The following is a 72,089-nucleotide window of genomic DNA, read 5'->3' as shown; positions in this document are numbered from 1 at the left end:
CAGAGAAAACTAGCCAGAAGCATTCTCAGAAACTTCTGTGTGATGAGTACATTCCACTCACAGAGTTGAACGTTCCCTTTCACCGAGCAGTTCTGAAACACTCTTTTTGTAGAATCTGCAAGTGGCTACTTAGAGCGCTTTGAGACCTATGCTGGAAAGTGAAATATCTTCACATAAAAACTAGACAGAAGCATTCCCAGAAACTTCTCTGTGAAGTGTGCATTCAATTCACAGAGCTGAATCTTTCTTTTGATAGAGAAGTTTTGAGACACTCTTTCTGTAGAATCTGCAAGTGAATATCTGGAGCGCTTTGAGTCCTAGGCTGGAAAAGAAAGTATCTTCACATAGAAACTAGACAGAAGCATTCTCAAAGACTTCTCTGTGATGTGTGCATTCAAGTCACAGAGTTGAAACATCCTTTTGATTTGGCAGTTTTAAAACAATCATTTTGTAGAATCTGCTAGTGGATATTTGCAGTATTTTGAGGCATATGCAGGAAAAGGTAATATCTTCACTTGAAAACTAGACAGAGGCATTCTCAGAAACTTCTTTCTGATGTGTGCCTTGAACTTCCGGAGTTGAACCTTCCTCTTCATAGAGCAGTTATATAATAGTCTTTAAGTATAATCTGCAAGTGGATATGTGGAGAACTTTGAGGACTGTGCTGGAAAAGGAAATGTCTTCCCATAGAAAGGAGACGGAAGCATTCTCAGAAGCTTCTCTGTGATGTCGGCATTCAACTCACAGAGTTGAACCTTCCTTTTGATAGAGCAGTTTTCAAACACACTTTGTGGATTCCGCAATTGGTTATTTGGAGAGTTTTGAGGCCTGTACTGGAAAAGGAAATATCTTCAGGTAAAAACTAGACAGAAGCATTCTCAGAAACTTCGTTGTGATGTTTGCATTCAACTCACGGAGTTGAACCCTCTTTTTGATTGCGCAGTTTTAAATCACTGTCTTTGTTGAATCTCCAAGTGGATATTTGGAGCGATTTGGGGCATATTCTGGAAAAGGAAATATCCTCACTTGAAAACTAGATAGAAGAAGTCCCAGAAACTCCTTTGTGACGTCTGCTTTCGACTCACAGAGTTGAACCTTCCTTTTCACAGAGCAGTTTGGAAACACTCTTTTTGTAGAATCTGCGAGTGGTTATTCGGAGAGCTTCGAGGCCCATGCAGGAAATGGAAATACCTTCACATAAAAACTAGACAGAAGCGTTCTCAGAAATTTCTCTGTGATGTGTGCATTGAACTCACAGAGTTGATCCTTCCTATTGATAGAGTATTTTTGTAACACTGTTTTAGTAGAATCTGCAAGTGGATTCTTGGGGAGATTTGAGGCCTATGCTGGAAAACGAAATATCTTCACAAAGAAACTAGACGGAAGCATTATCAGAAACTTCTCTGTGATGTGTGCATTAAACTCACAGAGTTGAACATTGCTTTTGATGGAGCAGTTTTGAAACACTCTTTTCGTAGAATCTGCAAGTGGTTATTTAGAGCGCTTTGAGGCCTACGCTGCAAATGGAAATATCTTCACATAAAAACTAGACAGAAGCATTCTCAGAAATTCCTTTGTGATGTGTGCATTCAACTCACAGAGATGAAGCTTCCTTTTCACAGGGCACTTTTGAAACACTGTGTTTGTGGGAACTACAAGTGGATATTTGGAGTGATTGCGGCCTCTGGTGGAAAAGCAAATATCATCAAATGAAAACTACACATAGGCATTCTCAGAAACTTCTTTGTGTGTGTGCATTCAACTCACAGAGTTGAAGAGTCCTTTTGGTAGAGCAGTTTTGAAGCACTCTTTTTGTAGAATCTGCGAGTGGTTATTCGGAGAGCTTTGAGGCCCATGCTGGAAAAGGAAATAACTTCACATAAAAACTGGACAGAAGCATTCTCAGAAAAGTCTCTGTGATGTGTGCATTCAACTCACAGAGTTGAGCCTGCCTTTTCATACAGCATTTTTGTAACACTCTTTCAGTATAATCTGCAAGTGGATATTTGGGGCGCTTTGAGGCCTATGCTGGAAAACGAAATATCTTCACATAAAAATTAGACGGAAGCATTATCAGAAACTTCTCTGTGATGTGCGCATTCAACTCACAGGGTTGAACGTGCCTTTCGATACAGCCGTTTTCAAACGCTCGTTTTGTGGCATCTGCATTTCGGAATTTGGAGTGCTTTGAGGCCTATACTGGAAAAGGAAATATCCTCACATAGAAACTAGACAGAAGCATTCTCAGAAACTTCTTTGTGATGTGTGCATTCAACTCACAGGGTTCGACCTTCCTTTTGCTACAACAGTTTTGAAACACTCTTTTTGTAGAATCTGCAAGTGGTTATTTGGAGCGCTTCGAGGCCTATGAGTAAAAGGAAATATCTTCAGAGAAAACTAGCCAGAAGCATTCTCAGAAACTTCTGTGTGATGAGTACATTCCACTCACAGAGTTGAACGTTCCCTTTCACCGAGCAGTTCTGAAACACTCTTTTTGTAGAATCTGCAAGTGGCTACTTAGAGCGCTTTGAGACCTATGCTGGAAAGTGAAATATCTTCACATAAAAACTAGACAGAAGCATTCCCAGAAACTTCTCTGTGAAGTGTGCATTCAATTCACAGAGCTGAATCTTTCTTTTGATAGAGAAGTTTTGAGACACTCTTTCTGTAGAATCTGCAAGTGAATATCTGGAGCGCTTTGAGTCCTAGGCTGGAAAAGAAAGTATCTTCACATAGAAACTAGACAGAAGCATTCTCAAAGACTTCTCTGTGATGTGTGCATTCAAGTCACAGAGTTGAAACATCCTTTTGATTTGGCAGTTTTAAAACAATCATTTTGTAGAATCTGCTAGTGGATATTTGCAGTATTTTGAGGCATATGCAGGAAAAGGTAATATCTTCACTTGAAAACTAGACAGAGGCATTCTCAGAAACTTCTTTCTGATGTGTGCCTTGAACTTCCGGAGTTGAACCTTCCTCTTCATAGAGCAGTTATATAATAGTCTTTAAGTATAATCTGCAAGTGGATATGTGGAGAACTTTGAGGACTGTGCTGGAAAAGGAAATGTCTTCCCATAGAAAGGAGACGGAAGCATTCTCAGAAGCTTCTCTGTGATGTCGGCATTCAACTCACAGAGTTGAACCTTCCTTTTGATAGAGCAGTTTTCAAACACACTTTGTGGATTCCGCAATTGGTTATTTGGAGAGTTTTGAGGCCTGTACTGGAAAAGGAAATATCTTCAGGTAAAAACTAGACAGAAGCATTCTCAGAAACTTCGTTGTGATGTTTGCATTCAACTCACGGAGTTGAACCCTCTTTTTGATTGCGCAGTTTTAAATCACTGTCTTTGTTGAATCTCCAAGTGGATATTTGGAGCGATTTGGGGCATATTCTGGAAAAGGAAATATCCTCACTTGAAAACTAGATAGAAGAAGTCCCAGAAACTCCTTTGTGACGTCTGCTTTCGACTCACAGAGTTGAACCTTCCTTTTCACAGAGCAGTTTGGAAACACTCTTTTTGTAGAATCTGCGAGTGGTTATTCGGAGAGCTTCGAGGCCCATGCAGGAAATGGAAATACCTTCACATAAAAACTAGACAGAAGCGTTCTCAGAAATTTCTCTGTGATGTGTGCATTGAACTCACAGAGTTGATCCTTCCTATTGATAGAGCATTTTTGTAACACTGTTTTAGTAGAATCTGCAAGTGGATTCTTGGGGAGATTTGAGGCCTATGCTGGAAAACGAAATATCTTCACATAGAAACTAGACGGAAGCATTATCAGCAACTTCTCTGTGATGTGTGCATTAAACTCACAGAGTTGAACATTGCTTTTGATGGAGCAGTTTTGAAACACTCTTTTCGTAGAATCTGCAAGTGGTTATTTAGAGCGCTTTGAGGCCTACGCTGCAAATGGAAATATCTTCACATAAAAACTAGACAGAAGCATTCTCAGAAATTCCTTTGTGATGTGTGCATTCAACTCACAGAGATGAAGCTTCCTTTTCACAGGGCACTTTTGAAACACTGTGTTTGTGGGAACTACAAGTGGATATTTGGAGAGATTGCGGCCTCTGGTGGAAAAGCAAATATCATCAAATGAAAACTACACATAGGCATTCTCAGAAACTTCTTTGTGTGTGTGCATTCAACTCACAGAGTTGAAGAGTCCTTTTGGTAGAGCAGTTTTGAAGCACTCTTTTTGTAGAATCTGCGAGTGGTTATTCGGAGAGCTTTGAGGCCCATGCTGGAAAAGGAAATAACTTCACATAAAAACTGGACAGAAGCATTCTCAGAAAAGTCTCTGTGATGTGTGCATTCAACTCACAGAGTTGAGCCTGCCTTTTCATACAGCATTTTTGTAACACTCTTTCAGTATAATCTGCAAGTGGATATTTGGGGCGCTTTGAGGCCTATGCTGGAAAACGAAATATCTTCACATAAAAATTAGACGGAAGCATTATCAGAAACTTCTCTGTGATGTGCGCATTCAACTCACAGGGTTGAACGTGCCTTTCGATACAGCCGTTTTCAAACGCTCGTTTTGTGGCATCTGCATTTCGGAATTTGGAGTGCTTTGAGGCCTATACTGGAAAAGGAAATATCCTCACATAGAAACTAGACAGAAGCATTCTCAGAAACTTCTTTGTGATGTGTGCATTCAACTCACAGGGTTCGACCTTCCTTTTGCTACAACAGTTTTGAAACACTCTTTTTGTAGAATCTGCAAGTGGTTATTTGGAGCGCTTCGAGGCCTATGAGTAAAAGGAAATATCTTCAGAGAAAACTAGCCAGAAGCATTCTCAGAAACTTCTGTGTGATGAGTACATTCCACTCACAGAGTTGAACGTTCCCTTTCACCGAGCAGTTCTGAAACACTCTTTTTGTAGAATCTGCAAGTGGCTACTTAGAGCGCTTTGAGACCTATGCTGGAAAGTGAAATATCTTCACATAAAAACTAGACAGAAGCATTCCCAGAAACTTCTCTGTGAAGTGTGCATTCAATTCACAGAGCTGAATCTTTCTTTTGATAGAGAAGTTTTGAGACACTCTTTCTGTAGAATCTGCAAGTGAATATCTGGAGCGCTTTGAGTCCTAGGCTGGAAAAGAAAGTATCTTCACATAGAAACTAGACAGAAGCATTCTCAAAGACTTCTCTGTGATGTGTGCATTCAAGTCACAGAGTTGAAACATCCTTTTGATTTGGCAGTTTTAAAACAATCATTTTGTAGAATCTGCTAGTGGATATTTGCAGTATTTTGAGGCATATGCAGGAAAAGGTAATATCTTCACTTGAAAACTAGACAGAGGCATTCTCAGAAACTTCTTTCTGATGTGTGCCTTGAACTTCCGGAGTTGAACCTTCCTCTTCATAGAGCAGTTATATAATAGTCTTTAAGTATAATCTGCAAGTGGATATGTGGAGAACTTTGAGGACTGTGCTGGAAAAGGAAATGTCTTCCCATAGAAAGGAGACAGAAGCATTCTCAGAAGCTTCTCTGTGATGTCGGCATTCAACTCACAGAGTTGAACCTTCCTTTTGATAGAGCAGTTTTCAAACACACTTTGTGGATTCCGCAATTGGTTATTTGGAGAGTTTTGAGGCCTGTACTGGAAAAGGAAATATCTTCAGGTAAAAACTAGACAGAAGCATTCTCAGAAACTTCGTTGTGATGTTTGCATTCAACTCACGGAGTTGAACCCTCTTTTTGATTGCGCAGTTTTAAATCACTGTCTTTGTTGAATCTCCAAGTGGATATTTGGAGCGATTTGGGGCATATTCTGGAAAAGGAAATATCCTCACTTGAAAACTAGATAGAAGAAGTCCCAGAAACTCCTTTGTGACGTCTGCTTTCGACTCACAGAGTTGAACCTTCCTTTTCACAGAGCAGTTTGGAAACACTCTTTTTGTAGAATCTGCGAGTGGTTATTCGGAGAGCTTCGAGGCCCATGCAGGAAATGGAAATACCTTCACATAAAAACTAGACAGAAGCGTTCTCAGAAATTTCTCTGTGATGTGTGCATTGAACTCACAGAGTTGATCCTTCCTATTGATAGAGTATTTTTGTAACACTGTTTTAGTAGAATCTGCAAGTGGATTCTTGGGGAGATTTGAGGCCTATGCTGGAAAACGAAATATCTTCACAAAGAAACTAGACGGAAGCATTATCAGAAACTTCTCTGTGATGTGTGCATTAAACTCACAGAGTTGAACATTGCTTTTGATGGAGCAGTTTTGAAACACTCTTTTCGTAGAATCTGCAAGTGGTTATTTAGAGCGCTTTGAGGCCTACGCTGCAAATGGAAATATCTTCACATAAAAACTAGACAGAAGCATTCTCAGAAATTCCTTTGTGATGTGTGCATTCAACTCACAGAGATGAAGCTTCCTTTTCACAGGGCACTTTTGAAACACTGTGTTTGTGGGAACTACAAGTGGATATTTGGAGTGATTGCGGCCTCTGGTGGAAAAGCAAATATCATCAAATGAAAACTACACATAGGCATTCTCAGAAACTTCTTTGTGTGTGTGCATTCAACTCACAGAGTTGAAGAGTCCTTTTGGTAGAGCAGTTTTGAAGCACTCTTTTTGTAGAATCTGCGAGTGGTTATTCGGAGAGCTTTGAGGCCCATGCTGGAAAAGGAAATAACTTCACATAAAAACTGGACAGAAGCATTCTCAGAAAAGTCTCTGTGATGTGTGCATTCAACTCACAGAGTTGAGCCTGCCTTTTCATACAGCATTTTTGTAACACTCTTTCAGTATAATCTGCAAGTGGATATTTGGGGCGCTTTGAGGCCTATGCTGGAAAACGAAATATCTTCACATAAAAATTAGACGGAAGCATTATCAGAAACTTCTCTGTGATGTGCGCATTCAACTCACAGGGTTGAACGTGCCTTTCGATACAGCCGTTTTCAAACGCTCGTTTTGTGGCATCTGCATTTCGGAATTTGGAGTGCTTTGAGGCCTATACTGGAAAAGGAAATATCCTCACATAGAAACTAGACAGAAGCATTCTCAGAAACTTCTTTGTGATGTGTGCATTCAACTCACAGGGTTCGACCTTCCTTTTGCTACAACAGTTTTGAAACACTCTTTTTGTAGAATCTGCAAGTGGTTATTTGGAGCGCTTCGAGGCCTATGAGTAAAAGGAAGTATCTTCAGAGAAAACTAGCCAGAAGCATTCTCAGAAACTTCTGTGTGATGAGTACATTCCACTCACAGAGTTGAACGTTCCCTTTCACCAAGCAGTTCTGAAACACTCTTTTTGTAGAATCTGCAAGTGGCTACTTAGAGCGCTTTGAGACCTATGCTGGAAAGTGAAATATCTTCACATAAAAACTAGACAGAAGCATTCCCAGAAACTTCTCTGTGAAGTGTGCATTCAATTCACAGAGCTGAATCTTTCTTTTGATAGAGAAGTTTTGAGACACTCTTTCTGTAGAATCTGCAAGTGAATATCTGGAGCGCTTTGAGTCCTAGGCTGGAAAAGAAAGTATCTTCACATAGAAACTAGACAGAAGCATTCTCAAAGACTTCTCTGTGATGTGTGCATTCAAGTCACAGAGTTGAAACATCCTTTTGATTTGGCAGTTTTAAAACAATCATTTTGTAGAATCTGCTAGTGGATATTTGCAGTATTTTGAGGCATATGCAGGAAAAGGTAATATCTTCACTTGAAAACTAGACAGAGGCATTCTCAGAAACTTCTTTCTGATGTGTGCCTTGAACTTCCGGAGTTGAACCTTCCTCTTCATAGAGCAGTTATATAATAGTCTTTAAGTATAATCTGCAAGTGGATATGTGGAGAACTTTGAGGACTGTGCTGGAAAAGGAAATGTCTTCCCATAGAAAGGAGACGGAAGCATTCTCAGAAGCTTCTCTGTGATGTCGGCATTCAACTCACAGAGTTGAACCTTCCTTTTGATAGAGCAGTTTTCAAACACACTTTGTGGATTCCGCAATTGGTTATTTGGAGAGTTTTGAGGCCTGTACTGGAAAAGGAAATATCTTCAGGTAAAAACTAGACAGAAGCATTCTCAGAAACTTCGTTGTGATGTTTGCATTCAACTCACGGAGTTGAACCCTCTTTTTGATTGCGCAGTTTTAAATCACTGTCTTTGTTGAATCTCCAAGTGGATATTTGGAGCGATTTGGGGCATATTCTGGAAAAGGAAATATCCTCACTTGAAAACTAGATAGAAGAAGTCCCAGAAACTCCTTTGTGACGTCTGCTTTCGACTCACAGAGTTGAACCTTCCTTTTCACAGAGCAGTTTGGAAACACTCTTTTTGTAGAATCTGCGAGTGGTTATTCGGAGAGCTTCGAGGCCCATGCAGGAAATGGAAATACCTTCACATAAAAACTAGACAGAAGCGTTCTCAGAAATTTCTCTGTGATGTGTGCATTGAACTCACAGAGTTGATCCTTCCTATTGATAGAGCATTTTTGTAACACTGTTTTAGTAGAATCTGCAAGTGGATTCTTGGGGAGATTTGTGGCCTATGCTGGAAAACGAAATATCTTCACATAGAAACTAGACGGAAGCATTATCAGCAACTTCTCTGTGATGTGTGCATTAAACTCACAGAGTTGAACATTGCTTTTGATGGAGCAGTTTTGAAACACTCTTTTCGTAGAATCTGCAAGTGGTTATTTAGAGCGCTTTGAGGCCTACGCTGCAAATGGAAATATCTTCACATAAAAACTAGACAGAAGCATTCTCAGAAATTCCTTTGTGATGTGTGCATTCAACTCACAGAGATGAAGCTTCCTTTTCACAGGGCACTTTTGAAACACTGTGTTTGTGGGAACTACAAGTGGATATTTGGAGAGATTGCGGCCTCTGGTGGAAAAGCAAATATCATCAAATGAAAACTACACATAGGCATTCTCAGAAACTTCTTTGTGTGTGTGCATTCAACTCACAGAGTTGAAGAGTCCTTTTGGTAGAGCAGTTTTGAAGCACTCTTTTTGTAGAATCTGCGAGTGGTTATTCGGAGAGCTTTGAGGCCCATGCTGGAAAAGGAAATAACTTCACATAAAAACTGGACAGAAGCATTCTCAGAAAAGTCTCTGTGATGTGTGCATTCAACTCACAGAGTTGAGCCTGCCTTTTCATACAGCATTTTTGTAACACTCTTTCAGTATAATCTGCAAGTGGATATTTGGGGCGCTTTGAGGCCTATGCTGGAAAACGAAATATCTTCACATAAAAATTAGACGGAAGCATTATCAGAAACTTCTCTGTGATGTGCGCATTCAACTCACAGGGTTGAACGTGCCTTTCGATACAGCCGTTTTCAAACGCTCGTTTTGTGGCATCTGCATTTCGGAATTTGGAGTGCTTTGAGGCCTATACTGGAAAAGGAAATATCCTCACATAGAAACTAGACAGAAGCATTCTCAGAAACTTCTTTGTGATGTGTGCATTCAACTCACAGGGTTCGACCTTCCTTTTGCTACAACAGTTTTGAAACACTCTTTTTGTAGAATCTGCAAGTGGTTATTTGGAGCGCTTCGAGGCCTATGAGTAAAAGGAAATATCTTCAGAGAAAACTAGCCAGAAGCATTCTCAGAAACTTCTGTGTGATGAGTACATTCCACTCACAGAGTTGAACGTTCCCTTTCACCGAGCAGTTCTGAAACACTCTTTTTGTAGAATCTGCAAGTGGCTACTTAGAGCGCTTTGAGACCTATGCTGGAAAGTGAAATATCTTCACATAAAAACTAGACAGAAGCATTCCCAGAAACTTCTCTGTGAAGTGTGCATTCAATTCACAGAGCTGAATCTTTCTTTTGATAGAGAAGTTTTGAGACACTCTTTCTGTAGAATCTGCAAGTGAATATCTGGAGCGCTTTGAGTCCTAGGCTGGAAAAGAAAGTATCTTCACATAGAAACTAGACAGAAGCATTCTCAAAGACTTCTCTGTGATGTGTGCATTCAAGTCACAGAGTTGAAACATCCTTTTGATTTGGCAGTTTTAAAACAATCATTTTGTAGAATCTGCTAGTGGATATTTGCAGTATTTTGAGGCATATGCAGGAAAAGGTAATATCTTCACTTGAAAACTAGACAGAGGCATTCTCAGAAACTTCTTTCTGATGTGTGCCTTGAACTTCCGGAGTTGAACCTTCCTCTTCATAGAGCAGTTATATAATAGTCTTTAAGTATAATCTGCAAGTGGATATGTGGAGAACTTTGAGGACTGTGCTGGAAAAGGAAATGTCTTCCCATAGAAAGGAGACGGAAGCATTCTCAGAAGCTTCTCTGTGATGTCGGCATTCAACTCACAGAGTTGAACCTTCCTTTTGATAGAGCAGTTTTCAAACACACTTTGTGGATTCCGCAATTGGTTATTTGGAGAGTTTTGAGGCCTGTACTGGAAAAGGAAATATCTTCAGGTAAAAACTAGACAGAAGCATTCTCAGAAACTTCGTTGTGATGTTTGCATTCAACTCACGGAGTTGAACCCTCTTTTTGATTGCGCAGTTTTAAATCACTGTCTTTGTTGAATCTCCAAGTGGATATTTGGAGCGATTTGGGGCATATTCTGGAAAAGGAAATATCCTCACTTGAAAACTAGATAGAAGAAGTCCCAGAAACTCCTTTGTGACGTCTGCTTTCGACTCACAGAGTTGAACCTTCCTTTTCACAGAGCAGTTTGGAAACACTCTTTTTGTAGAATCTGCGAGTGGTTATTCGGAGAGCTTCGAGGCCCATGCAGGAAATGGAAATACCTTCACATAAAAACTAGACAGAAGCGTTCTCAGAAATTTCTCTGTGATGTGTGCATTGAACTCACAGAGTTGATCCTTCCTATTGATAGAGCATTTTTGTAACACTGTTTTAGTAGAATCTGCAAGTGGATTCTTGGGGAGATTTGAGGCCTATGCTGGAAAACGAAATATCTTCACATAGAAACTAGACGGAAGCATTATCAGAAACTTCTCTGTGATGTGTGCATTAAACTCACAGAGTTGAACATTGCTTTTGATGGAGCAGTTTTGAAACACTCTTTTCGTAGAATCTGCAAGTGGTTATTTAGAGCGCTTTGAGGCCTACGCTGCAAATGGAAATATCTTCACATAAAAACTAGACAGAAGCATTCTCAGAAATTCCTTTGTGATGTGTGCATTCAACTCACAGAGATGAAGCTTCCTTTTCACAGGGCACTTTTGAAACACTGTGTTTGTGGGAACTACAAGTGGATATTTGGAGTGATTGCGGCCTCTGGTGGAAAAGCAAATATCATCAAATGAAAACTACACATAGGCATTCTCAGAAACTTCTTTGTGTGTGTGCATTCAACTCACAGAGTTGAAGAGTCCTTTTGGTAGAGCAGTTTTGAAGCACTCTTTTTGTAGAATCTGCGAGTGGTTATTCGGAGAGCTTTGAGGCCCATGCTGGAAAAGGAAATAACTTCACATAAAAACTGGACAGAAGCATTCTCAGAAAAGTCTCTGTGATGTGTGCATTCAACTCACAGAGTTGAGCCTGCCTTTTCATACAGCATTTTTGTAACACTCTTTCAGTATAATCTGCAAGTGGATCTTTGGGGCGCTTTGAGGCCTATGCTGGAAAACGAAATATCTTCACATAAAAATTAGACGGAAGCATTATCAGAAACTTCTCTGTGATGTGCGCATTCAACTCACAGGGTTGAACGTGCCTTTCGATACAGCCGTTTTCAAACGCTCGTTTTGTGGCATCTGCATTTCGGAATTTGGAGTGCTTTGAGGCCTATACTGGAAAAGGAAATATCCTCACATAGAAACTAGACAGAAGCATTCTCAGAAACTTCTTTGTGATGTGTGCATTCAACTCACAGGGTTCGACCTTCCTTTTGCTACAACAGTTTTGAAACACTCTTTTTGTAGAATCTGCAAGTGGTTATTTGGAGCGCTTCGAGGCCTATGAGTAAAAGGAAATATCTTCAGAGAAAACTAGCCAGAAGCATTCTCAGAAACTTCTGTGTGATGAGTACATTCCACTCACAGAGTTGAACGTTCCCTTTCACCGAGCAGTTCTGAAACACTCTTTTTGTAGAATCTGCAAGTGGCTACTTAGAGCGCTTTGAGACCTATGCTGGAAAGTGAAATATCTTCACATAAAAACTAGACAGAAGCATTCCCAGAAACTTCTCTGTGAAGTGTGCATTCAATTCACAGAGCTGAATCTTTCTTTTGATAGAGAAGTTTTGAGACACTCTTTCTGTAGAATCTGCAAGTGAATATCTGGAGCGCTTTGAGTCCTAGGCTGGAAAAGAAAGTATCTTCACATAGAAACTAGACAGAAGCATTCTCAAAGACTTCTCTGTGATGTGTGCATTCAACTCACAGAGTTGAAACATCCTTTTGATTTGGCAGTTTTAAAACAATCATTTGGTAGAATCTGCTAGTGGATATTTGCAGTATTTTGAGGCATATGCAGGAAAAGGTAATATCTTCACTTGAAAACTAGACAGAGGCATTCTCAGAAACTTCTTTCTGATGTGTGCCTTGAACTTCCGGAGTTGAACCTTCCTCTTCATAGAGCAGTTATATAATAGTCTTTAAGTATAATCTGCAAGTGGATATGTGGAGAACTTTGAGGACTGTGCTGGAAAAGGAAATGTCTTCCCATAGAAAGGAGACGGAAGCATTCTCAGAAGCTTCTCTGTGATGTCGGCATTCAACTCACAGAGTTGAACCTTCCTTTTGATAGAGCAGTTTTCAAACACACTTTGTGGATTCCGCAATTGGTTATTTGGAGAGTTTTGAGGCCTGTACTGGAAAAGGAAATATCTTCAGGTAAAAACTAGACAGAAGCATTCTCAGAAACTTCGTTGTGATGTTTGCATTCAACTCACGGAGTTGAACCCTCTTTTTGATTGCGCAGTTTTAAATCACTGTCTTTGTTGAATCTCCAAGTGGATATTTGGAGCGATTTGGGGCATATTCTGGAAAAGGAAATATCCTCACTTGAAAACTAGATAGAAGAAGTCCCAGAAACTCCTTTGTGACGTCTGCTTTCGACTCACAGAGTTGAACCTTCCTTTTCACAGAGCAGTTTGGAAACACTCTTTTTGTAGAATCTGCGAGTGGTTATTCGGAGAGCTTCGAGGCCCATGCAGGAAATGGAAATACCTTCACATAAAAACTAGACAGAAGCGTTCTCAGAAATTTCTCTGTGATGTGTGCATTGAACTCACAGAGTTGATCCTTCCTATTGATAGAGCATTTTTGTAACACTGTTTTAGTAGAATCTGCAAGTGGATTCTTGGGGAGATTTGAGGCCTATGCTGGAAAACGAAATATCTTCACATAGAAACTAGACGGAAGCATTATCAGCAACTTCTCTGTGATGTGTGCATTAAACTCACAGAGTTGAACATTGCTTTTGATGGAGCAGTTTTGAAACACTCTTTTCGTAGAATCTGCAAGTGGTTATTTAGAGCGCTTTGAGGCCTACGCTGCAAATGGAAATATCTTCACATAAAAACTAGACAGAAGCATTCTCAGAAATTCCTTTGTGATGTGTGCATTCAACTCACAGAGATGAAGCTTCCTTTTCACAGGGCACTTTTGAAACACTGTGTTTGTGGGAACTACAAGTGGATATTTGGAGTGATTGCGGCCTCTGGTGGAAAAGCAAATATCATCAAATGAAAACTACACATAGGCATTCTCAGAAACTTCTTTGTGTGTGTGCATTCAACTCACAGAGTTGAAGAGTCCTTTTGGTAGAGCAGTTTTGAAGCACTCTTTTTGTAGAATCTGCGAGTGGTTATTCGGAGAGCTTTGAGGCCCATGCTGGAAAAGGAAATATCTTCACATAAAAACTGGACAGAAGCATTCTCAGAAAATTCTCTGTGATGTGTGCATTCAACTCACAGAGTTGAGCCTGCCTTTTCATACAGCATTTTTGTAACACTCTTTCAGTATAATCTGCAAGTGGATCTTTGGGGCGCTTTGAGGCCTATGCTGGAAAACGAAATATCTTCACATAAAAATTAGACGGAAGCATTATCAGAAACTTCTCTGTGATGTGCGCATTCAACTCACAGGGTTGAACGTGCCTTTCGATACAGCCGTTTTCAAACGCTCGTTTTGTGGCATCTGCATTTCGGAATTTGGAGTGCTTTGAGGCCTATACTGGAAAAGGAAATATCCTCACATAGAAACTAGACAGAAGCATTCTCAGAAACTTCTTTGTGATGTGTGCATTCAACTCACAGGGTTCGACCTTCCTTTTGCTACAACAGTTTTGAAACACTCTTTTTGTAGAATCTGCAAGTGGTTATTTGGAGCGCTTCGAGGCCTATGAGTAAAAGGAAATATCTTCAGAGAAAACTAGCCAGAAGCATTCTCAGAAACTTCTGTGTGATGAGTACATTCCACTCACAGAGTTGAACGTTCCCTTTCACCGAGCAGTTCTGAAACACTCTTTTTGTAGAATCTGCAAGTGGCTACTTAGAGCGCTTTGAGACCTATGCTGGAAAGTGAAATATCTTCACATAAAAACTAGACAGAAGCATTCCCAGAAACTTCTCTGTGAAGTGTGCATTCAATTCACAGAGCTGAATCTTTCTTTTGATAGAGAAGTTTTGAGACACTCTTTCTGTAGGATCTGCAGGTGAATATCTGGAGCGCTTTGAGTCCTAGGCTGGAAAAGAAAGTATCTTCACATAGAAACTAGACAGAAGCATTCTCAAAGACTTCTCTGTGATGTGTGCATTCAACTCACAGAGTTGAAACATCCTTTTGATTTGGCAGTTTTAAAACAATCATTTGGTAGAATCTGCTAGTGGATATTTGCAGTATTTTGAGGCATATGCAGGAAAAGGTAATATCTTCACTTGAAAACTAGACAGAGGCATTCTCAGAAACTTCTTTCTGATGTGTGCCTTGAACTTCCGCAGTTGAACCTTCCTCTTCATAGAGCAGTTATATAATAGTCTTTAAGTATAATCTGCAAGTGGATATGTGGAGAACTTTGAGGACTGTGCTGGAAAAGGAAATGTCTTCCCATAGAAAGGAGACGGAAGCATTCTCAGAAGCTTCTCTGTGATGTCGGCATTCAACTCACAGAGTTGAACCTTCCTTTTGATAGAGCAGTTTTCAAACACACTTTGTGGATTCCGCAATTGGTTATTTGGAGAGTTTTGAGGCCTGTACTGGAAAAGGAAATATCTTCAGGTAAAAACTAGACAGAAGCATTCTCAGAAACTTCGTTGTGATGTTTGCATTCAACTCACGGAGTTGAACCCTCTTTTTGATTGCGCAGTTTTAAATCACTGTCTTTGTTGAATCTCCAAGTGGATATTTGGAGCGATTTGGGGCATATTCTGGAAAAGGAAATATCCTCACTTGAAAACTAGATAGAAGAAGTCCCAGAAACTCCTTTGTGACGTCTGCTTTCGACTCACAGAGTTGAACCTTCCTTTTCACAGAGCAGTTTGGAAACACTCTTTTTGTAGAATCTGTGAGTGGTTATTCGGAGAGCTTCGAGGCCCATGCAGGAAATGGAAATACCTTCACATAAAAACTAGACAGAAGCGTTCTCAGAAATTTCTCTGTGATGTGTGCATTGAACTCACAGAGTTGATCCTTCCTATTGATAGAGCATTTTTGTAACACTGTTTTAGTAGAATCTGCAAGTGGATTCTTGGGGAGATTTGAGGCCTATGCTGGAAAACGAAATATCTTCACATAGAAACTAGACGGAAGCATTATCAGAAACTTCTCTGTGATGTGTGCATTAAACTCACAGAGTTGAACATTGCTTTTGATGGAGCAGTTTTGAAACACTCTTTTCGTAGAATCTGCAAGTGGTTATTTAGAGCGCTTTGAGGCCTACGCTGCAAATGGAAATATCTTCACATAAAAACTAGACAGAAGCATTCTCAGAAATTCCTTTGTGATGTGTGCATTCAACTCACAGAGATGAAGCTTCCTTTTCACAGGGCACTTTTGAAACACTGTGTTTGTGGGAACTACAAGTGGATATTTGGAGTGATTGCGGCCTCTGGTGGAAAAGCAAATATCATCAAATGAAAACTACACATAGGCATTCTCAGAAACTTCTTTGTGTGTGTGCATTCAACTCACAGAGTTGAAGAGTCCTTTTGGTAGAGCAGTTTTGAAGCACTCTTTTTGTAGAATCTGCGAGTGGTTATTCGGAGAGCTTTGAGGCCCATGCTGGAAAAGGAAATATCTTCACATAAAAACTGGACAGAAGCATTCTCAGAAAATTCTCTGTGATGTGTGCATTCAACTCACAGAGTTGAGCCTGCCTTTTCATACAGCATTTTTGTAACACTCTTTCAGTATAATCTGCAAGTGGATCTTTGGGGCGCTTTGAGGCCTATGCTGGAAAACGAAATATCTTCACATAAAAATTAGACGGAAGCATTATCAGAAACTTCTCTGTGATGTGCGCATTCAACTCACAGGGTTGAACGTGCCTTTTGATACAGCCGTTTTCAAACGCTCGTTTTGTGGCATCTGCATTTCGGAATTTGGAGTGCTTTGAGGCCTATACTGGAAAAGGAAATATCCTCACATAGAAACTAGACAGAAGCATTCTCAGAAACTTCTTTGTGATGTGTGCATTCAACTCACAGGGTTCGACCTTCCTTTTGCTACAACAGTTTTGAAACACTCTTTTTGTAGAATCTGCAAGTGGTTATTTGGAGCGCTTCGAGGCCTATGAGTAAAAGGAAATATCTTCAGAGAAAACTAGCCAGAAGCATTCTCAGAAACTTCTGTGTGATGAGTACATTCCACTCACAGAGTTGAACGTTCCCTTTCACCGAGCAGTTCTGAAACACTCTTTTTGTAGAATCTGCAAGTGGCTACTTAGAGCGCTTTGAGACCTATGCTGGAAAGTGAAATATCTTCACATAAAAACTAGACAGAAGCATTCCCAGAAACTTCTCTGTGAAGTGTGCATTCAATTCACAGAGCTGAATCTTTCTTTTGATAGAGAAGTTTTGAGACACTCTTTCTGTAGAATCTGCAGGTGAATATCTGGAGCGCTTTGAGTCCTAGGCTGGAAAAGAAAGTATCTTCACATAGAAACTAGACAGAAGCATTCTCAAAGACTTCTCTGTGATGTGTGCATTCAACTCACAGAGTTGAAACATCCTTTTGATTTGGCAGTTTTAAAACAATCATTTGGTAGAATCTGCTAGTGGATATTTGCAGTATTTTGAGGCATATGCAGGAAAAGGTGATATCTTCACTTGAAAACTAGACAGAGGCATTCTCAGAAACTTCTTTCTGATGTGTGCCTTGAACTTCCGCAGTTGAACCTTCCTCTTCATAGAGCAGTTATATAATAGTCTTTAAGTATAATCTGCAAGTGGATATGTGGAGAACTTTGAGGACTGTGCTGGAAAAGGAAATGTCTTCCCATAGAAAGGAGACGGAAGCATTCTCAGAAGCTTCTCTGTGATGTCGGCATTCAACTCACAGAGTTGAACCTTCCTTTTGATAGAGCAGTTTTCAAACACACTTTGTGGATTCCGCAATTGGTTATTTGGAGAGTTTTGAGGCCTGTACTGGAAAAGGAAATATCTTCAGGTAAAAACTAGACAGAAGCATTCTCAGAAACTTCGTTGTGATGTTTGCATTCAACTCACGGAGTTGAACCCTCTTTTTGATTGCGCAGTTTTAAATCACTGTCTTTGTTGAATCTCCAAGTGGATATTTGGAGCGATTTGGGGCATATTCTGGAAAAGGAAATATCCTCACTTGAAAACTAGATAGAAGAAGTCCCAGAAACTCCTTTGTGACGTCTGCTTTCGACTCACAGAGTTGAACCTTCCTTTTCACAGAGCAGTTTGGAAACACTCTTTTTGTAGAATCTGTGAGTGGTTATTCGGAGAGCTTCGAGGCCCATGCAGGAAATGGAAATACCTTCACATAAAAACTAGACAGAAGCGTTCTCAGAAATTTCTCTGTGATGTGTGCATTGAACTCACAGAGTTGATCCTTCCTATTGATAGAGCATTTTTGTAACACTGTTTTAGTAGAATCTGCAAGTGGATTCTTGGGGAGATTTGAGGCCTATGCTGGAAAACGAAATATCTTCACATAGAAACTAGATGGAAGCATTATCAGAAACTTCTCTGTGATGTGTGCATTAAACTCACAGAGTTGAACATTGCTTTTGATGGAGCAGTTTTGAAACACTCTTTTCGTAGAATCTGCAAGTGGTTATTTAGAGCGCTTTGAGGCCTACGCTGCAAATGGAAATATCTTCACATAAAAACTAGACAGAAGCATTCTCAGAAATTCCTTTGTGATGTGTGCATTCAACTCACAGAGATGAAGCTTCCTTTTCACAGGGCACTTTTGAAACACTGTGTTTGTGGGAACTACAAGTGGATATTTGGAGTGATTGCGGCCTCTGGTGGAAAAGCAAATATCATCAAATGAAAACTACACATAGGCATTCTCAGAAACTTCTTTGTGTGTGTGCATTCAACTCACAGAGTTGAAGAGTCCTTTTGGTAGAGCAGTTTTGAAGCACTCTTTTTGTAGAATCTGCGAGTGGTTATTCGGAGAGCTTTGAGGCCCATGCTGGAAAAGGAAATATCTTCACATAAAAACTGGACAGAAGCATTCTCAGAAAATTCTCTGTGATGTGTGCATTCAACTCACAGAGTTGAGCCTGCCTTTTCATACAGCATTTTTGTAACACTCTTTCAGTATAATCTGCAAGTGGATCTTTGGGGCGCTTTGAGGCCTATGCTGGAAAACGAAATATCTTCACATAAAAATTAGACGGAAGCATTATCAGAAACTTCTCTGTGATGTGCGCATTCAACTCACAGGGTTGAACGTGCCTTTTGATACAGCCGTTTTCAAACGCTCGTTTTGTGGCATCTGCATTTCGGAATTTGGAGTGCTTTGAGGCCTATACTGGAAAAGGAAATATCCTCACATAGAAACTAGACAGAAGCATTCTCAGAAACTTCTTTGTGATGTGTGCATTCAACTCACAGGGTTCGACCTTCCTTTTGCTACAACAGTTTTGAAACACTCTTTTTGTAGAATCTGCAAGTGGTTATTTGGAGCGCTTCGAGGCCTATGAGTAAAAGGAAATATCTTCAGAGAAAACTAGCCAGAAGCATTCTCAGAAACTTCTGTGTGATGAGTACATTCCACTCACAGAGTTGAACGTTCCCTTTCACCGAGCAGTTCTGAAACACTCTTTTTGTAGAATCTGCAAGTGGCTACTTAGAGCGCTTTGAGACCTATGCTGGAAAGTGAAATATCTTCACATAAAAACTAGACAGAAGCATTCCCAGAAACTTCTCTGTGAAGTGTGCATTCAATTCACAGAGCTGAATCTTTCTTTTGATAGAGAAGTTTTGAGACACTCTTTCTGTAGAATCTGCAGGTGAATATCTGGAGCGCTTTGAGTCCTAGGCTGGAAAAGAAAGTATCTTCACATAGAAACTAGACAGAAGCATTCTCAAAGACTTCTCTGTGATGTGTGCATTCAACTCACAGAGTTGAAACATCCTTTTGATTTGGCAGTTTTAAAACAATCATTTGGTAGAATCTGCTAGTGGATATTTGCAGTATTTTGAGGCATATGCAGGAAAAGGTGATATCTTCACATGAAAACTAGACAGAGGCATTCTCAGAAACTTCTTTCTGATGTGTGCCTTGAACTTCCGGAGTTGAACCTTCCTCTTCATAGAGCAGTTATATAATAGACTTTAAGTATAATCTGCAAGTGGATATGTGGAGAACTTTGAGGACTGTGCTGGAAAAGGAAATGTCTTCCCATAGAAAGGAGACGGAAGCATTCTCAGAAGCTTCTCTGTGATGTCGGCATTCAACTCACAGAGTTGAACCTTCCTTTTGATAGAGCAGTTTTCAAACACACTTTGTGGATTCCGCAATTGGTTATTTGGAGAGTTTTGAGGCCTGTACTGGAAAAGGAAATATCTTCAGGTAAAAACTAGACAGAAGCATTCTCAGAAACTTCGTTGTGATGTTTGCATTCAACTCACGGAGTTGAACCCTCTTTTTGATTGCGCAGTTTTAAATCACTGTCTTTGTTGAATCTCCAAGTGGATATTTGGAGCGATTTGGGGCATATTCTGGAAAAGGAAATATCCTCACTTGAAAACTAGATAGAAGAAGTCCCAGAAACTCCTTTGTGACGTCTGCTTTCGACTCACAGAGTTGAACCTTCCTTTTCACAGAGCAGTTTGGAAACACTCTTTTTGTAGAATCTGCGAGTGGTTATTCGGAGAGCTTCGAGGCCCATGCTGGAAATGGAAATACCTTCACATAAAAACTAGACAGAAGCGTTCTCAGAAATTTCTCTGTGATGTGTGCATTGAACTCACAGAGTTGATCCTTCCTATTGATAGAGCAATTTTGTAACACTGTTTTAGTAGAATCTGCAAGTGGATTCTTGGGGAGATTTGAGGCCTATGCTGGAAAACGAAATATCTTCACATAGAAACTAGACGGAAGCATTATCAGAAACTTCTCTGTGATGTGTGCATTAAACTCACAGAGTTGAACATTGCTTTTGATGGAGCAGTTTTGAAACACTCTTTTCGTAGAATCTGCAAGTGGTTATTTAGAGCGCTTTGAGGCCTACGCTGCAAATGGAAATATCTTCACATAAAAACTAGACAGAAGCATTCTCAGAAATTCCTTTGTGATGTGTGCATTCAACTCACAGAGATGAAGCTTCCTTTTCACAGGGCACTTTTGAAACACTGTGTTTGTGGGAACTACAAGTGGATATTTGGAGTGATTGCGGCCTCTGGTGGAAAAGCAAATATCATCAAATGAAAACTACACATAGGCATTCTCAGAAACTTCTTTGTGTGTGTGCATTCAACTCACAGAGTTGAAGAGTCCTTTTGGTAGAGCAGTTTTGAAGCACTCTTTTTGTAGAATCTGCGAGTGGTTATTCGGAGAGCTTTGAGGCCCATGCTGGAAAAGGAAATATCTTCACATAAAAACTGGACAGAAGCATTCTCAGAAAATTCTCTGTGATGTGTGCATTCAACTCACAGAGTTGAGCCTGCCTTTTCATACAGCATTTTTGTAACACTCTTTCAGTATAATCTGCAAGTGGATCTTTGGGGCGCTTTGAGGCCTATGCTGGAAAACGAAATATCTTCACATAAAAATTAGACGGAAGCATTATCAGAAACTTCTCTGTGATGTGCGCATTCAACTCACAGGGTTGAACGTGCCTTTCGATACAGCCGTTTTCGAACGCTCGTTTTGTGGCATCTGCATTTCGGAATTTGGAGTGCTTTGAGGCCTATACTGGAAAAGGAAATATCCTCACATAGAAACTAGACAGAAGCATTCCCAGAAACTTCTTTGTGATGTGTGCATTCAACTCACAGGGTTCGACCTTCCTTTTGCTACAACAGTTTTGAAACACTCTTTTTGTAGAATCTGCAAGTGGTTATTTGGAGCGCTTCGAGGCCTATGAGTAAAAGGAAATATCTTCAGAGAAAACTAGCCAGAAGCATTCTCAGAAACTTCTGTGTGATGAGTACATTCCACTCACAGAGTTGAACGTTCCCTTTCACCGAGCAGTTCTGAAACACTCTTTTTGTAGAATCTGCAAGTGGCTACTTAGAGCGCTTTGAGACCTATGCTGGAAAGTGAAATATCTTCACATAAAAACTAGACAGAAGCATTCCCAGAAACTTCTCTGTGAAGTGTGCATTCAATTCACAGAGCTGAATCTTTCTTTTGATAGAGAAGTTTTGAGACACTCTTTCTGTAGAATCTGCAGGTGAATATCTGGAGCGCTTTGAGTCCTAGGCTGGAAAAGAAAGTATCTTCACATAGAAACTAGACAGAAGCATTCTCAAAGACTTCTCTGTGATGTGTGCATTCAACTCACAGAGTTGAAACATCCTTTTGATTTGGCAGTTTTAAAGCAATCATTTGGTAGAATCTGCTAGTGGATATTTGCAGTATTTTGAGGCATATGCAGGAAAAGGTAATATCTTCACTTGAAAACTAGACAGAGGCATTCTCAGAAACTTCTTTCTGATGTGTGCCTTGAACTTCCGCAGTTGAACCTTCCTCTTCATAGAGCAGTTATATAATAGTCTTTAAGTATAATCTGCAAGTGGATATGTGGAGAACTTTGAGGACTGTGCTGGAAAAGGAAATGTCTTCCCATAGAAAGGAGACGGAAGCATTCTCAGAAGCTTCTCTGTGATGTCGGCATTCAACTCACAGAGTTGAACCTTCCTTTTGATAGAGCAGTTTTCAAACACACTTTGTGGATTCTGCAATTGGTTATTTGGAGAGTTTTGAGGCCTGTACTGGAAAAGGAAATATCTTCAGGTAAAAACTAGACAGAAGCATTCTCAGAAACTTCGTTGTGATGTTTGCATTCAACTCACGGAGTTGAACCCTCTTTTTGATTGCGCAGTTTTAAATCACTGTCTTTGTTGAATCTCCAAGTGGATATTTGGAGCGATTTGGGGCATATTCTGGAAAAGGAAATATCCTCACTTGAAAACTAGATAGAAGAAGTCCCAGAAACTCCTTTGTGACGTCTGCTTTCGACTCACAGAGTTGAACCTTCCTTTTCACAGAGCAGTTTGGAAACACTCTTTTTGTAGAATCTGCGAGTGGTTATTCGGAGAGCTTCGAGGCCCATGCTGGAAATGGAAATACCTTCACATAAAAACTAGACAGAAGCGTTCTCAGAAATTTCTCTGTGATGTGTGCATTGAACTCACAGAGTTGATCCTTCCTATTGATAGAGCAATTTTGTAACACTGTTTTAGTAGAATCTGCAAGTGGATTCTTGGGGAGATTTGAGGCCTATGCTGGAAAACGAAATATCTTCACATAGAAACTAGACGGAAGCATTATCAGAAACTTCTCTGTGATGTGTGCATTAAACTCACAGAGTTGAACATTGCTTTTGATGGAGCAGTTTTGAAACACTCTTTTCGTAGAATCTGCAAGTGGTTATTTAGAGCGCTTTGAGGCCTACGCTGCAAATGGAAATATCTTCACATAAAAACTAGACAGAAGCATTCTCAGAAATTCCTTTGTGATGTGTGCATTCAACTCACAGAGATGAAGCTTCCTTTTCACAGGGCACTTTTGAAACACTGTGTTTGTGGGAACTACAAGTGGATATTTGGAGTGATTGCGGCCTCTGGTGGAAAAGCAAATATCATCAAATGAAAACTACACATAGGCATTCTCAGAAACTTCTTTGTGTGTGTGCATTCAACTCACAGAGTTGAAGAGTCCTTTTGGTAGAGCAGTTTTGAAGCACTCTTTTTGTAGAATCTGCGAGTGGTTATTCGGAGAGCTTTGAGGCCCATGCTGGAAAAGGAAATATCTTCACATAAAAACTGGACAGAAGCATTCTCAGAAAATTCTCTGTGATGTGTGCATTCAACTCACAGAGTTGAGCCTGCCTTTTCATACAGCATTTTTGTAACACTCTTTCAGTATAATCTGCAAGTGGATCTTTGGGGCGCTTTGAGGCCTATGCTGGAAAACGAAATATCTTCACATAAAAATTAGACGGAAGCATTATCAGAAACTTCTCTGTGATGTGCGCATTCAACTCACAGGGTTGAACGTGCCTTTCGATACAGCCGTTTTCGAACGCTCGTTTTGTGGCATCTGCATTTCGGAATTTGGAGTGCTTTGAGGCCTATACTGGAAAAGGAAATATCCTCACATAGAAACTAGACAGAAGCATTCCCAGAAACTTCTTTGTGATGTGTGCATTCAACTCACAGGGTTCGACCTTCCTTTTGCTACAACAGTTTTGAAACACTCTTTTTGTAGAATCTGCAAGTGGTTATTTGGAGCGCTTCGAGGCCTATGAGTAAAAGGAAATATCTTCAGAGAAAACTAGCCAGAAGCATTCTCAGAAACTTCTGTGTGATGAGTACATTCCACTCACAGAGTTGAACGTTCCCTTTCACCGAGCAGTTCTGAAACACTCTTTTTGTAGAATCTGCAAGTGGCTACTTAGAGCGCTTTGAGACCTATGCTGGAAAGTGAAATATCTTCACATAAAAACTAGACAGAAGCATTCCCAGAAACTTCTCTGTGAAGTGTGCATTCAATTCACAGAGCTGAATCTTTCTTTTGATAGAGAAGTTTTGAGACACTCTTTCTGTAGAATCTGCAAGTGAATATCTGGAGCGCTTTGAGTCCTAGGCTGGAAAAGAAAGTATCTTCACATAGAAACTAGACAGAAGCATTCTCAAAGACTTCTCTGTGATGTGTGCATTCAACTCACAGAGTTGAAACATCCTTTTGATTTGGCAGTTTTAAAACAATCATTTGGTAGAATCTGCTAGTGGATATTTGCAGTATTTTGAGGCATATGCAGGAAAAGGTAATATCTTCACTTGAAAACTAGACAGAGGCATTCTCAGAAACTTCTTTCTGATGTGTGCCTTGAACTTCCGCAGTTGAACCTTCCTCTTCATAGAGCAGTTATATAATAGTCTTTAAGTATAATCTGCAAGTGGATATGTGGAGAACTTTGAGGACTGTGCTGGAAAAGGAAATGTCTTCCCATAGAAAGGAGACGGAAGCATTCTCAGAAGCTTCTCTGTGATGTCGGCATTCAACTCACAGAGTTGAACCTTCCTTTTGATAGAGCAGTTTTCAAACACACTTTGTGGATTCTGCAATTGGTTATTTGGAGAGTTTTGAGGCCTGTACTGGAAAAGGAAATATCTTCAGGTAAAAACTAGACAGAAGCATTCTCAGAAACTTCGTTGTGATGTTTGCATTCAACTCACGGAGTTGAACCCTCTTTTTGATTGCGCAGTTTTAAATCACTGTCTTTGTTGAATCTCCAAGTGGATATTTGGAGCGATTTGGGGCATATTCTGGAAAAGGAAATATCCTCACTTGAAAACTAGATAGAAGAAGTCCCAGAAACTCCTTTGTGACGTCTGCTTTCGACTCACAGAGTTGAACCTTCCTTTTCACAGAGCAGTTTGGAAACACTCTTTTTGTAGAATCTGCGAGTGGTTATTCGGAGAGCTTCGAGGCCCATGCTGGAAATGGAAATACCTTCACATAAAAACTAGACAGAAGCGTTCTCAGAAATTTCTCTGTGATGTGTGCATTGAACTCACAGAGTTGATCCTTCCTATTGATAGAGCAATTTTGTAACACTGTTTTAGTAGAATCTGCAAGTGGATTCTTGGGGAGATTTGAGGCCTATGCTGGAAAACGAAATATCTTCACATAGAAACTAGACGGAAGCATTATCAGAAACTTCTCTGTGATGTGTGCATTAAACTCACAGAGTTGAACATTGCTTTTGATGGAGCAGTTTTGAAACACTCTTTTCGTAGAATCTGCAAGTGGTTATTTAGAGCGCTTTGAGGCCTACGCTGCAAATGGAAATATCTTCACATAAAAACTAGACAGAAGCATTCTCAGAAATTCCTTTGTGATGTGTGCATTCAACTCACAGAGATGAAGCTTCCTTTTCACAGGGCACTTTTGAAACACTGTGTTTGTGGGAACTACAAGTGGATATTTGGAGTGATTGCGGCCTCTGGTGGAAAAGCAAATATCATCAAATGAAAACTACACATAGGCATTCTCAGAAACTTCTTTGTGTGTGTGCATTCAACTCACAGAGTTGAAGAGTCCTTTTGGTAGAGCAGTTTTGAAGCACTCTTTTTGTAGAATCTGCGAGTGGTTATTCGGAGAGCTTTGAGGCCCATGCTGGAAAAGGAAATATCTTCACATAAAAACTGGACAGAAGCATTCTCAGAAAATTCTCTGTGATGTGTGCATTCAACTCACAGAGTTGAGCCTGCCTTTTCATACAGCATTTTTGTAACACTCTTTCAGTATAATCTGCAAGTGGATCTTTGGGGCGCTTTGAGGCCTATGCTGGAAAACGAAATATCTTCACATAAAAATTAGACGGAAGCATTATCAGAAACTTCTCTGTGATGTGCGCATTCAACTCACAGGGTTGAACGTGCCTTTCGATACAGCCGTTTTCGAACGCTCGTTTTGTGGCATCTGCATTTCGGAATTTGGAGTGCTTTGAGGCCTATACTGGAAAAGGAAATATCCTCACATAGAAACTAGACAGAAGCATTCCCAGAAACTTCTTTGTGATGTGTGCATTCAACTCACAGGGTTCGACCTTCCTTTTGCTACAACAGTTTTGAAACACTCTTTTTGTAGAATCTGCAAGTGGTTATTTGGAGCGCTTCGAGGCCTATGAGTAAAAGGAAATATCTTCAGAGAAAACTAGCCAGAAGCATTCTCAGAAACTTCTGTGTGATGAGTACATTCCACTCACAGAGTTGAACGTTCCCTTTCACCGAGCAGTTCTGAAACACTCTTTTTGTAGAATCTGCAAGTGGCTACTTAGAGCGCTTTGAGACCTATGCTGGAAAGTGAAATATCTTCACATAAAAACTAGACAGAAGCATTCCCAGAAACTTCTCTGTGAAGTGTGCATTCAATTCACAGAGCTGAATCTTTCTTTTGATAGAGAAGTTTTGAGACACTCTTTCTGTAGAATCTGCAAGTGAATATCTGGAGCGCTTTGAGTCCTAGGCTGGAAAAGAAAGTATCTTCACATAGAAACTAGACAGAAGCATTCTCAAAGACTTCTCTGTGATGTGTGCATTCAAGTCACAGAGTTGAAACATCCTTTTGATTTGGCAGTTTTAAAACAATCATTTGGTAGAATCTGCTAGTGGATATTTGCAGTATTTTGAGGCATATGCAGGAAAAGGTAATATCTTCACTTGAAAACTAGACAGAGGCATTCTCAGAAACTTCTTTCTGATGTGTGCCTTGAACTTCCGGAGTTGAACCTTCCTCTTCATAGAGCAGTTATATAATAGTCTTTAAGTATAATCTGCAAGTGGATATGTGGAGAACTTTGAGGACTGTGCTGGAAAAGGAAATGTCTTCCCATAGAAAGGAGACGGAAGCATTCTCAGAAGCTTCTCTGTGATGTCGGCATTCAACTCACAGAGTTGAACCTTCCTTTTGATAGAGCAGTTTTCAAACACACTTTGTGGATTCCGCAATTGGTTATTTGGAGAGTTTTGAGGCCTGTACTGGAAAAGGAAATATCTTCAGGTAAAAACTAGACAGAAGCATTCTCAGAAACTTCGTTGTGATGTTTGCATTCAACTCACGGAGTTGAACCCTCTTTTTGATTGCGCAGTTTTAAATCACTGTCTTTGTTGAATCTCCAAGTGGATATTTGGAGCGATTTGGGGCATATTCTGGAAAAGGAAATATCCTCACTTGAAAACTAGATAGAAGAAGTCCCAGAAACTCCTTTGTGACGTCTGCTTTCGACTCACAGAGTTGAACCTTCCTTTTCACAGAGCAGTTTGGAAACACTCTTTTTGTAGAATCTGCGAGTGGTTATTCGGAGAGCTTCGAGGCCCATGCAGGAAATGGAAATACCTTCACATAAAAACTAGACAGAAGCGTTCTCAGAAATTTCTCTGTGATGTGTGCATTGAACTCACAGAGTTGATCCTTCCTATTGATAGAGCATTTTTGTAACACTGTTTTAGTAGAATCTGCAAGTGGATTCTTGGGGAGATTTGAGGCCTATGCTGGAAAACGAAATATCTTCACATAGAAACTAGACGGAAGCATTATCAGCAACTTCTCTGTGATGTGTGCATTAAACTCACAGAGTTGAACATTGCTTTTGATGGAGCAGTTTTGAAACACTCTTTTCGTAGAATCTGCAAGTGGTTATTTAGAGCGCTTTGAGGCCTACGCTGCAAATGGAAATATCTTCACATAAAAACTAGACAGAAGCATTCTCAGAAATTCCTTTGTGATGTGTGCATTCAACTCACAGAGATGAAGCTTCCTTTTCACAGGGCACTTTTGAAACACTGTGTTTGTGGGAACTACAAGTGGATATTTGGAGTGATTGCGGCCTCTGGTGGAAAAGCAAATATCATCAAATGAAAACTACACATAGGCATTCTCAGAAACTTCTTTGTGTGTGTGCATTCAACTCACAGAGTTGAAGAGTCCTTTTGGTAGAGCAGTTTTGAAGCACTCTTTTTGTAGAATCTGCGAGTGGTTATTCGGAGAGCTTTGAGGCCCATGCTGGAAAAGGAAATATCTTCACATAAAAACTGGACAGAAGCATTCTCAGAAAATTCTCTGTGATGTGTGCATTCAACTCACAGAGTTGAGCCTGCCTTTTCATACAGCATTTTTGTAACACTCTTTCAGTATAATCTGCAAGTGGATCTTTGGGGCGCTTTGAGGCCTATGCTGGAAAACGAAATATCTTCACATAAAAATTAGACGGAAGCATTATCAGAAACTTCTCTGTGATGTGCGCATTCAACTCACAGGGTTGAACGTGCCTTTCGATACAGCCGTTTTCGAACGCTCGTTTTGTGGCATCTGCATTTCGGAATTTGGAGTGCTTTGAGGCCTATACTGGAAAAGGAAATATCCTCACATAGAAACTAGACAGAAGCATTCCCAGAAACTTCTTTGTGATGTGTGCATTCAACTCACAGGGTTCGACCTTCCTTTTGCTACAACAGTTTTGAAACACTCTTTTTGTAGAATCTGCAAGTGGTTATTTGGAGCGCTTCGAGGCCTATGAGTAAAAGGAAATATCTTCAGAGAAAACTAGCCAGAAGCATTCTCAGAAACTTCTGTGTGATGAGTACATTCCACTCACAGAGTTGAACGTTCCCTTTCACCGAGCAGTTCTGAAACACTCTTTTTGTAGAATCTGCAAGTGGCTACTTAGAGCGCTTTGAGACCTATGCTGGAAAGTGAAATATCTTCACATAAAAACTAGACAGAAGCATTCCCAGAAACTTCTCTGTGAAGTGTGCATTCAATTCACAGAGCTGAATCTTTCTTTTGATAGAGAAGTTTTGAGACACTCTTTCTGTAGAATCTGCAGGTGAATATCTGGAGCGCTTTGAGTCCTAGGCTGGAAAAGAAAGTATCTTCACATAGAAACTAGACAGAAGCATTCTCAAAGACTTCTCTGTGATGTGTGCATTCAACTCACAGAGTTGAAACATCCTTTTGATTTGGCAGTTTTAAAACAATCATTTGGTAGAATCTGCTAGTGGATATTTGCAGTATTTTGAGGCATATGCAGGAAAAGGTAATATCTTCACTTGAAAACTAGACAGAGGCATTCTCAGAAACTTCTTTCTGATGTGTGCCTTGAACTTCCGCAGTTGAACCTTCCTCTTCATAGAGCAGTTATATAATAGTCTTTAAGTATAATCTGCAAGTGGATATGTGGAGAATTTTGAGGACTGTGCTGGAAAAGGAAATGTCTTCCCATAGAAAGGAGACGGAAGCATTCTCAGAAGCTTCTCTGTGATGTCGGCATTCAACTCACAGAGTTGAACCTTCCTTTTGATAGAGCAGTTTTCAAACACACTTTGTGGATTCTGCAATTGGTTATTTGGAGAGTTTTGAGGCCTGTACTGGAAAAGGAAATATCTTCAGGTAAAAACTAGACAGAAGCATTCTCAGAAACTTCGTTGTGATGTTTGCATTCAACTCACGGAGTTGAACCCTCTTTTTGATTGCGCAGTTTTAAATCACTGTCTTTGTTGAATCTCCAAGTGGATATTTGGAGCGATTTGGGGCATATTCTGGAAAAGGAAATATCCTCACTTGAAAACTAGATAGAAGAAGTCCCAGAAACTCCTTTGTGACGTCTGCTTTCGACTCACAGAGTTGAACCTTCCTTTTCACAGAGCAGTTTGGAAACACTCTTTTTGTAGAATCTGCGAGTGGTTATTCGGAGAGCTTCGAGGCCCATGCTGGAAATGGAAATACCTTCACATAAAAACTAGACAGAAGCGTTCTCAGAAATTTCTCTGTGATGTGTGCATTGAACTCACAGAGTTGATCCTTCCTATTGATAGAGCAATTTTGTAACACTGTTTTAGTAGAATCTGCAAGTGGATTCTTGGGGAGATTTGAGGCCTATGCTGGAAAACGAAATATCTTCACATAGAAACTAGACGGAAGCATTATCAGAAACTTCTCTGTGATGTGTGCATTAAACTCACAGAGTTGAACATTGCTTTTGATGGAGCAGTTTTGAAACACTCTTTTCGTAGAATCTGCAAGTGGTTATTTAGAGCGCTTTGAGGCCTACGCTGCAAATGGAAATATCTTCACATAAAAACTAGACAGAAGCATTCTCAGAAATTCCTTTGTGATGTGTGCATTCAACTCACAGAGATGAAGCTTCCTTTTCACAGGGCACTTTTGAAACACTGTGTTTGTGGGAACTACAAGTGGATATTTGGAGTGATTGCGGCCTCTGGTGGAAAAGCAAATATCATCAAATGAAAACTACACATAGGCATTCTCAGAAACTTCTTTGTGTGTGTGCATTCAACTCACAGAGTTGAAGAGTCCTTTTGGTAGAGCAGTTTTGAAGCACTCTTTTTGTAGAATCTGCGAGTGGTTATTCGGAGAGCTTTGAGGCCCATGCTGGAAAAGGAAATATCTTCACATAAAAACTGGACAGAAGCATTCTCAGAAAAGTCTCTGTGATGTGTGCATTCAACTCACAGAGTTGAGCCTGCCTTTTCATACAGCATTTTTGTAACACTCTTTCAGTATAATCTGCAAGTGGATCTTTGGGGCGCTTTGAGGCCTATGCTGGAAAACGAAATATCTTCACATAAAAATTAGACGGAAGCATTATCAGAAACTTCTCTGTGATGTGCGCATTCAACTCACAGGGTTGAACGTGCCTTTCGATACAGCCGTTTTCGAACGCTCGTTTTGTGGCATCTGCATTTCGGAATTTGGAGTGCTTTGAGGCCTATACTGGAAAAGGAAATATCCTCACATAGAAACTAGACAGAAGCATTCCCAGAAACTTCTTTGTGATGTGTGCATTCAACTCACAGGGTTCGACCTTCCTTTTGCTACAACAGTTTTGAAACACTCTTTTTGTAGAATCTGCAAGTGGTTATTTGGAGCGCTTCGAGGCCTATGAGTAAAAGGAAATATCTTCAGAGAAAACTAGCCAGAAGCATTCTCAGAAACTTCTGTGTGATGAGTACATTCCACTCACAGAGTTGAACGTTCCCTTTCACCGAGCAGTTCTGAAACACTCTTTTTGTAGAATCTGCAAGTGGCTACTTAGAGCGCTTTGAGACCTATGCTGGAAAGTGAAATATCTTCACATAAAAACTAGACAGAAGCATTCCCAGAAACTTCTCTGTGAAGTGTGCATTCAATTCACAGAGCTGAATCTTTCTTTTGATAGAGAAGTTTTGAGACACTCTTTCTGTAGAATCTGCAGGTGAATATCTGGAGCGCTTTGAGTCCTAGGCTGGAAAAGAAAGTATCTTCACATAGAAACTAGACAGAAGCATTCTCAAAGACTTCTCTGTGATGTGTGCATTCAACTCACAGAGTTGAAACATCCTTTTGATTTGGCAGTTTTAAAACAATCATTTGGTAGAATCTGCTAGTGGATATTTGCAGTATTTTGAGGCATATGCAGGAAAAGGTAATATCTTCACTTGAAAACTAGACAGAGGCATTCTCAGAAACTTCTTTCTGATGTGTGCCTTGAACTTCCGCAGTTGAACCTTCCTCTTCATAGAGCAGTTATATAATAGTCTTTAAGTATAATCTGCAAGTGGATATGTGGAGAATTTTGAGGACTGTGCTGGAAAAGGAAATGTCTTCCCATAGAAAGGAGACGGAAGCATTCTCAGAAGCTTCTCTGTGATGTCGGCATTCAACTCACAGAGTTGAACCTTCCTTTTGATAGAGCAGTTTTCAAACACACTTTGTGGATTCTGCAATTGGTTATTTGGAGAGTTTTGAGGCCTGTACTGGAAAAGGAAATATCTTCAGGTAAAAACTAGACAGAAGCATTCTCAGAAACTTCGTTGTGATGTTTGCATTCAACTCACGGAGTTGAACCCTCTTTTTGATTGCGCAGTTTTAAATCACTGTCTTTGTTGAATCTCCAAGTGGATATTTGGAGCGATTTGGGGCATATTCTGGAAAAGGAAATATCCTCACTTGAAAACTAGATAGAAGAAGTCCCAGAAACTCCTTTGTGACGTCTGCTTTCGACTCACAGAGTTGAACCTTCCTTTTCACAGAGCAGTTTGGAAACACTCTTTTTGTAGAATCTGCGAGTGGTTATTCGGAGAGCTTCGAGGCCCATGCTGGAAATGGAAATACCTTCACATAAAAACTAGACAGAAGCGTTCTCAGAAATTTCTCTGTGATGTGTGCATTGAACTCACAGAGTTGATCCTTCCTATTGATAGAGCAATTTTGTAACACTGTTTTAGTAGAATCTGCAAGTGGATTCTTGGGGAGATTTGAGGCCTATGCTGGAAAACGAAATATCTTCACATAGAAACTAGATGGAAGCATTATCAGAAACTTCTCTGTGATGTGTGCATTAAACTCACAGAGTTGAACATTGCTTTTGATGGAGCAGTTTTGAAACACTCTTTTCGTAGAATCTGCAAGTGGTTATTTAGAGCGCTTTGAGGCCTACGCTGCAAATGGAAATATCTTCACATAAAAACTAGACAGAAGCATTCTCAGAAATTCCTTTGTGATGTGTGCATTCAACTCACAGAGATGAAGCTTCCTTTTCACAGGGCACTTTTGAAACACTGTGTTTGTGGGAACTACAAGTGGATATTTGGAGTGATTGCGGCCTCTGGTGGAAAAGCAAATATCATCAAATGAAAACTACACATAGGCATTCTCAGAAACTTCTTTGTGTGTGTGCATTCAACTCACAGAGTTGAAGAGTCCTTTTGGTAGAGCAGTTTTGAAGCACTCTTTTTGTAGAATCTGCGAGTGGTTATTCGGAGAGCTTTGAGGCCCATGCTGGAAAAGGAAATATCTTCACATAAAAACTGGACAGAAGCATTCTCAGAAAAGTCTCTGTGATGTGTGCATTCAACTCACAGAGTTGAGCCTGCCTTTTCATACAGCATTTTTGTAACACTCTTTCAGTATAATCTGCAAGTGGATCTTTGGGGCGCTTTGAGGCCTATGCTGGAAAACGAAATATCTTCACATAAAAATTAGACGGAAGCATTATCAGAAACTTCTCTGTGATGTGCGCATTCAACTCACAGGGTTGAACGTGCCTTTCGATACAGCCGTTTTCGAACGCTCGTTTTGTGGCATCTGCATTTCGGAATTTGGAGTGCTTTGAGGCCTATACTGGAAAAGGAAATATCCTCACATAGAAACTAGACAGAAGCATTCCCAGAAACTTCTTTGTGATGTGTGCATTCAACTCACAGGGTTCGACCTTCCTTTTGCTACAACAGTTTTGAAACACTCTTTTTGTAGAATCTGCAAGTGGTTATTTGGAGCGCTTCGAGGCCTATGAGTAAAAGGAAATATCTTCAGAGAAAACTAGCCAGAAGCATTCTCAGAAACTTCTGTGTGATGAGTACATTCCACTCACAGAGTTGAACGTTCCCTTTCACCGAGCAGTTCTGAAACACTCTTTTTGTAGAATCTGCAAGTGGCTACTTAGAGCGCTTTGAGACCTATGCTGGAAAGTGAAATATCTTCACATAAAAACTAGACAGAAGCATTCCCAGAAACTTCTCTGTGAAGTGTGCATTCAATTCACAGAGCTGAATCTTTCTTTTGATAGAGAAGTTTTGAGACACTCTTTCTGTAGAATCTGCAGGTGAATATCTGGAGCGCTTTGAGTCCTAGGCTGGAAAAGAAAGTATCTTCACATAGAAACTAGACAGAAGCATTCTCAAAGACTTCTCTGTGATGTGTGCATTCAACTCACAGAGTTGAAACATCCTTTTGATTTGGCAGTTTTAAAACAATCATTTGGTAGAATCTGCTAGTGGATATTTGCAGTATTTTGAGGCATATGCAGGAAAAGGTAATATCTTCACTTGAAAACTAGACAGAGGCATTCTCAGAAACTTCTTTCTGATGTGTGCCTTGAACTTCCGCAGTTGAACCTTCCTCTTCATAGAGCAGTTATATAATAGTCTTTAAGTATAATCTGCAAGTGGATATGTGGAGAATTTTGAGGACTGTGCTGGAAAAGGAAATGTCTTCCCATAGAAAGGAGACGGAAGCATTCTCAGAAGCTTCTCTGTGATGTCGGCATTCAACTCACAGAGTTGAACCTTCCTTTTGATAGAGCAGTTTTCAAACACACTTTGTGGATTCTGCAATTGGTTATTTGGAGAGTTTTGAGGCCTGTACTGGAAAAGGAAATATCTTCAGGTAAAAACTAGACAGAAGCATTCTCAGAAACTTCGTTGTGATGTTTGCATTCAACTCACGGAGTTGAACCCTCTTTTTGATTGCGCAGTTTTAAATCACTGTCTTTGTTGAATCTCCAAGTGGATATTTGGAGCGATTTGGGGCATATTCTGGAAAAGGAAATATCCTCACTTGAAAACTAGATAGAAGAAGTCCCAGAAACTCCTTTGTGACGTCTGCTTTCGACTCACAGAGTTGAACCTTCCTTTTCACAGAGCAGTTTGGAAACACTCTTTTTGTAGAATCTGCGAGTGGTTATTCGGAGAGCTTCGAGGCCCATGCTGGAAATGGAAATACCTTCACATAAAAACTAGACAGAAGCGTTCTCAGAAATTTCTCTGTGATGTGTGCATTGAACTCACAGAGTTGATCCTTCCTATTGATAGAGCAATTTTGTAACACTGTTTTAGTAGAATCTGCAAGTGGATTCTTGGGGAGATTTGAGGCCTATGCTGGAAAACGAAATATCTTCACATAGAAACTAGACGGAAGCATTATCAGAAACTTCTCTGTGATGTGTGCATTAAACTCACAGAGTTGAACATTGCTTTTGATGGAGCAGTTTTGAAACACTCTTTTCGTAGAATCTGCAAGTGGTTATTTAGAGCGCTTTGAGGCCTACGCTGCAAATGGAAATATCTTCACATAAAAACTAGACAGAAGCATTCTCAGAAATTCCTTTGTGATGTGTGCATTCAACTCACAGAGATGAAGCTTCCTTTTCACAGGGCACTTTTGAAACACTGTGTTTGTGGGAACTACAAGTGGATATTTGGAGTGATTGCGGCCTCTGGTGGAAAAGCAAATATCATCAAATGAAAACTACACATAGGCATTCTCAGAAACTTCTTTGTGTGTGTGCATTCAACTCACAGAGTTGAAGAGTCCTTTTGGTAGAGCAGTTTTGAAGCACTCTTTTTGTAGAATCTGCGAGTGGTTATTCGGAGAGCTTTGAGGCCCATGCTGGAAAAGGAAATATCTTCACATAAAAACTGGACAGAAGCATTCTCAGAAAAGTCTCTGTGATGTGTGCATTCAACTCACAGAGTTGAGCCTGCCTTTTCATACAGCATTTTTGTAACACTCTTTCAGTATAATCTGCAAGTGGATCTTTGGGGCGCTTTGAGGCCTATGCTGGAAAACGAAATATCTTCACATAAAAATTAGACGGAAGCATTATCAGAAACTTCTCTGTGATGTGCGCATTCAACTCACAGGGTTGAACGTGCCTTTCGATACAGCCGTTTTCGAACGCTCGTTTTGTGGCATCTGCATTTCGGAATTTGGAGTGCTTTGAGGCCTATACTGGAAAAGGAAATATCCTCACATAGAAACTAGACAGAAGCATTCCCAGAAACTTCTTTGTGATGTGTGCATTCAACTCACAGGGTTCGACCTTCCTTTTGCTACAACAGTTTTGAAACACTCTTTTTGTAGAATCTGCAAGTGGTTATTTGGAGCGCTTCGAGGCCTATGAGTAAAAGGAAATATCTTCAGAGAAAACTAGCCAGAAGCATTCTCAGAAACTTCTGTGTGATGAGTACATTCCACTCACAGAGTTGAACGTTCCCTTTCACCGAGCAGTTCTGAAACACTCTTTTTGTAGAATCTGCAAGTGGCTACTTAGAGCGCTTTGAGACCTATGCTGGAAAGTGAAATATCTTCACATAAAAACTAGACAGAAGCATTCCCAGAAACTTCTCTGTGAAGTGTGCATTCAATTCACAGAGCTGAATCTTTCTTTTGATAGAGAAGTTTTGAGACACTCTTTCTGTAGAATCTGCAGGTGAATATCTGGAGCGCTTTGAGTCCTAGGCTGGAAAAGAAAGTATCTTCACATAGAAACTAGACAGAAGCATTCTCAAAGACTTCTCTGTGATGTGTGCATTCAACTCACAGAGTTGAAACATCCTTTTGATTTGGCAGTTTTAAAACAATCATTTGGTAGAATCTGCTAGTGGATATTTGCAGTATTTTGAGGCATATGCAGGAAAAGGTAATATCTTCACTTGAAAACTAGACAGAGGCATTCTCAGAAACTTCTTTCTGATGTGTGCCTTGAACTTCCGCAGTTGAACCTTCCTCTTCATAGAGCAGTTATATAATAGTCTTTAAGTATAATCTGCAAGTGGATATGTGGAGAATTTTGAGGACTGTGCTGGAAAAGGAAATGTCTTCCCATAGAAAGGAGACGGAAGCATTCTCAGAAGCTTCTCTGTGATGTCGGCATTCAACTCACAGAGTTGAACCTTCCTTTTGATAGAGCAGTTTTCGAACACACTTTGTGGATTCTGCAATTGGTTATTTGGAGAGTTTTGAGGCCTGTACTGGAAAAGGAAATATCTTCAGGTAAAAACTAGACAGAAGCATTCTCAGAAACTTCGTTGTGATGTTTGCATTCAACTCACGGAGTTGAACCCTCTTTTTGATTGCGCAGTTTTAAATCACTGTCTTTGTTGAATCTCCAAGTGGATATTTGGAGCGATTTGGGGCATATTCTGGAAAAGGAAATATCCTCACTTGAAAACTAGATAGAAGAAGTCCCAGAAACTCCTTTGTGACGTCTGCTTTCGACTCACAGAGTTGAACCTTCCTTTTCACAGAGCAGTTTGGAAACACTCTTTTTGTAGAATCTGCGAGTGGTTATTCGGAGAGCTTCGAGGCCCATGCTGGAAATGGAAATACCTTCACATAAAAACTAGACAGAAGCGTTCTCAGAAATTTCTCTGTGATGTGTGCATTGAACTCACAGAGTTGATCCTTCCTATTGATAGAGCAATTTTGTAACACTGTTTTAGTAGAATCTGCAAGTGGATTCTTGGGGAGATTTGAGGCCTATGCTGGAAAACGAAATATCTTCACATAGAAACTAGACGGAAGCATTATCAGAAACTTCTCTGTGATGTGTGCATTAAACTCACAGAGTTGAACATTGCTTTTGATGGAGCAGTTTTGAAACACTCTTTTCGTAGAATCTGCAAGTGGTTATTTAGAGCGCTTTGAGGCCTACGCTGCAAATGGAAATATCTTCACATAAAAACTAGACAGAAGCATTCTCAGAAATTCCTTTGTGATGTGTGCATTCAACTCACAGAGATGAAGCTTCCTTTTCACAGGGCACTTTTGAAACACTGTGTTTGTGGGAACTACAAGTGGATATTTGGAGTGATTGCGGCCTCTGGTGGAAAAGCAAATATCATCAAATGAAAACTACACATAGGCATTCTCAGAAACTTCTTTGTGTGTGTGCATTCAACTCACAGAGTTGAAGAGTCCTTTTGGTAGAGCAGTTTTGAAGCACTCTTTTTGTAGAATCTGCGAGTGGTTATTCGGAGAGCTTTGAGGCCCATGCTGGAAAAGGAAATAACTTCACATAAAAACTGGACAGAAGCATTCTCAGAAAAGTCTCTGTGATGTGTGCATTCAACTCACAGAGTTGAGCCTGCCTTTTCATACAGCATTTTTGTAACACTCTTTCAGTATAATCTGCAAGTGGATCTTTGGGGCGCTTTGAGGCCTATGCTGGAAAACGAAATATCTTCACATAAAAATTAGACGGAAGCATTATCAGAAACTTCTCTGTGATGTGCGCATTCAACTCACAGGGTTGAACGTGCCTTTCGATACAGCCGTTTTCAAACGCTCGTTTTGTGGCATCTGCATTTCGGAATTTGGAGTGCTTTGAGGCCTATACTGGAAAAGGAAATATCCTCACATAGAAACTAGACAGAAGCATTCTCAGAAACTTCTTTGTGATGTGTGCATTCAACTCACAGGGTTCGACCTTCCTTTTGCTACAACAGTTTTGAAACACTCTTTTTGTAGAATCTGCAAGTGGTTATTTGGAGCGCTTCGAGGCCTATGAGTAAAAGGAAATATCTTCAGAGAAAACTAGCCAGAAGCATTCTCAGAAACTTCTGTGTGATGAGTACATTCCACTCACAGAGTTGAACGTTCCCTTTCACCGAGCAGTTCTGAAACACTCTTTTTGTAGAATCTGCAAGTGGCTACTTAGAGCGCTTTGAGACCTATGCTGGAAAGTGAAATATCTTCACATAAAAACTAGACAGAAGCATTCCCAGAAACTTCTCTGTGAAGTGTGCATTCAATTCACAGAGCTGAATCTTTCTTTTGATAGAGAAGTTTTGAGACACTCTTTCTGTAGAATCTGCAGGTGAATATCTGGAGCGCTTTGAGTCCTAGGCTGGAAAAGAAAGTATCTTCACATAGAAACTAGACAGAAGCATTCTCAAAGACTTCTCTGTGATGTGTGCATTCAACTCACAGAGTTGAAACATCCTTTTGATTTGGCAGTTTTAAAACAATCATTTTGTAGAATCTGCTAGTGGATATTTGCAGTATTTTGAGGCATATGCAGGAAAAGGTAATATCTTCACTTGAAAACTAGACAGAGGCATTCTCAGAAACTTCTTTCTGATGTGTGCCTTGAACTTCCGCAGTTGAACCTTCCTCTTCATAGAGCAGTTATATAATAGTCTTTAAGTATAATCTGCAAGTGGATATGTGGAGAACTTTGAGGACTGTGCTGGAAAAGGAAATGTCTTCCCATAGAAAGGAGACGGAAGCATTCTCAGAAGCTTCTCTGTGATGTCGGCATTCAACTCACAGAGTTGAACCTTCCTTTTGATAGAGCAGTTTTCAAACACACTTTGTGGATTCCGCAATTGGTTATTTGGAGAGTTTTGAGGCCTGTACTGGAAAAGGAAATATCTTCAGGTAAAAACTAGACAGAAGCATTCTCAGAAACTTCGTTGTGATGTTTGCATTCAACTCACGGAGTTGAACCCTCTTTTTGATTGCGCAGTTTTAAATCACTGTCTTTGTTGAATCTCCAAGTGGATATTTGGAGCGATTTGGGTCATATTCTGGAAAAGGAAATATCCTCACTTGAAAACTAGATAGAAGAAGTCCCAGAAACTCCTTTGTGACGTCTGCTTTCGACTCACAGAGTTGAACCTTCCTTTTCACAGAGCAGTTTGGAAACACTCTTTTTGTAGAATCTGCGAGTGGTTATTCGGAGAGCTTCGAGGCCCATGCTGGAAATGGAAATACCTTCACATAAAAACTAGACAGAAGCGTTCTCAGAAATTTCTCTGTGATGTGTGCATTGAACTCACAGAGTTGATCCTTCCTATTGATAGAGCAATTTTGTAACCCTGTTTTAGTAGAATCTGCAAGTGGATTCTTGGGGAGATTTGAGGCCTATGCTGGAAAACGAAATATCTTCACATAGAAACTAGACGGAAGCATTATCAGAAACTTCTCTGTGATGTGTGCATTAAACTCACAGAGTTGAACATTGCTTTTGATGGAGCAGTTTCGAAACACTCTTTTCGTAGAATCTGCAAGTGGTTATTTAGAGCGCTTTGAGGCCTACGCTGCAAATGGAAATATCTTCACATAAAAACTAGACAGAAGCATTCTCAGAAATTCCTTTGTGATGTGTGCATTCAACTCACAGAGATGAAGCTTCCTTTTCACAGGGCACTTTTGAAACACTGTGTTTGTGGGAACTACAAGTGGATATTTGGAGTGATTGCGGCCTCTGGTGGAAAAGCAAATATCATCAAATGAAAACTACACATAGGCATTCTCAGAAACTTCTTTGTGTGTGTGCATTCAACTCACAGAGTTGAAGAGTCCTTTTGGTAGAGCAGTTTTGAAGCACTCTTTTTGTAGAATCTGCGAGTGGTTATTCGGAGAGCTTTGAGGCCCATGCTGGAAAAGGAAATATCTTCACATAAAAACTGGACAGAAGCATTCTCAGAAAAGTCTCTGTGATGTGTGCATTCAACTCACAGAGTTGAGCCTGCCTTTTCATACAGCATTTTTGTAACACTCTTTCAGTATAATCTGCAAGTGGATCTTTGGGGCGCTTTGAGGCCTATGCTGGAAAACGAAATATCTTCACATAAAAATTAGACGGAAGCATTATCAGAAACTTCTCTGTGATGTGCGCATTCAACTCACAGGGTTGAACGTGCCTTTCGATACAGCCGTTTTCAAACGCTCGTTTTGTGGCATCTGCATTTCGGAATTTGGAGTGCTTTGAGGCCTATACTGGAAAAGGAAATATCCTCACATAGAAACTAGACAGAAGCATTCTCAGAAACTTCTTTGTGATGTGTGCATTCAACTCACAGGGTTCGACCTTCCTTTTGCTACAACAGTTTTGAAACACGCTTTTTGTAGAATCTGCAAGTGGTTATTTGGAGCGCTTCGAGGCCTATGAGTAAAAGGAAATATCTTCAGAGAAAACTAGCCAGAAGCATTCTCAGAAACTTCTGTGTGATGAGTACATTCCACTCACAGAGTTGAACGTTCCCTTTCACCGAGCAGTTCTGAAACACTCTTTTTGTAGAATCTGCAAGTGGCTACTTAGAGCGCTTTGAGACCTATGCTGGAAAGTGAAATATCTTCACATAAAAACTAGACAGAAGCATTCCCAGAAACTTCTCTGTGAAGTGTGCATTCAATTCACAGAGCTGAATCTTTCTTTTGATAGAGAAGTTTTGAGACACTCTTTCTGTAGAATCTGCAGGTGAATATCTGGAGCGCTTTGAGTCCTAGGCTGGAAAAGAAAGTATCTTCACATAGAAACTAGACAGAAGCATTCTCAAAGACTTCTCTGTGATGTGTGCATTCAACTCACAGAGTTGAAACATCCTTTTGATTTGGCAGTTTTAAAACAATCATTTGGTAGAATCTGCTAGTGGATATTTGCAGTATTTTGAGGCATATGCAGGAAAAGGTAATATCTTCACTTGAAAACTAGACAGAGGCATTCTCAGAAACTTCTTTCTGATGTGTGCCTTGAACTTCCGGAGTTGAACCTTCCTCTTCATAGAGCAGTTATATAATAGTCTTTAAGTATAATCTGCAAGTGGATATGTGGAGAACTTTGAGGACTGTGCTGGAAAAGGAAATGTCTTCCCATAGAAAGGAGACGGAAGCATTCTCAGAAGCTTCTCTGTGATGTCGGCATTCAACTCACAGAGTTGAACCTTCCTTTTGATAGAGCAGTTTTCAAACACACTTTGTGGATTCCGCAATTGGTTATTTGGAGAGTTTTGAGGCCTGTACTGGAAAAGGAAATATCTTCAGGTAAAAACTAGACAGAAGCATTCTCAGAAACTTCGTTGTGATGTTTGCATTCAACTCACGGAGTTGAACCCTCTTTTTGATTGCGCAGTTTTAAATCACTGTCTTTGTTGAATCTCCAAGTGGATATTTGGAGCGATTTGGGGCATATTCTGGAAAAGGAAATATCCTCACTTGAAAACTAGATAGAAGAAGTCCCAGAAACTCCTTTGTGACGTCTGCTTTCGACTCACAGAGTTGAACCTTCCTTTTCACAGAGCAGTTTGGAAACACTCTTTTTGTAGAATCTGCGAGTGGTTATTCGGAGAGCTTCGAGGCCCATGCTGGAAATGGAAATACCTTCACATAAAAACTAGACAGAAGCGTTCTCAGAAATTTCTCTGTGATGTGTGCATTGAACTCACAGAGTTGATCCTTCCTATTGATAGAGCAATTTTGTAACCCTGTTTTAGTAGAATCTGCAAGTGGATTCTTGGGGAGATTTGAGGCCTATGCTGGAAAACGAAATATCTTCACATAGAAACTAGACGGAAGCATTATCAGAAACTTCTCTGTGATGTGTGCATTAAACTCACAGAGTTGAACATTGCTTTTGATGGAGCAGTTTCGAAACACTCTTTTCGTAGAATCTGCAAGTGGTTATTTAGAGCGCTTTGAGGCCTACGCTGCAAATGGAAATATCTTCACATAAAAACTAGACAGAAGCATTCTCAGAAATTCCTTTGTGATGTGTGCATTCAACTCACAGAGATGAAGCTTCCTTTTCACAGGGCACTTTTGAAACACTGTGTTTGTGGGAACTACAAGTGGATATTTGGAGTGATTGCGGCCTCTGGTGGAAAAGCAAATATCATCAAATGAAAACTACACATAGGCATTCTCAGAAACTTCTTTGTGTGTGTGCATTCAACTCACAGAGTTGAAGAGTCCTTTTGGTAGAGCAGTTTTGAAGCACTCTTTTTGTAGAATCTGCGAGTGGTTATTCGGAGAGCTTTGAGGCCCATGCTGGAAAAGGAAATATCTTCACATAAAAACTGGACAGAAGCATTCTCAGAAAAGTCTCTGTGATGTGTGCATTCAACTCACAGAGTTGAGCCTGCCTTTTCATACAGCATTTTTGTAACACTCTTTCAGTATAATCTGCAAGTGGATCTTTGGGGCGCTTTGAGGCCTATGCTGGAAAACGAAATATCTTCACATAAAAATTAGACGGAAGCATTATCAGAAACTTCTCTGTGATGTGCGCATTCAACTCACAGGGTTGAACGTGCCTTTCGATACAGCCGTTTTCAAACGCTCGTTTTGTGGCATCTGCATTTCGGAATTTGGAGTGCTTTGAGGCCTATACTGGAAAAGGAAATATCCTCACATAGAAACTAGACAGAAGCATTCTCAGAAACTTCTTTGTGATGTGTGCATTCAACTCACAGGGTTCGACCTTCCTTTTGCTACAACAGTTTTGAAACACGCTTTTTGTAGAATCTGCAAGTGGTTATTTGGAGCGCTTCGAGGCCTATGAGTAAAAGGAAATATCTTCAGAGAAAACTAGCCAGAAGCATTCTCAGAAACTTCTGTGTGATGAGTACATTCCACTCACAGAGTTGAACGTTCCCTTTCACCGAGCAGTTCTGAAACACTCTTTTTGTAGAATCTGCAAGTGGCTACTTAGAGCGCTTTGAGACCTATGCTGGAAAGTGAAATATCTTCACATAAAAACTAGACAGAAGCATTCCCAGAAACTTCTCTGTGAAGTGTGCATTCAATTCACAGAGCTGAATCTTTCTTTTGATAGAGAAGTTTTGAGACACTCTTTCTGTAGAATCTGCAGGTGAATATCTGGAGCGCTTTGAGTCCTAGGCTGGAAAAGAAAGTATCTTCACATAGAAACTAGACAGAAGCATTCTCAAAGACTTCTCTGTGATGTGTGCATTCAACTCACAGAGTTGAAACATCCTTTTGATTTGGCAGTTTTAAAACAATCATTTGGTAGAATCTGCTAGTGGATATTTGCAGTATTTTGAGGCATATGCAGGAAAAGGTAATATCTTCACTTGAAAACTAGACAGAGGCATTCTCAGAAACTTCTTTCTGATGTGTGCCTTGAACTTCCGCAGTTGAACCTTCCTCTTCATAGAGCAGTTATATAATAGTCTTTAAGTATAATCTGCAAGTGGATATGTGGAGAACTTTGAGGACTGTGCTGGAAAAGGAAATGTCTTCCCATAGAAAGGAGACGGAAGCATTCTCAGAAGCTTCTCTGTGATGTCGGCATTCAACTCACAGAGTTGAACCTTCCTTTTGATAGAGCAGTTTTCAAACACACTTTGTGGATTCCGCAATTGGTTATTTGGAGAGTTTTGAGGCCTGTACTGGAAAAGGAAATATCTTCAGGTAAAAACTAGACAGAAGCATTCTCAGAAACTTCGTTGTGATGTTTGCATTCAACTCACGGAGTTGAACCCTCTTTTTGATTGCGCAGTTTTAAATCACTGTCTTTGTTGAATCTCCAAGTGGATATTTGGAGCGATTTGGGGCATATTCTGGAAAAGGAAATATCCTCACTTGAAAACTAGATAGAAGAAGTCCCAGAAACTCCTTTGTGACGTCTGCTTTCGACTCACAGAGTTGAACCTTCCTTTTCACAGAGCAGTTTGGAAACACTCTTTTTGTAGAATCTGCGAGTGGTTATTCGGAGAGCTTCGAGGCCCATGCTGGAAATGGAAATACCTTCACATAAAAACTAGACAGAAGCGTTCTCAGAAATTTCTCTGTGATGTGTGCATTGAACTCACAGAGTTGATCCTTCCTATTGATAGAGCAATTTTGTAACCCTGTTTTAGTAGAATCTGCAAGTGGATTCTTGGGGAGATTTGAGGCCTATGCTGGAAAACGAAATATCTTCACATAGAAACTAGACGGAAGCATTATCAGAAACTTCTCTGTGATGTGTGCATTAAACTCACAGAGTTGAACATTGCTTTTGATGGAGCAGTTTCGAAACACTCTTTTCGTAGAATCTGCAAGTGGTTATTTAGAGCGCTTTGAGGCCTACGCTGCAAATGGAAATATCTTCACATAAAAACTAGACAGAAGCATTCTCAGAAATTCCTTTGTGATGTGTGCATTCAACTCACAGAGATGAAGCTTCCTTTTCACAGGGCACTTTTGAAACACTGTGTTTGTGGGAACTACAAGTGGATATTTGGAGTGATTGCGGCCTCTGGTGGAAAAGCAAATATCATCAAATGAAAACTACACATAGGCATTCTCAGAAACTTCTTTGTGTGTGTGCATTCAACTCACAGAGTTGAAGAGTCCTTTTGGTAGAGCAGTTTTGAAGCACTCTTTTTGTAGAATCTGCGAGTGGTTATTCGGAGAGCTTTGAGGCCCATGCTGGAAAAGGAAATATCTTCACATAAAAACTGGACAGAAGCATTCTCAGAAAATTCTCTGTGATGTGTGCATTCAACTCACAGAGTTGAGCCTGCCTTTTCATACAGCATTTTTGTAACACTCTTTCAGTATAATCTGCAAGTGGATCTTTGGGGCGCTTTGAGGCCTATGCTGGAAAACGAAATATCTTCACATAAAAATTAGACGGAAGCATTATCAGAAACTTCTCTGTGATGTGCGCATTCAACTCACAGGGTTGAACGTGCCTTTCGATACAGCCGTTTTCAAACGCTCGTTTTGTGGCATCTGCATTTCGGAATTTGGAGTGCTTTGAGGCCTATACTGGAAAAGGAAATATCCTCACATAGAAACTAGACAGAAGCATTCTCAGAAACTTCTTTGTGATGTGTGCATTCAACTCACAGGGTTCGACCTTCCTTTTGCTACAACAGTTTTGAAACACTCTTTTTGTAGAATCTGCAAGTGGTTATTTGGAGCGCTTCGAGGCCTATGAGTAAAAGGAAATATCTTCAGAGAAAACTAGCCAGAAGCATTCTCAGAAACTTCTGTGTGATGAGTACATTCCACTCACAGAGTTGAACGTTCCCTTTCACCGAGCAGTTCTGAAACACTCTTTTTGTAGAATCTGCAAGTGGCTACTTAGAGCGCTTTGAGACCTATGCTGGAAAGTGAAATATCTTCACATAAAAACTAGACAGAAGCATTCCCAGAAACTTCTCTGTGAAGTGTGCATTCAATTCACAGAGCTGAATCTTTCTTTTGATAGAGAAGTTTTGAGACACTCTTTCTGTAGAATCTGCAGGTGAATATCTGGAGCGCTTTGAGTCCTAGGCTGGAAAAGAAAGTATCTTCACATAGAAACTAGACAGAAGCATTCTCAAAGACTTCTCTGTGATGTGTGCATTCAACTCACAGAGTTGAAACATCCTTTTGATTTGGCAGTTTTAAAACAATCATTTGGTAGAATCTGCTAGTGGATATTTGCAGTATTTTGAGGCATATGCAGGAAAAGGTAATATCTTCACTTGAAAACTAGACAGAGGCATTCTCAGAAACTTCTTTCTGATGTGTGCCTTGAACTTCCGGAGTTGAACCTTCCTCTTCATAGAGCAGTTATATAATAGTCTTTAAGTATAATCTGCAAGTGGATATGTGGAGAACTTTGAGGACTGTGCTGGAAAAGGAAATGTCTTCCCATAGAAAGGAGACGGAAGCATTCTCAGAAGCTTCTCTGTGATGTCGGCATTCAACTCACAGAGTTGAACCTTCCTTTTGATAGAGCAGTTTTCAAACACACTTTGTGGATTCCGCAATTGGTTATTTGGAGAGTTTTGAGGCCTGTACTGGAAAAGGAAATATCTTCAGGTAAAAACTAGACAGAAGCATTCTCAGAAACTTCGTTGTGATGTTTGCATTCAACTCACGGAGTTGAACCCTCTTTTTGATTGCGCAGTTTTAAATCACTGTCTTTGTTGAATCTCCAAGTGGATATTTGGAGCGATTTGGGGCATATTCTGGAAAAGGAAATATCCTCACTTGAAAACTAGATAGAAGAAGTCCCAGAAACTCCTTTGTGACGTCTGCTTTCGACTCACAGAGTTGAACCTTCCTTTTCACAGAGCAGTTTGGAAACACTCTTTTTGTAGAATCTGCGAGTGGTTATTCGGAGAGCTTCGAGGCCCATGCTGGAAATGGAAATACCTTCACATAAAAACTAGACAGAAGCGTTCTCAGAAATTTCTCTGTGATGTGTGCATTGAACTCACAGAGTTGATCCTTCCTATTGATAGAGCAATTTTGTAACCCTGTTTTAGTAGAATCTGCAAGTGGATTCTTGGGGAGATTTGAGGCCTATGCTGGAAAACGAAATATCTTCACATAGAAACTAGACGGAAGCATTATCAGAAACTTCTCTGTGATGTGTGCATTAAACTCACAGAGTTGAACATTGCTTTTGATGGAGCAGTTTCGAAACACTCTTTTCGTAGAATCTGCAAGTGGTTATTTAGAGCGCTTTGAGGCCTACGCTGCAAATGGAAATATCTTCACATAAAAACTAGACAGAAGCATTCTCAGAAATTCCTTTGTGATGTGTGCATTCAACTCACAGAGATGAAGCTTCCTTTTCACAGGGCACTTTTGAAACACTGTGTTTGTGGGAACTACAAGTGGATATTTGGAGTGATTGCGGCCTCTGGTGGAAAAGCAAATATCATCAAATGAAAACTACACATAGGCATTCTCAGAAACTTCTTTGTGTGTGTGCATTCAACTCACAGAGTTGAAGAGTCCTTTTGGTAGAGCAGTTTTGAAGCACTCTTTTTGTAGAATCTGCGAGTGGTTATTCGGAGAGCTTTGAGGCCCATGCTGGAAAAGGAAATATCTTCACATAAAAACTGGACAGAAGCATTCTCAGAAAATTCTCTGTGATGTGTGCATTCAACTCACAGAGTTGAGCCTGCCTTTTCATACAGCATTTTTGTAACACTCTTTCAGTATAATCTGCAAGTGGATCTTTGGGGCGCTTTGAGGCCTATGCTGGAAAACGAAATATCTTCACATAAAAATTAGACGGAAGCATTATCAGAAACTTCTCTGTGATGTGCGCATTCAACTCACAGGGTTGAACGTGCCTTTCGATACAGCCGTTTTCAAACGCTCGTTTTGTGGCATCTGCATTTCGGAATTTGGAGTGCTTTGAGGCCTATACTGGAAAAGGAAATATCCTCACATAGAAACTAGACAGAAGCATTCTCAGAAACTTCTTTGTGATGTGTGCATTCAACTCACAGGGTTCGACCTTCCTTTTGCTACAACAGTTTTGAAACACTCTTTTTGTAGAATCTGCAAGTGGTTATTTGGAGCGCTTCGAGGCCTATGAGTAAAAGGAAATATCTTCAGAGAAAACTAGCCAGAAGCATTCTCAGAAACTTCTGTGTGATGAGTACATTCCACTCACAGAGTTGAACGTTCCCTTTCACCGAGCAGTTCTGAAACACTCTTTTTGTAGAATCTGCAAGTGGCTACTTAGAGCGCTTTGAGACCTATGCTGGAAAGTGAAATATCTTCACATAAAAACTAGACAGAAGCATTCCCAGAAACTTCTCTGTGAAGTGTGCATTCAATTCACAGAGCTGAATCTTTCTTTTGATAGAGAAGTTTTGAGACACTCTTTCTGTAGAATCTGCAGGTGAATATCTGGAGCGCTTTGAGTCCTAGGCTGGAAAAGAAAGTATCTTCACATAGAAACTAGACAGAAGCATTCTCAAAGACTTCTCTGTGATGTGTGCATTCAACTCACAGAGTTGAAACATCCTTTTGATTTGGCAGTTTTAAAACAATCATTTGGTAGAATCTGCTAGTGGATATTTGCAGTATTTTGAGGCATATGCAGGAAAAGGTAATATCTTCACTTGAAAACTAGACAGAGGCATTCTCAGAAACTTCTTTCTGATGTGTGCCTTGAACTTCCGCAGTTGAACCTTCCTCTTCATAGAGCAGTTATATAATAGTCTTTAAGTATAATCTGCAAGTGGATATGTGGAGAACTTTGAGGACTGTGCTGGAAAAGGAAATGTCTTCCCATAGAAAGGAGACGGAAGCATTCTCAGAAGCTTCTCTGTGATGTCGGCATTCAACTCACAGAGTTGAACCTTCCTTTTGATAGAGCAGTTTTCAAACACACTTTGTGGATTCCGCAATTGGTTATTTGGAGAGTTTTGAGGCCTGTACTGGAAAAGGAAATATCTTCAGGTAAAAACTAGACAGAAGCATTCTCAGAAACTTCGTTGTGATGTTTGCATTCAACTCACGGAGTTGAACCCTCTTTTTGATTGCGCAGTTTTAAATCACTGTCTTTGTTGAATCTCCAAGTGGATATTTGGAGCGATTTGGGGCATATTCTGGAAAAGGAAATATCCTCACTTGAAAACTAGATAGAAGAAGTCCCAGAAACTCCTTTGTGACGTCTGCTTTCGACTCACAGAGTTGAACCTTCCTTTTCACAGAGCAGTTTGGAAACACTCTTTTTGTAGAATCTGCGAGTGGTTATTCGGAGAGCTTCGAGGCCCATGCTGGAAATGGAAATACCTTCACATAAAAACTAGACAGAAGCGTTCTCAGAAATTTCTCTGTGATGTGTGCATTGAACTCACAGAGTTGATCCTTCCTATTGATAGAGCAATTTTGTAACCCTGTTTTAGTAGAATCTGCAAGTGGATTCTTGGGGAGATTTGAGGCCTATGCTGGAAAACGAAATATCTTCACATAGAAACTAGACGGAAGCATTATCAGAAACTTCTCTGTGATGTGTGCATTAAACTCACAGAGTTGAACATTGCTTTTGATGGAGCAGTTTCGAAACACTCTTTTCGTAGAATCTGCAAGTGGTTATTTAGAGCGCTTTGAGGCCTACGCTGCAAATGGAAATATCTTCACATAAAAACTAGACAGAAGCATTCTCAGAAATTCCTTTGTGATGTGTGCATTCAACTCACAGAGATGAAGCTTCCTTTTCACAGGGCACTTTTGAAACACTGTGTTTGTGGGAACTACAAGTGGATATTTGGAGTGATTGCGGCCTCTGGTGGAAAAGCAAATATCATCAAATGAAAACTACACATAGGCATTCTCAGAAACTTCTTTGTGTGTGTGCATTCAACTCACAGAGTTGAAGAGTCCTTTTGGTAGAGCAGTTTTGAAGCACTCTTTTTGTAGAATCTGCGAGTGGTTATTCGGAGAGCTTTGAGGCCCATGCTGGAAAAGGAAATATCTTCACATAAAAACTGGACAGAAGCATTCTCAGAAAATTCTCTGTGATGTGTGCATTCAACTCACAGAGTTGAGCCTGCCTTTTCATACAGCATTTTTGTAACACTCTTTCAGTATAATCTGCAAGTGGATCTTTGGGGCGCTTTGAGGCCTATGCTGGAAAACGAAATATCTTCACATAAAAATTAGACGGAAGCATTATCAGAAACTTCTCTGTGATGTGCGCATTCAACTCACAGGGTTGAACGTGCCTTTCGATACAGCCGTTTTCAAACGCTCGTTTTGTGGCATCTGCATTTCGGAATTTGGAGTGCTTTGAGGCCTATACTGGAAAAGGAAATATCCTCACATAGAAACTAGACAGAAGCATTCTCAGAAACTTCTTTGTGATGTGTGCATTCAACTCACAGGGTTCGACCTTCCTTTTGCTACAACAGTTTTGAAACACTCTTTTTGTAGAATCTGCAAGTGGTTATTTGGAGCGCTTCGAGGCCTATGAGTAAAAGGAAATATCTTCAGAGAAAACTAGCCAGAAGCATTCTCAGAAACTTCTGTGTGATGAGTACATTCCACTCACAGAGTTGAACGTTCCCTTTCACCGAGCAGTTCTGAAACACTCTTTTTGTAGAATCTGCAAGTGGCTACTTAGAGCGCTTTGAGACCTATGCTGGAAAGTGAAATATCTTCACATAAAAACTAGACAGAAGCATTCCCAGAAACTTCTCTGTGAAGTGTGCATTCAATTCACAGAGCTGAATCTTTCTTTTGATAGAGAAGTTTTGAGACACTCTTTCTGTAGAATCTGCAAGTGAATATCTGGAGCGCTTTGAGTCCTAGGCTGGAAAAGAAAGTATCTTCACATAGAAACTAGACAGAAGCATTCTCAAAGACTTCTCTGTGATGTGTGCATTCAAGTCACAGAGTTGAAACATCCTTTTGATTTGGCAGTTTTAAAACAATCATTTGGTAGAATCTGCTAGTGGATATTTGCAGTATTTTGAGGCATATGCAGGAAAAGGTAATATCTTCACTTGAAAACTAGACAGAGGCATTCTCAGAAACTTCTTTCTGATGTGTGCCTTGAACTTCCGGAGTTGAACCTTCCTCTTCATAGAGCAGTTATATAATAGTCTTTAAGTATAATCTGCAAGTGGATATGTGGAGAACTTTGAGGACTGTGCTGGAAAAGGAAATGTCTTCCCATAGAAAGGAGACGGAAGCATTCTCAGAAGCTTCTCTGTGATGTCGGCATTCAACTCACAGAGTTGAACCTTCCTTTTGATAGAGCAGTTTTCAAACACACTTTGTGGATTCCGCAATTGGTTATTTGGAGAGTTTTGAGGCCTGTACTGGAAAAGGAAATATCTTCAGGTAAAAACTAGACAGAAGCATTCTCAGAAACTTCGTTGTGATGTTTGCATTCAACTCACGGAGTTGAACCCTCTTTTTGATTGCGCAGTTTTAAATCACTGTCTTTGTTGAATCTCCAAGTGGATATTTGGAGCGATTTGGGGCATATTCTGGAAAAGGAAATATCCTCACTTGAAAACTAGATAGAAGAAGTCCCAGAAACTCCTTTGTGACGTCTGCTTTCGACTCACAGAGTTGAACCTTCCTTTTCACAGAGCAGTTTGGAAACACTCTTTTTGTAGAATCTGCGAGTGGTTATTCGGAGAGCTTCGAGGCCCATGCTGGAAATGGAAATACCTTCACATAAAAACTAGACAGAAGCGTTCTCAGAAATTTCTCTGTGATGTGTGCATTGAACTCACAGAGTTGATCCTTCCTATTGATAGAGCAATTTTGTAACCCTGTTTTAGTAGAATCTGCAAGTGGATTCTTGGGGAGATTTGAGGCCTATGCTGGAAAACGAAATATCTTCACATAGAAACTAGACGGAAGCATTATCAGAAACTTCTCTGTGATGTGTGCATTAAACTCACAGAGTTGAACATTGCTTTTGATGGAGCAGTTTCGAAACACTCTTTTCGTAGAATCTGCAAGTGGTTATTTAGAGCGCTTTGAGGCCTACGCTGCAAATGGAAATATCTTCACATAAAAACTAGACAGAAGCATTCTCAGAAATTCCTTTGTGATGTGTGCATTCAACTCACAGAGATGAAGCTTCCTTTTCACAGGGCACTTTTGAAACACTGTGTTTGTGGGAACTACAAGTGGATATTTGGAGTGATTGCGGCCTCTGGTGGAAAAGCAAATATCATCAAATGAAAACTACACATAGGCATTCTCAGAAACTTCTTTGTGTGTGTGCATTCAACTCACAGAGTTGAAGAGTCCTTTTGGTAGAGCAGTTTTGAAGCACTCTTTTTGTAGAATCTGCGAGTGGTTATTCGGAGAGCTTTGAGGCCCATGCTGGAAAAGGAAATATCTTCACATAAAAACTGGACAGAAGCATTCTCAGAAAATTCTCTGTGATGTGTGCATTCAACTCACAGAGTTGAGCCTGCCTTTTCATACAGCATTTTTGTAACACTCTTTCAGTATAATCTGCAAGTGGATCTTTGGGGCGCTTTGAGGCCTATGCTGGAAAACGAAATATCTTCACATAAAAATTAGACGGAAGCATTATCAGAAACTTCTCTGTGATGTGCGCATTCAACTCACAGGGTTGAACGTGCCTTTCGATACAGCCGTTTTCAAACGCTCGTTTTGTGGCATCTGCATTTCGGAATTTGGAGTGCTTTGAGGCCTATACTGGAAAAGGAAATATCCTCACATAGAAACTAGACAGAAGCATTCTCAGAAACTTCTTTGTGATGTGTGCATTCAACTCACAGGGTTCGACCTTCCTTTTGCTACAACAGTTTTGAAACACGCTTTTTGTAGAATCTGCAAGTGGTTATTTGGAGCGCTTCGAGGCCTATGAGTAAAAGGAAATATCTTCAGAGAAAACTAGCCAGAAGCATTCTCAGAAACTTCTGTGTGATGAGTACATTCCACTCACAGAGTTGAACGTTCCCTTTCACCGAGCAGTTCTGAAACACTCTTTTTGTAGAATCTGCAAGTGGCTACTTAGAGCGCTTTGAGACCTATGCTGGAAAGTGAAATATCTTCACATAAAAACTAGACAGAAGCATTCCCAGAAACTTCTCTGTGAAGTGTGCATTCAATTCACAGAGCTGAATCTTTCTTTTGATAGAGAAGTTTTGAGACACTCTTTCTGTAGAATCTGCAGGTGAATATCTGGAGCGCTTTGAGTCCTAGGCTGGAAAAGAAAGTATCTTCACATAGAAACTAGACAGAAGCATTCTCAAAGACTTCTCTGTGATGTGTGCATTCAAGTCACAGAGTTGAAACATCCTTTTGATTTGGCAGTTTTAAAACAATCATTTGGTAGAATCTGCTAGTGGATATTTGCAGTATTTTGAGGCATATGCAGGAAAAGGTAATATCTTCACTTGAAAACTAGACAGAGGCATTCTCAGAAACTTCTTTCTGATGTGTGCCTTGAACTTCCGCAGTTGAACCTTCCTCTTCATAGAGCAGTTATATAATAGTCTTTAAGTATAATCTGCAAGTGGATATGTGGAGAACTTTGAGGACTGTGCTGGAAAAGGAAATGTCTTCCCATAGAAAGGAGACGGAAGCATTCTCAGAAGCTTCTCTGTGATGTCGGCATTCAACTCACAGAGTTGAACCTTCCTTTTGATAGAGCAGTTTTCAAACACACTTTGTGGATTCCGCAATTGGTTATTTGGAGAGTTTTGAGGCCTGTACTGGAAAAGGAAATATCTTCAGGTAAAAACTAGACAGAAGCATTCTCAGAAACTTCGTTGTGATGTTTGCATTCAACTCACGGAGTTGAACCCTCTTTTTGATTGCGCAGTTTTAAATCACTGTCTTTGTTGAATCTCCAAGTGGATATTTGGAGCGATTTGGGGCATATTCTGGAAAAGGAAATATCCTCACTTGAAAACTAGATAGAAGAAGTCCCAGAAACTCCTTTGTGACGTCTGCTTTCGACTCACAGAGTTGAACCTTCCTTTTCACAGAGCAGTTTGGAAACACTCTTTTTGTAGAATCTGCGAGTGGTTATTCGGAGAGCTTCGAGGCCCATGCTGGAAATGGAAATACCTTCACATAAAAACTAGACAGAAGCGTTCTCAGAAATTTCTCTGTGATGTGTGCATTGAACTCACAGAGTTGATCCTTCCTATTGATAGAGCAATTTTGTAACCCTGTTTTAGTAGAATCTGCAAGTGGATTCTTGGGGAGATTTGAGGCCTATGCTGGAAAACGAAATATCTTCACATAGAAACTAGACGGAAGCATTATCAGAAACTTCTCTGTGATGTGTGCATTAAACTCACAGAGTTGAACATTGCTTTTGATGGAGCAGTTTCGAAACACTCTTTTCGTAGAATCTGCAAGTGGTTATTTAGAGCGCTTTGAGGCCTACGCTGCAAATGGAAATATCTTCACATAAAAACTAGACAGAAGCATTCTCAGAAATTCCTTTGTGATGTGTGCATTCAACTCACAGAGATGAAGCTTCCTTTTCACAGGGCACTTTTGAAACACTGTGTTTGTGGGAACTACAAGTGGATATTTGGAGTGATTGCGGCCTCTGGTGGAAAAGCAAATATCATCAAATGAAAACTACACATAGGCATTCTCAGAAACTTCTTTGTGTGTGTGCATTCAACTCACAGAGTTGAAGAGTCCTTTTGGTAGAGCAGTTTTGAAGCACTCTTTTTGTAGAATCTGCGAGTGGTTATTCGGAGAGCTTTGAGGCCCATGCTGGAAAAGGAAATATCTTCACATAAAAACTGGACAGAAGCATTCTCAGAAAATTCTCTGTGATGTGTGCATTCAACTCACAGAGTTGAGCCTGCCTTTTCATACAGCATTTTTGTAACACTCTTTCAGTATAATCTGCAAGTGGATCTTTGGGGCGCTTTGAGGCCTATGCTGGAAAACGAAATATCTTCACATAAAAATTAGACGGAAGCATTATCAGAAACTTCTCTGTGATGTGCGCATTCAACTCACAGGGTTGAACGTGCCTTTCGATACAGCCGTTTTCAAACGCTCGTTTTGTGGCATCTGCATTTCGGAATTTGGAGTGCTTTGAGGCCTATACTGGAAAAGGAAATATCCTCACATAGAAACTAGACAGAAGCATTCTCAGAAACTTCTTTGTGATGTGTGCATTCAACTCACAGGGTTCGACCTTCCTTTTGCTACAACAGTTTTGAAACACTCTTTTTGTAGAATCTGCAAGTGGTTATTTGGAGCGCTTCGAGGCCTATGAGTAAAAGGAAATATCTTCAGAGAAAACTAGCCAGAAGCATTCTCAGAAACTTCTGTGTGATGAGTACATTCCACTCACAGAGTTGAACGTTCCCTTTCACCGAGCAGTTCTGAAACACTCTTTTTGTAGAATCTGCAAGTGGCTACTTAGAGCGCTTTGAGACCTATGCTGGAAAGTGAAATATCTTCACATAAAAACTAGACAGAAGCATTCCCAGAAACTTCTCTGTGAAGTGTGCATTCAATTCACAGAGCTGAATCTTTCTTTTGATAGAGAAGTTTTGAGACACTCTTTCTGTAGAATCTGCAGGTGAATATCTGGAGCGCTTTGAGTCCTAGGCTGGAAAAGAAAGTATCTTCACATAGAAACTAGACAGAAGCATTCTCAAAGACTTCTCTGTGATGTGTGCATTCAACTCACAGAGTTGAAACATCCTTTTGATTTGGCAGTTTTAAAACAATCATTTGGTAGAATCTGCTAGTGGATATTTGCAGTATTTTGAGGCATATGCAGGAAAAGGTAATATCTTCACTTGAAAACTAGACAGAGGCATTCTCAGAAACTTCTTTCTGATGTGTGCCTTGAACTTCCGCAGTTGAACCTTCCTCTTCATAGAGCAGTTATATAATAGTCTTTAAGTATAATCTGCAAGTGGATATGTGGAGAACTTTGAGGACTGTGCTGGAAAAGGAAATGTCTTCCCATAGAAAGGAGATGGAAGCAGTCTCAGAATCTTCTCTGTGATGTCGGCATTCAACTCACAGAGTTGAACCTTCCTTTTGATAGAGCAGTTTTCAAACACACTTTGTGGATTCCGCAATTGGTTATTTGGAGAGTTTTGAGGCCTGTACTGGAAAAGGAAATATCTTCAGGTAAAAACTAGACAGAAGCATTCTCAGAAACTTCGTTGTGATGTTTGCATTCAACTCACGGAGTTGAACCCTCTTTTTGATTGCGCAGTTTTAAATCACTGTCTTTGTTGAATCTCCAAGTGGATATTTGGAGCGATTTGGGGCATATTCTGGAAAAGGAAATATCCTCACTTGAAAACTAGATAGAAGAAGTCCCAGAAACTCCTTTGTGACGTCTGCTTTCGACTCACAGAGTTGAACCTTCCTTTTCACAGAGCAGTTTGGAAACACTCTTTTTGTAGAATCTGTGAGTGGTTATTCGGAGAGCTTCGAGGCCCATGCAGGAAATGGAAATACCTTCACATAAAAACTAGACAGAAGCGTTCTCAGAAATTTCTCTGTGATGTGTGCATTGAACTCACAGAGTTGATCCTTCCTATTGATAGAGCATTTTTGTAACACTGTTTTAGTAGAATCTGCAAGTGGATTCTTGGGGAGATTTGAGGCCTATGCTGGAAAACGAAATATCTTCACATAGAAACTAGATGGAAGCATTATCAGAAACTTCTCTGTGATGTGTGCATTAAACTCACAGAGTTGAACATTGCTTTTGATGGAGCAGTTTTGAAACACTCTTTTCGTAGAATCTGCAAGTGGTTATTTAGAGCGCTTTGAGGCCTACGCTGCAAATGGAAATATCTTCCCATAAAAACTAGACAGAAGCATTCTCAGAAATTCCTTTGTGATGTGTGCATTCAACTCACAGAGATGAAGCTTCCTTTTCACAGGGCACTTTTGAAACACTGTGTTTGTGGGAACTACAAGTGGATATTTGGAGTGATTGCGGCCTCTGGTGGAAAAGCAAATATCATCAAATGAAAACTACACATAGGCATTCTCAGAAACTTCTTTGTGTGTGTGCATTCAACTCACAGAGTTGAAGAGTCCTTTTGGTAGAGCAGTTTTGAAGCACTCTTTTTGTAGAATCTGCGAGTGGTTATTCGGAGAGCTTTGAGGCCCATGCTGGAAAAGGAAATATCTTCACATAAAAACTGGACAGAAGCATTCTCAGAAAATTCTCTGTGATGTGTGCATTCAACTCACAGAGTTGAGCCTGCCTTTTCATACAGCATTTTTGTAACACTCTTTCAGTATAATCTGCAAGTGGATCTTTGGGGCGCTTTGAGGCCTATGCTGGAAAACGAAATATCTTCACATAAAAATTAGACGGAAGCATTATCAGAAACTTCTCTGTGATGTGCGCATTCAACTCACAGGGTTGAACGTGCCTTTCGATACAGCCGTTTTCAAACGCTCGTTTTGTGGCATCTGCATTTCGGAATTTGGAGTGCTTTGAGGCCTATACTGGAAAAGGAAATATCCTCACATAGAAACTAGACAGAAGCATTCTCAGAAACTTCTTTGTGATGTGTGCATTCAACTCACAGGGTTCGACCTTCCTTTTGCTACAACAGTTTTGAAACACTCTTTTTGTAGAATCTGCAAGTGGTTATTTGGAGCGCTTCGAGGCCTATGAGTAAAAGGAAATATCTTCAGAGAAAACTAGCCAGAAGCATTCTCAGAAACTTCTGTGTGATGAGTACATTCCACTCACAGAGTTGAACGTTCCCTTTCACCGAGCAGTTCTGAAACACTCTTTTTGTAGAATCTGCAAGTGGCTACTTAGAGCGCTTTGAGACCTATGCTGGAAAGTGAAATATCTTCACATAAAAACTAGACAGAAGCATTCCCAGAAACTTCTCTGTGAAGTGTGCATTCAATTCACAGAGCTGAATCTTTCTTTTGATAGAGAAGTTTTGAGACACTCTTTCTGTAGAATCTGCAGGTGAATATCTGGAGCGCTTTGAGTCCTAGGCTGGAAAAGAAAGTATCTTCACATAGAAACTAGACAGAAGCATTCTCAAAGACTTCTCTGTGATGTGTGCATTCAACTCACAGAGTTGAAACATCCTTTTGATTTGGCAGTTTTAAAACAATCATTTGGTAGAATCTGCTAGTGGATATTTGCAGTATTTTGAGGCATATGCAGGAAAAGGTAATATCTTCACTTGAAAACTAGACAGAGGCATTCTCAGAAACTTCTTTCTGATGTGTGCCTTGAACTTCCGCAGTTGAACCTTCCTCTTCATAGAGCAGTTATATAATAGTCTTTAAGTATAATCTGCAAGTGGATATGTGGAGAACTTTGAGGACTGTGCTGGAAAAGGAAATGTCTTCCCATAGAAAGGAGACGGAAGCATTCTCAGAAGCTTCTCTGTGATGTCGGCATTCAACTCACAGAGTTGAACCTTCCTTTTGATAGAGCAGTTTTCAAACACACTTTGTGGATTCCGCAATTGGTTATTTGGAGAGTTTTGAGGCCTGTACTGGAAAAGGAAATATCTTCAGGTAAAAACTAGACAGAAGCATTCTCAGAAACTTCGTTGTGATGTTTGCATTCAACTCACGGAGTTGAACCCTCTTTTTGATTGCGCAGTTTTAAATCACTGTCTTTGTTGAATCTCCAAGTGGATATTTGGAGCGATTTGGGTCATATTCTGGAAAAGGAAATATCCTCACTTGAAAACTAGATAGAAGAAGTCCCAGAAACTCCTTTGTGACGTCTGCTTTCGACTCACAGAGTTGAACCTTCCTTTTCACAGAGCAGTTTGGAAACACTCTTTTTGTAGAATCTGCGAGTGGTTATTCGGAGAGCTTCGAGGCCCATGCTGGAAATGGAAATACCTTCACATAAAAACTAGACAGAAGCGTTCTCAGAAATTTCTCTGTGATGTGTGCATTGAACTCACAGAGTTGATCCTTCCTATTGATAGAGCAATTTTGTAACCCTGTTTTAGTAGAATCTGCAAGTGGATTCTTGGGGAGATTTGAGGCCTATGCTGGAAAACGAAATATCTTCACATAGAAACTAGACGGAAGCATTATCAGAAACTTCTCTGTGATGTGTGCATTAAACTCACAGAGTTGAACATTGCTTTTGATGGAGCAGTTTTGAAACACTCTTTTCGTAGAATCTGCAAGTGGTTATTTAGAGCGCTTTGAGGCCTACGCTGCAAATGGAAATATCTTCACATAAAAACTAGACAGAAGCATTCTCAGAAATTCCTTTGTGATGTGTGCATTCAACTCACAGAGATGAAGCTTCCTTTTCATAGGGCACTTTTGAAACACTGTGTTTGTGGGAACTACAAGTGGATATTTGGAGTGATTGCGGCCTCTGGTGGAAAAGCAAATATCATCAAATGAAAACTACACATAGGCATTCTCAGAAACTTCTTTGTGTGTGTGCACTCAACTCACAGAGTTGAAGAGTCCTTTTGGTAGAGCAGTTTTGAAGCACTCTTTTTGTAGAATCTGCGAGTGGTTATTCGGAGAGCTTTGAGGCCCATGCTGGAAAAGGAAATATCTTCACATAAAAACTGGACAGAAGCATTCTCAGAAAATTCTCTGTGATGTGTGCATTCAACTCACAGAGTTGAGCCTGCCTTTTCATACAGCATTTTTGTAACACTCTTTCAGTATAATCTGCAAGTGGATCTTTGGGGCGCTTTGAGGCCTATGCTGGAAAACGAAATATCTTCACATAAAAATTAGACGGAAGCATTATCAGAAACTTCTCTGTGATGTGCGCATTCAACTCACAGGGTTGAACGTGCCTTTCGATATAGCCGTTTTCAAACGCTCGTTTTGTGGCATCTGCATTTCGGAATTTGGAGTGCTTTGAGGCCTATACTGGAAAAGGAAATATCCTCACATAGAAACTAGACAGAAGCATTCTCAGAAACTTCTTTGTGATGTGTGCATTCAACTCACAGGGTTCGACCTTCCTTTTGCTACAACAGTTTTGAAACACTCTTTTTGTAGAATCTGCAAGTGGTTATTTGGAGCGCTTCGAGGCCTATGAGTAAAAGGAAATATCTTCAGAGAAAACTAGCCAGAAGCATTCTCAGAAACTTCTGTGTGATGAGTACATTCCACTCACAGAGTTGAACGTTCCCTTTCACCGAGCAGTTCTGAAACACTCTTTTTGTAGAATCTGCAAGTGGCTACTTAGAGCGCTTTGAGACCTATGCTGGAAAGTGAAATATCTTCACATAAAAACTAGACAGAAGCATTCCCAGAAACTTCTCTGTGAAGTGTGCATTCAATTCACAGAGCTGAATCTTTCTTTTGATAGAGAAGTTTTGAGACACTCTTTCTGTAGAATCTGCAGGTGAATATCTGGAGCGCTTTGAGTCCTAGGCTGGAAAAGAAAGTATCTTCACATAGAAACTAGACAGAAGCATTCTCAAAGACTTCTCTGTGATGTGTGCATTCAACTCACAGAGTTGAAACATCCTTTTGATTTGGCAGTTTTAAAACAATCATTTGGTAGAATCTGCTAGTGGATATTTGCAGTATTTTGAGGCATATGCAGGAAAAGGTAATATCTTCACTTGAAAACTAGACAGAGGCATTCTCAGAAACTTCTTTCTGATGTGTGCCTTGAACTTCCGCAGTTGAACCTTCCTCTTCATAGAGCAGTTATATAATAGTCTTTAAGTATAATCTGCAAGTGGATATGTGGAGAACTTTGAGGACTGTGCTGGAAAAGGAAATGTCTTCCCATAGAAAGGAGACGGAAGCATTCTCAGAAGCTTCTCTGTGATGTCGGCATTCAACTCACAGAGTTGAACCTTCCTTTTGATAGAGCAGTTTTCAAACACACTTTGTGGATTCCGCAATTGGTTATTTGGAGAGTTTTGAGGCCTGTACTGGAAAAGGAAATATCTTCAGGTAAAAACTAGACAGAAGCATTCTCAGAAACTTCGTTGTGATGTTTGCATTCAACTCACGGAGTTGAACCCTCTTTTTGATTGCGCAGTTTTAAATCACTGTCTTTGTTGAATCTCCAAGTGGATATTTGGAGCGATTTGGGTCATATTCTGGAAAAGGAAATATCCTCACTTGAAAACTAGATAGAAGAAGTCCCAGAAACTCCTTTGTGACGTCTGCTTTCGACTCACAGAGTTGAACCTTCCTTTTCACAGAGCAGTTTGGAAACACTCTTTTTGTAGAATCTGCGAGTGGTTATTCGGAGAGCTTCGAGGCCCATGCTGGAAATGGAAATACCTTCACATAAAAACTAGACAGAAGCGTTCTCAGAAATTTCTCTGTGATGTGTGCATTGAACTCACAGAGTTGATCCTTCCTATTGATAGAGCAATTTTGTAACCCTGTTTTAGTAGAATCTGCAAGTGGATTCTTGGGGAGATTTGAGGCCTATGCTGGAAAACGAAATATCTTCACATAGAAACTAGACGGAAGCATTATCAGAAACTTCTCTGTGATGTGTGCATTAAACTCACAGAGTTGAACATTGCTTTTGATGGAGCAGTTTCGAAACACTCTTTTCGTAGAATCTGCAAGTGGTTATTTAGAGCGCTTTGAGGCCTACGCTGCAAATGGAAATATCTTCACATAAAAACTAGACAGAAGCATTCTCAGAAATTCCTTTGTGATGTGTGCATTCAACTCACAGAGATGAAGCTTCCTTTTCATAGGGCACTTTTGAAACACTGTGTTTGTGGGAACTACAAGTGGATATTTGGAGTGATTGCGGCCTCTGGTGGAAAAGCAAATATCATCAAATGAAAACTACACATAGGCATTCTCAGAAACTTCTTTGTGTGTGTGCACTCAACTCACAGAGTTGAAGAGTCCTTTTGGTAGAGCAGTTTTGAAGCACTCTTTTTGTAGAATCTGCGAGTGGTTATTCGGAGAGCTTTGAGGCCCATGCTGGAAAAGGAAATATCTTCACATAAAAACTGGACAGAAGCATTCTCAGAAAATTCTCTGTGATGTGTGCATTCAACTCACAGAGTTGAGCCTGCCTTTTCATACAGCATTTTTGTAACACTCTTTCAGTATAATCTGCAAGTGGATCTTTGGGGCGCTTTGAGGCCTATGCTGGAAAACGAAATATCTTCACATAAAAATTAGACGGAAGCATTATCAGAAACTTCTCTGTGATGTGCGCATTCAACTCACAGGGTTGAACGTGCCTTTCGATACAGCCGTTTTCAAACGCTCGTTTTGTGGCATCTGCATTTCGGAATTTGGAGTGCTTTGAGGCCTATACTGGAAAAGGAAATATCCTCACATAGAAACTAGACAGAAGCATTCTCAGAAACTTCTTTGTGATGTGTGCATTCAACTCACAGGGTTCGACCTTCCTTTTGCTACAACAGTTTTGAAACACTCTTTTTGTAGAATCTGCAAGTGGTTATTTGGAGCGCTTCGAGGCCTATGAGTAAAAGGAAATATCTTCAGAGAAAACTAGCCAGAAGCATTCTCAGAAACTTCTGTGTGATGAGTACATTCCACTCACAGAGTTGAACGTTCCCTTTCACCGAGCAGTTCTGAAACACTCTTTTTGTAGAATCTGCAAGTGGCTACTTAGAGCGCTTTGAGACCTATGCTGGAAAGTGAAATATCTTCACATAAAAATTAGACAGAAGCATTCCCAGAAACTTCTCTGTGAAGTGTGCATTCAATTCACAGAGCTGAATCTTTCTTTTGATAGAGAAGTTTTGAGACACTCTTTCTGTAGAATCTGCAGGTGAATATCTGGAGCGCTTTGAGTCCTAGGCTGGAAAAGAAAGTATCTTCACATAGAAACTAGACAGAAGCATTCTCAAAGACTTCTCTGTGATGTGTGCATTCAACTCACAGAGTTGAAACATCCTTTTGATTTGGCAGTTTTAAAACAATCATTTGGTAGAATCTGCTAGTGGATATTTGCAGTATTTTGAGGCATATGCAGGAAAAGGTAATATCTTCACTTGAAAACTAGACAGAGGCATTCTCAGAAACTTCTTTCTGATGTGTGCCTTGAACTTCCGCAGTTGAACCTTCCTCTTCATAGAGCAGTTATATAATAGTCTTTAAGTATAATCTGCAAGTGGATATGTGGAGAACTTTGAGGACTGTGCTGGAAAAGGAAATGTCTTCCCATAGAAAGGAGACGGAAGCATTCTCAGAAGCTTCTCTGTGATGTCGGCATTCAACTCACAGAGTTGAACCTTCCTTTTGATAGAGCAGTTTTCAAACACACTTTGTGGATTCCGCAATTGGTTATTTGGAGAGTTTTGAGGCCTGTACTGGAAAAGGAAATATCTTCAGGTAAAAACTAGACAGAAGCATTCTCAGAAACTTCGTTGTGATGTTTGCATTCAACTCACGGAGTTGAACCCTCTTTTTGATTGCGCAGTTTTAAATCACTGTCTTTGTTGAATCTCCAAGTGGATATTTGGAGCGATTTGGGGCATATTCTGGAAAAGGAAATATCCTCACTTGAAAACTAGATAGAAGAAGTCCCAGAAACTCCTTTGTGACGTCTGCTTTCGACTCACAGAGTTGAACCTTCCTTTTCACAGAGCAGTTTGGAAACACTCTTTTTGTAGAATCTGTGAGTGGTTATTCGGAGAGCTTCGAGGCCCATGCAGGAAATGGAAATACCTTCACATAAAAACTAGACAGAAGCGTTCTCAGAAATTTCTCTGTGATGTGTGCATTGAACTCACAGAGTTGATCCTTCCTATTGATAGAGCATTTTTGTAACACTGTTTTAGTAGAATCTGCAAGTGGATTCTTGGGGAGATTTGAGGCCTATGCTGGAAAACGAAATATCTTCACATAGAAACTAGATGGAAGCATTATCAGAAACTTCTCTGTGATGTGTGCATTAAACTCACAGAGTTGAACATTGCTTTTGATGGAGCAGTTTTGAAACACTCTTTTCGTAGAATCTGCAAGTGGTTATTTAGAGCGCTTTGAGGCCTACGCTGCAAATGGAAATATCTTCCCATAAAAACTAGACAGAAGCATTCTCAGAAATTCCTTTGTGATGTGTGCATTCAACTCACAGAGATGAAGCTTCCTTTTCACAGGGCACTTTTGAAACACTGTGTTTGTGGGAACTACAAGTGGATATTTGGAGTGATTGCGGCCTCTGGTGGAAAAGCAAATATCATCAAATGAAAACTACACATAGGCATTCTCAGAAACTTCTTTGTGTGTGTGCATTCAACTCACAGAGTTGAAGAGTCCTTTTGGTAGAGCAGTTTTGAAGCACTCTTTTTGTAGAATCTGCGAGTGGTTATTCGGAGAGCTTTGAGGCCCATGCTGGAAAAGGAAATATCTTCACATAAAAACTGGACAGAAGCATTCTCAGAAAATTCTCTGTGATGTGTGCATTCAACTCACAGAGTTGAGCCTGCCTTTTCATACAGCATTTTTGTAACACTCTTTCAGTATAATCTGCAAGTGGATCTTTGGGGCGCTTTGAGGCCTATGCTGGAAAACGAAATATCTTCACATAAAAATTAGACGGAAGCATTATCAGAAACTTCTCTGTGATGTGCGCATTCAACTCACAGGGTTGAACGTGCCTTTCGATACAGCCGTTTTCAAACGCTCGTTTTGTGGCATCTGCATTTCGGAATTTGGAGTGCTTTGAGGCCTATACTGGAAAAGGAAATATCCTCACATAGAAACTAGACAGAAGCATTCTCAGAAACTTCTTTGTGATGTGTGCATTCAACTCACAGGGTTCGACCTTCCTTTTGCTACAACAGTTTTGAAACACTCTTTTTGTAGAATCTGCAAGTGGTTATTTGGAGCGCTTCGAGGCCTATGAGTAAAAGGAAATATCTTCAGAGAAAACTAGCCAGAAGCATTCTCAGAAACTTCTGTGTGATGAGTACATTCCACTCACAGAGTTGAACGTTCCCTTTCACCGAGCAGTTCTGAAACACTCTTTTTGTAGAATCTGCAAGTGGCTACTTAGAGCGCTTTGAGACCTATGCTGGAAAGTGAAATATCTTCACATAAAAACTAGACAGAAGCATTCCCAGAAACTTCTCTGTGAAGTGTGCATTCAATTCACAGAGCTGAATCTTTCTTTTGATAGAGAAGTTTTGAGACACTCTTTCTGTAGAATCTGCAGGTGAATATCTGGAGCGCTTTGAGTCCTAGGCTGGAAAAGAAAGTATCTTCACATAGAAACTAGACAGAAGCATTCTCAAAGACTTCTCTGTGATGTGTGCATTCAACTCACAGAGTTGAAACATCCTTTTGATTTGGCAGTTTTAAAACAATCATTTGGTAGAATCTGCTAGTGGATATTTGCAGTATTTTGAGGCATATGCAGGAAAAGGTAATATCTTCACTTGAAAACTAGACAGAGGCATTCTCAGAAACTTCTTTCTGATGTGTGCCTTGAACTTCCGCAGTTGAACCTTCCTCTTCATAGAGCAGTTATATAATAGTCTTTAAGTATAATCTGCAAGTGGATATGTGGAGAACTTTGAGGACTGTGCTGGAAAAGGAAATGTCTTCCCATAGAAAGGAGACGGAAGCATTCTCAGAAGCTTCTCTGTGATGTCGGCATTCAACTCACAGAGTTGAACCTTCCTTTTGATAGAGCAGTTTTCAAACACACTTTGTGGATTCCGCAATTGGTTATTTGGAGAGTTTTGAGGCCTGTACTGGAAAAGGAAATATCTTCAGGTAAAAACTAGACAGAAGCATTCTCAGAAACTTCGTTGTGATGTTTGCATTCAACTCACGGAGTTGAACCCTCTTTTTGATTGCGCAGTTTTAAATCACTGTCTTTGTTGAATCTCCAAGTGGATATTTGGAGCGATTTGGGTCATATTCTGGAAAAGGAAATATCCTCACTTGAAAACTAGATAGAAGAAGTCCCAGAAACTCCTTTGTGACGTCTGCTTTCGACTCACAGAGTTGAACCTTCCTTTTCACAGAGCAGTTTGGAAACACTCTTTTTGTAGAATCTGCGAGTGGTTATTCGGAGAGCTTCGAGGCCCATGCTGGAAATGGAAATACCTTCACATAAAAACTAGACAGAAGCGTTCTCAGAAATTTCTCTGTGATGTGTGCATTGAACTCACAGAGTTGATCCTTCCTATTGATAGAGCAATTTTGTAACCCTGTTTTAGTAGAATCTGCAAGTGGATTCTTGGGGAGATTTGAGGCCTATGCTGGAAAACGAAATATCTTCACATAGAAACTAGACGGAAGCATTATCAGAAACTTCTCTGTGATGTGTGCATTAAACTCACAGAGTTGAACATTGCTTTTGATGGAGCAGTTTTGAAACACTCTTTTCGTAGAATCTGCAAGTGGTTATTTAGAGCGCTTTGAGGCCTACGCTGCAAATGGAAATATCTTCACATAAAAACTAGACAGAAGCATTCTCAGAAATTCCTTTGTGATGTGTGCATTCAACTCACAGAGATGAAGCTTCCTTTTCATAGGGCACTTTTGAAACACTGTGTTTGTGGGAACTACAAGTGGATATTTGGAGTGATTGCGGCCTCTGGTGGAAAAGCAAATATCATCAAATGAAAACTACACATAGGCATTCTCAGAAACTTCTTTGTGTGTGTGCACTCAACTCACAGAGTTGAAGAGTCCTTTTGGTAGAGCAGTTTTGAAGCACTCTTTTTGTAGAATCTGCGAGTGGTTATTCGGAGAGCTTTGAGGCCCATGCTGGAAAAGGAAATATCTTCACATAAAAACTGGACAGAAGCATTCTCAGAAAATTCTCTGTGATGTGTGCATTCAACTCACAGAGTTGAGCCTGCCTTTTCATACAGCATTTTTGTAACACTCTTTCAGTATAATCTGCAAGTGGATCTTTGGGGCGCTTTGAGGCCTATGCTGGAAAACGAAATATCTTCACATAAAAATTAGACGGAAGCATTATCAGAAACTTCTCTGTGATGTGCGCATTCAACTCACAGGGTTGAACGTGCCTTTCGATACAGCCGTTTTCAAACGCTCGTTTTGTGGCATCTGCATTTCGGAATTTGGAGTGCTTTGAGGCCTATACTGGAAAAGGAAATATCCTCACATAGAAACTAGACAGAAGCATTCTCAGAAACTTCTTTGTGATGTGTGCATTCAACTCACAGGGTTCGACCTTCCTTTTGCTACAACAGTTTTGAAACACTCTTTTTGTAGAATCTGCAAGTGGTTATTTGGAGCGCTTCGAGGCCTATGAGTAAAAGGAAATATCTTCAGAGAAAACTAGCCAGAAGCATTCTCAGAAACTTCTGTGTGATGAGTACATTCCACTCACAGAGTTGAACGTTCCCTTTCACCGAGCAGTTCTGAAACACTCTTTTTGTAGAATCTGCAAGTGGCTACTTAGAGCGCTTTGAGACCTATGCTGGAAAGTGAAATATCTTCACATAAAAACTAGACAGAAGCATTCCCAGAAACTTCTCTGTGAAGTGTGCATTCAATTCACAGAGCTGAATCTTTCTTTTGATAGAGAAGTTTTGAGACACTCTTTCTGTAGAATCTGCAGGTGAATATCTGGAGCGCTTTGAGTCCTAGGCTGGAAAAGAAAGTATCTTCACATAGAAACTAGACAGAAGCATTCTCAAAGACTTCTCTGTGATGTGTGCATTCAACTCACAGAGTTGAAACATCCTTTTGATTTGGCAGTTTTAAAACAATCATTTGGTAGAATCTGCTAGTGGATATTTGCAGTATTTTGAGGCATATGCAGGAAAAGGTAATATCTTCACTTGAAAACTAGACAGAGGCATTCTCAGAAACTTCTTTCTGATGTGTGCCTTGAACTTCCGCAGTTGAACCTTCCTCTTCATAGAGCAGTTATATAATAGTCTTTAAGTATAATCTGCAAGTGGATATGTGGAGAACTTTGAGGACTGTGCTGGAAAAGGAAATGTCTTCCCATAGAAAGGAGACGGAAGCGTTCTCAGAAGCTTCTCTGTGATGTCGGCATTCAACTCACAGAGTTGAACCTTCCTTTTGATAGAGCAGTTTTCAAACACACTTTGTGGATTCCGCAATTGGTTATTTGGAGAGTTTTGAGGCCTGTACTGGAAAAGGAAATATCTTCAGGTAAAAACTAGACAGAAGCATTCTCAGAAACTTCGTTGTGATGTTTGCATTCAACTCACGGAGTTGAACCCTCTTTTTGATTGCGCAGTTTTAAATCACTGTCTTTGTTGAATCTCCAAGTGGATATTTGGAGCGATTTGGGTCATATTCTGGAAAAGGAAATATCCTCACTTGAAAACTAGATAGAAGAAGTCCCAGAAACTCCTTTGTGACGTCTGCTTTCGACTCACAGAGTTGAACCTTCCTTTTCACAGAGCAGTTTGGAAACACTCTTTTTGTAGAATCTGCGAGTGGTTATTCGGAGAGCTTCGAGGCCCATGCTGGAAATGGAAATACCTTCACATAAAAACTAGACAGAAGCGTTCTCAGAAATTTCTCTGTGATGTGTGCATTGAACTCACAGAGTTGATCCTTCCTATTGATAGAGCAATTTTGTAACCCTGTTTTAGTAGAATCTGCAAGTGGATTCTTGGGGAGATTTGAGGCCTATGCTGGAAAACGAAATATCTTCACATAGAAACTAGACGGAAGCATTATCAGAAACTTCTCTGTGATGTGTGCATTAAACTCACAGAGTTGAACATTGCTTTTGATGGAGCAGTTTCGAAACACTCTTTTCGTAGAATCTGCAAGTGGTTATTTAGAGCGCTTTGAGGCCTACGCTGCAAATGGAAATATCTTCACATAAAAACTAGACAGAAGCATTCTCAGAAATTCCTTTGTGATGTGTGCATTCAACTCACAGAGATGAAGCTTCCTTTTCACAGGGCACTTTTGAAACACTGTGTTTGTGGGAACTACAAGTGGATATTTGGAGTGATTGCGGCCTCTGGTGGAAAAGCAAATATCATCAAATGAAAACTACACATAGGCATTCTCAGAAACTTCTTTGTGTGTGTGCATTCAACTCACAGAGTTGAAGAGTCCTTTTGGTAGAGCAGTTTTGAAGCACTCTTTTTGTAGAATCTGCGAGTGGTTATTCGGAGAGCTTTGAGGCCCATGCTGGAAAAGGAAATATCTTCACATAAAAACTGGACAGAAGCATTCTCAGAAAAGTCTCTGTGATGTGTGCATTCAACTCACAGAGTTGAGCCTGCCTTTTCATACAGCATTTTTGTAACACTCTTTCAGTATAATCTGCAAGTGGATCTTTGGGGCGCTTTGAGGCCTATGCTGGAAAACGAAATATCTTCACATAAAAATTAGACGGAAGCATTATCAGAAACTTCTCTGTGATGTGCGCATTCAACTCACAGGGTTGAACGTGCCTTTCGATACAGCCGTTTTCAAACGCTCGTTTTGTGGCATCTGCATTTCGGAATTTGGAGTGCTTTGAGGCCTATACTGGAAAAGGAAATATCCTCACATAGAAACTAGACAGAAGCATTCTCAGAAACTTCTTTGTGATGTGTGCATTCAACTCACAGGGTTCGACCTTCCTTTTGCTACAACAGTTTTGAAACACGCTTTTTGTAGAATCTGCAAGTGGTTATTTGGAGCGCTTCGAGGCCTATGAGTAAAAGGAAATATCTTCAGAGAAAACTAGCCAGAAGCATTCTCAGAAACTTCTGTGTGATGAGTACATTCCACTCACAGAGTTGAACGTTCCCTTTCACCGAGCAGTTCTGAAACACTCTTTTTGTAGAATCTGCAAGTGGCTACTTAGAGCGCTTTGAGACCTATGCTGGAAAGTGAAATATCTTCACATAAAAACTAGACAGAAGCATTCCCAGAAACTTCTCTGTGAAGTGTGCATTCAATTCACAGAGCTGAATCTTTCTTTTGATAGAGAAGTTTTGAGACACTCTTTCTGTAGAATCTGCAGGTGAATATCTGGAGCGCTTTGAGTCCTAGGCTGGAAAAGAAAGTATCTTCACATAGAAACTAGACAGAAGCATTCTCAAAGACTTCTCTGTGATGTGTGCATTCAACTCACAGAGTTGAAACATCCTTTTGATTTGGCAGTTTTAAAACAATCATTTGGTAGAATCTGCTAGTGGATATTTGCAGTATTTTGAGGCATATGCAGGAAAAGGTAATATCTTCACTTGAAAACTAGACAGAGGCATTCTCAGAAACTTCTTTCTGATGTGTGCCTTGAACTTCCGCAGTTGAACCTTCCTCTTCATAGAGCAGTTATATAATAGTCTTTAAGTATAATCTGCAAGTGGATATGTGGAGAACTTTGAAGACTGTGCTGGAAAAGGAAATGTCTTCCCATAGAAAGGAGACGGAAGCGTTCTCAGAAGCTTCTCTGTGATGTCGGCATTCAACTCACAGAGTTGAACCTTCCTTTTGATAGAGCAGTTTTCAAACACACTTTGTGGATTCCGCAATTGGTTATTTGGAGAGTTTTGAGGCCTGTACTGGAAAAGGAAATATCTTCAGGTAAAAACTAGACAGAAGCATTCTCAGAAACTTCGTTGTGATGTTTGCATTCAACTCACGGAGTTGAACCCTCTTTTTGATTGCGCAGTTTTAAATCACTGTCTTTGTTGAATCTCCAAGTGGATATTTGGAGCGATTTGGGTCATATTCTGGAAAAGGAAATATCCTCACTTGAAAACTAGATAGAAGAAGTCCCAGAAACTCCTTTGTGACGTCTGCTTTCGACTCACAGAGTTGAACCTTCCTTTTCACAGAGCAGTTTGGAAACACTCTTTTTGTAGAATCTGCGAGTGGTTATTCGGAGAGCTTCGAGGCCCATGCTGGAAATGGAAATACCTTCACATAAAAACTAGACAGAAGCGTTCTCAGAAATTTCTCTGTGATGTGTGCATTGAACTCACAGAGTTGATCCTTCCTATTGATAGAGCAATTTTGTAACCCTGTTTTAGTAGAATCTGCAAGTGGATTCTTGGGGAGATTTGAGGCCTATGCTGGAAAACGAAATATCTTCACATAGAAACTAGACGGAAGCATTATCAGAAACTTCTCTGTGATGTGTGCATTAAACTCACAGAGTTGAACATTGCTTTTGATGGAGCAGTTTCGAAACACTCTTTTCGTAGAATCTGCAAGTGGTTATTTAGAGCGCTTTGAGGCCTACGCTGCAAATGGAAATATCTTCACATAAAAACTAGACAGAAGCATTCTCAGAAATTCCTTTGTGATGTGTGCATTCAACTCACAGAGATGAAGCTTCCTTTTCACAGGGCACTTTTGAAACACTGTGTTTGTGGGAACTACAAGTGGATATTTGGAGTGATTGCGGCCTCTGGTGGAAAAGCAAATATCATCAAATGAAAACTACACATAGGCATTCTCAGAAACTTCTTTGTGTGTGTGCATTCAACTCACAGAGTTGAAGAGTCCTTTTGGTAGAGCAGTTTTGAAGCACTCTTTTTGTAGAATCTGCGAGTGGTTATTCGGAGAGCTTTGAGGCCCATGCTGGAAAAGGAAATATCTTCACATAAAAACTGGACAGAAGCATTCTCAGAAAAGTCTCTGTGATGTGTGCATTCAACTCACAGAGTTGAGCCTGCCTTTTCATACAGCATTTTTGTAACACTCTTTCAGTATAATCTGCAAGTGGATCTTTGGGGCGCTTTGAGGCCTATGCTGGAAAACGAAATATCTTCACATAAAAATTAGACGGAAGCATTATCAGAAACTTCTCTGTGATGTGCGCATTCAACTCACAGGGTTGAACGTGCCTTTCGATACAGCCGTTTTCAAACGCTCGTTTTGTGGCATCTGCATTTCGGAATTTGGAGTGCTTTGAGGCCTATACTGGAAAAGGAAATATCCTCACATAGAAACTAGACAGAAGCATTCTCAGAAACTTCTTTGTGATGTGTGCATTCAACTCACAGGGTTCGACCTTCCTTTTGCTACAACAGTTTTGAAACACGCTTTTTGTAGAATCTGCAAGTGGTTATTTGGAGCGCTTCGAGGCCTATGAGTAAAAGGAAATATCTTCAGAGAAAACTAGCCAGAAGCATTCTCAGAAACTTCTGTGTGATGAGTACATTCCACTCACAGAGTTGAACGCTCCCTTTCACCGAGCAGTTCTGAAACACTCTTTTTGTAGAATCTGCAAGTGGCTACTTAGAGCGCTTTGAGACCTATGCTGGAAAGTGAAATATCTTCACATAAAAACTAGACAGAAGCATTCCCAGAAACTTCTCTGTGAAGTGTGCATTCAATTCACAGAGCTGAATCTTTCTTTTGATAGAGAAGTTTTGAGACACTCTTTCTGTAGAATCTGCAGGTGAATATCTGGAGCGCTTTGAGTCCTAGGCTGGAAAAGAAAGTATCTTCACATAGAAACTAGACAGAAGCATTCTCAAAGACTTCTCTGTGATGTGTGCATTCAACTCACAGAGTTGAAACATCCTTTTGATTTGGCAGTTTTAAAACAATCATTT

This window comes from Pongo pygmaeus, chromosome 18 (genome assembly GCF_028885625.2).
Source record: "Pongo pygmaeus isolate AG05252 chromosome 18, NHGRI_mPonPyg2-v2.0_pri, whole genome shotgun sequence".
Classification (NCBI taxonomy): domain Eukaryota; kingdom Metazoa; phylum Chordata; class Mammalia; order Primates; family Hominidae; genus Pongo; species Pongo pygmaeus.
Note: the sequence above shows the minus strand (reverse complement) of the source record.